The following is a 72,089-nucleotide window of genomic DNA, read 5'->3' as shown; positions in this document are numbered from 1 at the left end:
ATTACGGTAAATAAAATACAATCGATTTGGTACATCTCTAGCAATCAAATTACACACAACCAAAACGACGTAAAGCATATTATTGCATAAATAAACTTATCAAAGACATATTGTATTAAACAGTAGCTTTATCTTTTTAATATGGGAACTATTACAAAACTATTTAAGAAACATTTCTCAACTCCGATTGCATTTATTTATTATTACTCAAAACGTGAACAATACGATATTAATTGATACCATTAACATATCGCAATATTCAATTTAGGGTATACTTTCGTCGACCTTAAGTAATAGTATAAAGTTTTCAAACGAATGTGTCGTTTAATGCTCGGAGAGTTTTTGTATCGTACGATACGATGTCGTGTGTTATGATGAATACCTATTATTTGTTAATAATTCGTTATTTAAAATCGTAGTCTTTTTAAAAATGAAATAGAAGTATCCTTTTAAAATGATTTCCGAGCCTATTTCAATAGGAAAACTTTTGACTATGATGTTTGATTATTATTTTTCGTATTCATACTAATGTTAAGATATCGACGAATATACAAAAAAAAATGTACATAAATAAACATAAATACCTTTTGATTTCTATGGCGGGTAGTAAAAAAAAGATGAAACAATAATGAATTTAATAAAACTAACAGTGACTTCATTATTATTTTTATTTGAACATATGTGTGACACATGACACATCGACACCGGTTGCAAAAATACACATTTATTATTCACATTCGTCTGGCTGTCTGACCGACTGTACCGACGCATTAAGCCATAATTGCTTAAAAAATTAAAATGAAACTAAGCTCATTGTGAGTCTATTCTCTTAGCTTGGACGCCGGATACTTATTACCCTTACTTATAGTGCAGCTTCCTTAAGAAAAGAAAAAATATCAATATGTTCTCTTAATTTTATTTGACGTATTTACCGATTTTTATTGTCGTTATATATACAATATATGATATGCTCTATATATATATTTTGAGTTCTTTTGTTTTTTATCAAGAAAACTAGCTGACCCAGCAAACGTGGTTTAGCGATGTATATTATTAACCCCCTTAAAAGTTCTTGCGGCTGATGCATTTTGTGTGTGCCATGTTTCCGACATTTTATTTATTTTATCCGTTAGACTTGTACTCACAACTTTCACATTATAATATATTTTTCACTAGTTTTATATGTAGGTATGGCAGCCTTAAAAGTATCATATGTCTGACTTTTAAGTTATTTGTACGTACCACTAAAGGCTATGTCTATATTCTAATATATAATATTCTCGTGTCGCGGTGTTTGTAGTTAAACTCTTCCGAAACGGCTTGACCGATTCTCATGAAATTTTGTGTGCATATCGGGTAAGTCTAAGAATCGAACAAAATCTGTTTTCATACCTCTGGGTTAATGGGGGAGGGGGGTTGTGACAGTTTATAAAATATTATGAAAATTTGTGTGCATACTGGGTAAGTCTGAGAATCGGCCAACATCTATTTTTCAATCCCCTACGTTATAAGGGGGGGGGGGGATTAAGAAGGTTAATAAAATATATGCCAAAACAACTTTTGTGGGGTCAGCTAGTCATAGTATAAAAAATATTGATACGACATCGAATCGCATAATGTTAAAACATGATGTTTGTCGTGACTTGTTACCCACTATCGGAGATACGCGTTTAACTAAAAGCATGTTTACGTAATACTCTGAGGTTTTGTCTCTTTATTTAGTTCAATAAGAGTTTGTATATGGTTTGGTTATTGTAAGACTTTTGATAAAGGCGCAATGTGTAATGAAGGTAATGGCTGAGACAGGAGTTGGTGTTGGTGGCGAATGCTAGCACGTCCCCATCTCGCCCCACCCAGGCAGACGACTGCTCACTCGTGGTGGTTTTTTAGTCAGTAGGAGTATGATATAACCCTCTGGCTCCCCCGCGCTGGAGGGTATCCATGATGGATTTTTCCTGCGAAAAAAAAAAGAATACTATATGTTAACTAATTAAAGAAGTGTGTAACCCAAATATGATTGAAGTCACTGGGCATTAGTAGACTATGTGGTTTTTCGTTATCTTTATTATATTGATACATTGAGATACAAAATTAGCTTATCAAATTCACGGTAATCTGAGATGATAACGTTTAAATACAAAAATACATTGCAGTTATACTAAAGTAGTATCAATAAAATAAATTAAAAAATTACTTTATGTATGTATTATTATCATAGAGATAGAGCACAGCAGGAAATATTCAGCTCCGAATTCGGAGAGCACCTGGAGAAGTGCCTCAACCTTACAGGTGACCATAGTTAAAGTTCACTGCTCTGAAGTTGTGTTGTATTCCTTTGATCCCCAATTGAGCGATTGTATTGTTTCTTGTAAGCAGTAGGTAAGATGAAATATTACTATCTCATCATCATCATCTTTTCAGCCTATTGTAGTCCACTAATGGATATACATTGATTTTAATAGCATACTCTGAGTTGCCTTATGGCAATTTTAAGTGCAATGTCTATTATTTATGAATTCTTTGTCATAGTTACGAGTATATATGATTTGATTTAAAACAATGGACGTCATTCACAATACATGTTTCTGCCGTTCCGTGTTCCGATCCGTTTCCTTAGAATATGGATATCTAAGTAAAAAGTTCTGACATATCAGAGCTAGCAAAGCATTTTTTTAGATTAAAAAATAATCGTAAATGGTACGTTACAAAACCTTAACTGCATGTTTCGGAAAAAATTCTATAAACTTACCGATACGTCTGGGATTTTTCAAGGCGTTTGCTAAATAGCAAACTTCTTGTTCAATTACCGAAGTAGCCTAAATGACCGGTTACTGTATAGTTGACCATGAATGCAATAGAGTAGAACAAATTGATTGATAGTAACCAAACTCACGTTTATTTATACCACTAAAGTTGCAAACCCGCGTACGGTCCGTCTGGCGGTTTGCAGTTACCGTCACGCAAGCGCGTTTGCGATAGTATTCCACCTGCCCAGTAGATTCCGACAGCTTTAGCTACCTTACTCACCACAGGAACCAAACTACTTGACTTACTTTTTTTTATACAACTAGATCAGTCAACAACCTTACTTGATGGTAAGCAATAACCGTAATGAAATGAAATGAAATGAAACGCATGTAGATTTTTTTTAAACTGTAACATCGAATAAATAAATGGTCGATCAATCCCGTAACAAGCATGATTATTTACTGTATAATGAAATGCTTTTATTCATTTGTTTATTAGTAAAGTAAAGATTTCTAAATACATATTAAATTCTTAAAATATTTCTGAAATAACAATACGGCAAGTGTGTTTTTGAAGACAATGCCGTTCTTATATTACAAGAGTAAGTAAAAGTCATATCAAACAAATAATTAAATAAATATAACGAATGACTCGGATGTATGTATATTTAATAGTCAACAAAAATAATTAATGTCTGACGTCGTTACCACCTCCAACCAACTTGTTGTATTCTGAAACAATCTCAATTTCTATGAATTATAATCGGAAACTTACGTCATAATAATTAAAAAATTTATTATTTTCATCTTCATATAGGCTATTCTTATTTTGTTATTGTTTTTAATAACACTTTATAATATGCTTTAGTGTCGTAATTTTGTTATAAACAGTATACATTATTGATGTATACATATATATTTTTGAGGTAGAGACCAGCAGGATATATCCCGATTAGAATCTTGAACAGTTCACCTGGGGATGTATTTTATAAAAGATTACAGCTAAATAATCCTGCTATCAAGTAGTGTCGTGTTCCTACAGGAACACAACACTACTTGATAGTATGATGTAGGATGTGTCTGTGTTTCCAGAAAACTATAACCTGGGGATCTTTAAGTCGCGAGTGAATAGGTTACTTCTAGGTAAGCGTGCTCATCTTAGACCACATATTCACTTATCATCAGGCGAAATAGTGGTCAAACGCAAGCCTATCATTGTATTAAAAAAAAACTTAAGATGGTTAGAGCTCCTGGTGAGGGTCGGGGGCAGAAGGAGGCTATAAGCTTATTTGCTGACCTAGTTGTATAAAAAAAAAATACTAGGTACTCCTTATTTCTGAAACAAAAGACAAGCTTGTTCTTTAACATTATTCGTAATTTGTAACGTAGTTCTATCATGCCTTTGATATAAAATTATTATTTTTTAATTTCCTGTCAAAAATAATCATACTTTAACTTTAATTTTTAACCAACTTCAAAAATCAAATTTGACAAATTTTTGACTCATTTCTAATAATGTGTATTTACTTAAGTATTTGGGTTGTCTGGAAGAAATGACTAAATAGCCATAAGTCCGCCCATTGTACTTCACAGTCTGTAAATGTTTTTTTTAAATGTGTTTATTATTTAAAATATAGTTGTGGTGTATAAAAAAATAAATAAAAATTAATTTAAAGTATAAATAAATAAATAAGTATTTTTTCGTCTACTTTCTTTCGTTGTGTTAGTGGACAATGTAATCAAAGTTATTTTTCGTTTGCAAGCTAACAAAATTATATAACAATATGAATATTCTGACCTTCCCAATAAAAAATTACCCAATTGTAAATAAAATATGTTGTTAAGTTTATCTACAGTCTTCATATATTCGCATTAGTTAACTTTTAATTCGTACGAAAAATAATGTCACACTGACAAATAAAATAATAATTAAAAAAAAAAAAAACAAAAAACCCGCCTGCGTGAAGAACAACTAATAGAAAATCAACTGAAAAAGCTGGAACAAGATAAAAATTCAATATGCACACAAAGTCAGCGAAATAAATAGAAACAATATCAAACATTTTGTGCTGTACATTTAAAATATATTAATACGGTAGTCCTTCGAAACTTTATGCAACATCGTACATAACATGCAGTCGGAGACATGCACAAAGAGAGAATGATTTGACTTATCCTTCAATTTCATGCCTCCGACTGCATATTATCTACGACGTTGCGTAAAGTTTCGAAGGACTACCGTATTAATATATTTTAAATGTACAGCACAAAATGTTTGATATTGTTTCTATTTATTTCGCTGACTTTGTGTGCATATTGAATTTTTATCTTGTTCCAGCTTTTTCAGTTGATTTTCTATTAGTTGTTCTTCACGCAGGCGGGTTTTTTGTTTTTTTTTTTTAATTATTATTTTATTTATGTCTTTTTAGTCAGACAAATTACGAAATCGGTTCAATCCATTAAAATAGTTTACATCATGTGGTTGATTAAGTAATTTTTTAGGGTCAAGAGAACTGATAGCAAGCCCGGAGAAAGATCTCACTCTGCTCAAAGCAACGTAAGCCTAACCTTTAGCAAATAGGTGACTGCTTAAGTCAACAACTATTAGTTTTAATATAATGAAATTATTATTAAAATTATTTGTTTGTATTTGGTATTATGTATTTGTTATTGATGTCATTAATGTAATTGTAAATTAGTGTGACATTTATTAATTTTTATTTGTAATTTTAATTGTATATTTTTTTTAACCATTGTATTTTATTAGAAAGGCTACACCCCGAAGTTGATCGTCGCCTAGGAGGCGAGTTTGGCATGGCATAGGCGTGGGAAAGAGCAAAGTCCACATTTTTTAAACTTTAATATTGTATTTCTTTATTAGTATTACGGTAATAATAATCATGATATACCTTTTTAAAATCCTTGTATTGTGCCCTTCAATTTGATACCCATATTGTAGTATTCGAGAAAAAAATTTTTTTTTCATTAACTACAATGGCTTCGCGCAGCCGCCATGTTTGATATTTTTTAATGTCACCTATCTAAGAACACTTGGGCAGCTAAGACGAACCTAACGATACCTCAGTTATGTAAATCCGTTCAGTGGTTCTGGAAATATGAGGTAGTAAAGAATATTACATACATACATACATACAAGATACGCGCGAAAAACATAACCCTTCCTTGGCAGTCGGGTAAAAAAAAAGTTTGAATCTTTAATGTATGCTCCATTAAAACTTATTTTTACTTTAATAAATAAACATAGATTTATTAGTTCCTCTTATATGTTAAATGTATATATTCTTTGTTGCACTTAATTTTTTTTTTATATTTATTTGTATACAAATTTAGTTTGTAACGGTGGACTTATCTCTAGAAGAGATCTCTGCCAGCCAACCTGTGATAGTGAGAACTAATGTTACATAGCAGGCTAACAAAGTGCAGTAGTGTAGATATATACAGACTGTTGAAAATAAAAACCTAAATGTGCTGTAAACATAAGATTAAAAATCCGAAAACTAATTTTCTCAATAAAATAATTAGTCGATATCGGGCACATCACTGAAGCGCGATATAATATCATTAGAGCACAAAAAGTTCTTGATTAAAAAGAAACAAAGTTTTCAAAAAAAAAAAACAAAACAAAAAATGGTTTATCGATATATCGATAACGAGCACATCACTAAACCGCGATGTAATATCATTAGAACACAAACAATTCACAATTAAATAACTACACTACGTGACGTAATCCTTGCGATCGCGGCCGCACGCGCTTTCTTCCGTAAAATTTAATTGTGTCGATACTGGTACAATGTTCTACAAAAACGTTTTAAAATACACTAGATAATACCGTGGCGTTACTTGTTTTGATAATAACAACTCAGCCTATAACATACCTCTGCTGGCCATACGGTATCTCTATATAGGAAATGGATAATGTGGAAGGTGAATTTTTCGTTTTAATGGTTATTTATAATTGGCTCCAATTCTATATAAAATATAAGAAAAGATGTTATGTTAGATAAATATACAACTTACAAAACTTGTGTTATAAGTTGTATGCTAAGTCAATATTTGATATATTTTGCTAAGTGTCACGACAGCAATATTTTTTTAATGATTAAATTTTCCAATATTATAATTATTAAGACTAAATATTATAAAACTAAAATAATAATTATTACAATATAATTCTTACAACCATTTAATTGTTATAGTTTGTATGCTAAGTCTATAATTGCTCATCTTTTGCTAAGTGTCACGCCAGCAATTTTTTTATTTACTACTACTGATTATCTTAAAACTAAAGTAATAAATTATTATATAATTCTTAAAACCTATCATTTATGTCGTGTACCGAATTCTTATATAATAACAATTTGTGTTCCTATTTAATAAAACCCAGCAATTTACGGTCGTGATTATTTATAATCGCTTGGTTATCGCGCGATTGTTGATTCTATAGCTATCAATTATAACCCAAAAAACACGATTTCTTAGTTGAATCGTCATTTTTTAATTAATTTGATAAACTGTCAAATGTCCAATTAATTGCCAGAACAAATATTTTAATTACTTAATTTGCTAAAATAAATGTTTCACATTCATTTTGTATCTGAATTCCACGTTGGGAGTCCGGTGACACTCAATATAAACACAAACATCCAGAATACGACAAATATGTATGTTACATACAAATATTACTACGCCTTGCGCCAGCTTACCTTAAAACTTAATGAATAAATAGCAAGCAACTTAAATTATTAAATATTACAACAATTGTTTAAAAATAAATTTAAAATATTTATTATGGGTTTATATTTATGAATTAATAAGTAAAAACTTTTGAACGCAATTGTATCTAAAACTCGATACCGACTCGTGGTTGCAGTATCAATGCACTTCCCTACTTTTTATCGATATTATTAGTATGTCGTTTCCTTCAATTATCGATATTCCCACGACAAAACACTACCTTCCTGTATGGAGTAACAGTAACCTATTTATATAAATGAATTAATACATAACAATTAAATAATTGCTGCTTAAGTTTAATTATAGTAATTATCGACTTATAAATAAATTATTTAGGTATAAAAATGTAATGATTTATGAAAAAATTAAACAAGAAAGAAATTATTATATATTAATATTTCTTTTGTCGTGTTTATTATTGTTAATCTAGTGTAGTGGTGTGGACGGTACAGTAGATAAATACACGTATTTACTTGACAATTTTTTCGTCCACCTAGGTACGTTGTATTATGCCTCACACCTTTTTACTGTGTATACTGATTTTGATGATTCTTATTTTAATCGAAAGCTGATACTTGTTATGTGGTACCGTTTAAATTTATGGAGATTTAATTACTGCTTTTTGAGTAATTCTTAATAACGCGTATTTACGTCACTATTTTTTCGTGTACCTACGTTTTATTACTTGTCGATGTAATTGAAGTCGTTTTTTTTAGTTTGCGAGTAACTTAATTATGTATGTATGCACTTTAATGCTATGTACATATTATAATGTTATTTAATCAATTTTAATTATTGTACGTACCGGAAATTTATCAACTCCCTTTCAAAGCCCAACAGAGCGTAAAAATACACGATAATATATTTATGAAATATTTTAACATTTTTCGAATATAGTAAGTAGCGAAAACATTAACAGCTAAACCAAATTCGTAAAAAAAAAAATATTTTCAAATAAATATTTGTATTGCCATGCTCTTCGAGGCATAGTGGGGAGGGTCACAAAGTCATACACAAAGTATGAATTATTTACGAATATTTCCATCAAAACAGGGTCAAAACTTCGATTTCTGGTCTTAAGGTGACTAGCAAACCAAGAAATAAATAGATATATAATGCAACTAAGAGCCGCGCTATTAAAACCTATGTCCATACGTTCAAATATTACATAATGTAAAGTTAAGATGAATCACTTTACCGCACTCGTATTTATTATACAGTTTTCAAAAAAATGTTAATTATGTAAAAATATTCAATCATAAAATATTTACAAAAATAAAAGAATGTTGTTTAAATAATATTATTTATAAAGCGATATAATTATGTATATCAGCCTTAATTCCGTTGAGCGTAAGAAACAGACCGCGACATCCGAATGCGAACACGCGCCAATCTCGTTTAGGTATTTTGTAACGTTCTATCTGATCTTTATAAATATATGATAGAATGTTCACATTATACACCCAATTTAAATAAATAACACATATTATGCGTATTAGATGTTCATTTATCTGATATTAATAAACACAATAAAATTTCTAAACTGTTTTTTTTTTGTTTAAAAAAAATACTGCACGCCCTGAATTAATATATACTGTAAAAATGACTAATATGATCTTAAGACATTAAATGGTATGATATGTTATCAATCATTTTTTTTAAGTCGTTTTATTATAAAACCTGTTTATTAACGAGAAGCGATGTCAGGCAAGTTTAATAATAACAATAAATTAAATATAATATTTATCTAATATATAAAATTCTCGTGTCGTAGTGTTTGTAGTTAAACTGCTCCGAAACGGCTTGACCGATTCTCATGAAATTTTGTGTGCATATTGGGTAGGTCTGAGAATCGAACAACATCTATTTTTTATCCCCTAAATGTTGAGGGTAGTCCACCCACAATTTCTTTTTAAATTTTTAGATAAATTATTTATTTATTTTTATTTTATTATGATTTGGCGTTAAAAAATACATACAACCCTAAATTTCCACCACCACCCTTCTACCACCTACCCCTATTTTTAAATAGCGTTTAGCGGCAAGACAACGTTTGACGAGTCAGCTAGTAATAAATAAAAATTAAAATATTGATTAAGCTGAACCTTTAAAATTACTTGATAGAGTCTTTCAAAATATAGCGACGTAACATAATTTCTTAATTTGTTTATTTGTACGATTTTTTTTAAATGTGAATCGATGGTCAGGTCAACTGACTGTTGCTCTAGTGGTCGCGTGTTTGATGCCTGGTCTTGGGAAATATTTGTATAGTCTAAAAATGTATTACTTTTAAGAATTTACTTCGCCAATTATTTTTTATAATTTTTTTGAAAGTATGTTGCCTTATTAATTTTTATTTGTTTTCATTACAGGTAAGATTATTGATACCATCACTAAGGTAAGATCCATCATACACACATAAACAGACCATTTGAAAGTGGCGCCATCAGCCACCAACAGCGGTAAAAAATGAAACTTAGATATAAAATCATATTTCTTTCACTTTTTTACGCATCGGTCAGTTCTACGTGATAATTCCACGTGCGTTACACAGATGGCACTGAACTGGCCATAAATTGAAATGATACGAAGTTCAAATAAATATGAAACGTTGCTATAAAATCATATTTCTTTCACTTTTTCACGCGTCGATCATTGCGAAGTGATAATTCCACGTGTATTATATAGATGGCACTAGCTGCAAGTTCTAATGGGTATTATATTATGTAGGTACATAAATATTTATTTATACTAGTGGGTCAGTGGTCAAAATTCGACCACTGGAACAAGTTTGAATCAATAATTAATTTATAACAATACTTAAAATATATATCAATAACATATTCATAATTAAAAAGTTTATCATAAAAAAAATAACAAGATTAAAAATTATGGCAAATCATTAATATTTATATTTATATTCATGTATCGTTATAAGAATAGTATTTGTTTCGCAGTGCTATAAAAACTTAAATAATAAATAAATTTAAAAATGTTCATCATAAAAATATGTTTATATAAAAAATGGTCTGATATTATTTTTTTGTTGTTTAAAAAAAAACTATTATCGACAATCAGATTTTTCTTCTCAAATATTTATAGATTTTCGCACATAACTTTATTCTACGACTAAAAGTTACTGAACCAAAGTTGTAGATAATTTTATTTGCAACAAAAAACGTCAATTTTTTTTGAGACTTATAGTTTGATAGATAAACCATAATAACCATTTGAACCTCTTTTCCCAAGATGGCGGCCATAGGACAAGGGTTGCAATCCCACAAACTTGGATTTAACTTTACACGACCCCGTCCCCTTGTATCCAAAAAAAAAAAATATTGCGTCCACAAACAAACGCACGCAAAGCCCAAAAAAAAATTAAAATTTTAATGGACTATATAGAAACTATTAAATATGCGAAATTTTATAATGGAGAAAGATTATAGGCTATTTTTTTGTTCAATATAACGCGTGTGAATCCGCGAGGCACAGTCAACATGATATATAATATGACATTGTTTATTTATTGAAAGGAATTTCAATTGGCTATTTTCTATTTAACTATAAATTAAAAGAAAAATTGAAATTAAATAATTTTGCTTGAATTTCAATAGCTACCATAAAGAAAGCTTTTCATTTTTCAATGTGTTGAAAATTAATGAAAAAATCGATACATTCAAACATCGTTCAACGGTCAAACGAAAAATTAATAAAATTTCAAATTAAAGTCCACAAAAGATATTATACTTCATTCTAATAGGCTTATTATTAACTTATCTTTTTCTTTTTCGATTTTAATTACCGATTTGATGATTTTTAGAAATTATTTCTTTTAGAGGTTATTCCCATGCGTCGTTCTTTTATAACAACTAATATGGTAGATTAGACACCAATTAAGTTGTTAAGTTTTAATCTTAATCAAGCTTTGGAAAGTAATTTCTACGAAAACAAAATATTACTGACTAAGCATGAGCTTATGGTGGTATTATTTGGTATGAACCAAGAACAAATATATTCAAATCTATACTAATATTATAAAGCTGAAGAGTTTGTTTGTTTGAACGCGCTAATCTCAGGAACTACCAGTCAAATTTCAAAAATTCTTTCAGTGTTAGATAGCCCATTTATCGAGGAAGGCTATAGGCTATAAATCATCACGTTAAGACCAATAGGAGCATTTTTTTCCTTTTGAGAACTTCCCCAGTTAGCCCAAAGAAACTGTTCCACGTGGATTAAGTCACGGGCGGAAAATAGTATAAAAATAAAAACGAAATTAAACTGTTAATGTGACAACAAATTTCTCATTGTTTCACATTGTTTAATATTATGGCTATTATAGGCTACGGTAATCGCTTACCATCACTTGAGCCGTATACTTGTTTAACGACCTAGTTGTATAAAAAAAGGTTATAAAATTTACGTAACTAATCTTGAGAGGATTTATATGTATTTTTATGACCTCAAAAACAGTACTTGTGTAAAATGATTCAAAAGATTGCGTTTAAAAATTATATGGTATTAAAATTAACGTACTAAAATAAATTAAACAAAAGATAGAAAGCCTAAGAAAAATTGGAAGTAGGTCAGACAGTTATATTCGTCGCATTTAAGATTTTTCGATTTGTAATATATAGTATTTATTCTTGTTGTTCTTGTTGTTTTTATAATTAAAAGTTATTGTGTTTAAATTAGAACAATAGAAAAATGTTTAATTTATGTACTTCCGGTGTTAGTAGGTTTTCAAATTTGAAAATTATTATATAAATACGTATTTATTATTATACGTATTATTTCTTATATGTTTTTATTGAGGCAATTCTTAATGTTGTTTCTTAGTATTGTTTGTAATTTTTAAACAAAGGAAATATTCATACATTATATCTATTAACATAGTAGCTGAACAATAATCTGCAAACGGCATTACATAAACAAACACAGGATCATTAAAGTTTTTATTATACATGTGGATTAACAAACACCGGCAGTCCGTCGACAGTCGCGCAATGAATAATGTCGTAAAGCTGGTGCTGTTCTGTGTAAGCTAAACTATACTGTACTGTGCTATATTATACTAAACAATACATTTGACGACGCGTTAGCGCTACGGTCACAGCACTGACTTTCTATTATTGGCCATACAGATGTTTGCCGTGGTGTGGGTAAACACCCTCGTATATTGTGTTTCCAGACCTTCGAAATAGAAGCAAATCGTAGTGGAGGCTGTTGAGCGTGAGGTATTTTTGTATTTATATATAATTTATTTATATAATGCTTATATTACTGACTTAGATTTTAATTATTGGCTTTATTTTGCATACAGTATGTCAAAGTATTTAAGAATTTTTAAAAATAAGAAAAAAGAAAAAATTGCGCCCTAAATAACCATCAAAAATAAGCTTTTTTAAACAAAATCCATGGGCTCTTAGTTACCTATGCCATTTGTACTAGATAAAATATTTGTTTTACTACTCAGTGTGCGTTTTTTACAATGATTTAACTTCAGACCAGCAGTTCTATAACAGTCTAGAATTGCTAGTATGGTCCTACTCTGACAGCTTTTTGGTTTTACGAAATTAGCTTTTAATAAATAATAATTCGCCGATAACCGTAATGGACCAGCGAAGCGAGCGAAATATTAATCAAACTGTCTCGTATAAACTATCAACTAATAAGGATGTAATACAACAATTTTTACAACCTTTATACTTTTTATTTACTTATTTTCTTTTTATTGGGAAATGAAATAATTTATTTCACAAAACAATACCACTACACAAGCCAACAAAGTTTCCACTTATAGTTAAAACATAAAATTAATATAAGATAAATACTGAGAGATATAAAAAAACAAGAAACTCGAAAGTCAAACACTAAATTATACATCAACAAAAATATTATAATACAATATATGAAATGTGTATTAAAAAAAATAAACCTACAATATGAAATTCGAACATCGAATTATATATTTGAAAAACAAATAAAATAATATATTTGACGAATATTTTGACCTCAAATAAAAATATAATATACACAAAGTATAATATTTTTAATGATATACCCTTTAATTGCAACTTAGTGTAAATATATGCAAGCTATTTAAAGCATTGCAGTAAACAAAACCCTTATTTATGCAACGAAAATGAGAGTACAATCGCGAAGAAAGTGAATCAGACTGGTTCGTGTCGAGGTCATTACTGAGTCAACAAAGTGTGTCATTCGTAGTACATTCAAGTAGGGACCTACTTGATATTACAATTACGCCATGTACTGACTTTTAGTTCCAGTACACACGTGGTTTTATGTTTAACAAGTTTTCATATATCACCCGTATTATACTGTATGTTTAATTTATTTGTTTCGACCTGTAACAACCCGTTACTGGGCAAGCCACTTTCTCGGTGAAGGAGAAGGGTCACAGCTTACTCAATCTGCTCCACAGCGGGTTAGCAGAAATATTCCCTACTGTAACAACCGAGGTACGATGACTGTTTAACTGGGGGGGGGGGGGGAGCACAGGAGGATATATCCTGCTCAAAATCAGGAGCAACCCAACTGGGAAAGTACCTCCAACTTACAGAAGATCATGCCCAGAGAATCGCCATAGCGATTCAACGGGGAAATAGTGCCAGCATTCTTGGCACCATTCCACGCGGACGTGATTTATACCATAATTATCTGTAAATATTTGGTTCTTAAGCTGTGACTTGTTAATTTATATGGCATTGCATTCGCATTCAGCCTGTAATATCTCACTGCTGGGCAAAGGCCTCTTTCCCCATGTAGGAAGAGAATCAGAGCTTAATCCACCACGCTGCTCTAATGCGAGTTGGCGGATATATTCCCTACAATGAGTAACTATCGCTACACCTGGTACATGATAACAACCGGAACCGACGCTTTTTCGTGTTCTCCGAGGCACAGTGAGGAATTCCACAAGGACTAACAACGAGACCGGAAATAAATATTTATATAAACACAAATATCCACCCGACCGGGAATCGAACCCGCGATCGACGGTTATTAGGCGCCGCCGATACGTCATACGCACTATTACACCAAAACTTACATATAAACATACCAGCTGACTCGGCAAACGTTGTATTGCCGCTAAACGCTATTTAAAAATTGGGGTTGGTGGTAGAAGGGTGAAAATTTAGGGTATGTATTTTTCAACGCCAAATCATAATAAAATAAAAAATCAATAATTTATCTAAAAATTAAAAAAAATTAGGGGTGGACTACCCTTAACATTTAGGGGGATGAAAAATAGATGTTGTTCGATTCTCAGACCTACCTAATATGCACACAAAATTTCATAAGAATCGGTCAAGCCGTTTCGGAGGAGTTTAACTACAAACACCGCGACACGAGAATTTTATATATTAGATAAATATTATATTTAGCCGATTTAATATTGCACAATACTATGCACGATACTAATAACCGAGATACGTTGATCGGTAAACCGGTGTAACAGGAATGCAGAGAAATGAGGAGTGCATTCAGATCGAAAGCGAAACTAGTTCATTATAACATACCATGTTATTACGGTATTAATTCTTGATGGATATGGCGGATGGTCTGGACCGCGATTTAAGCTTCGTTTATAACTCACATTGCTTAATTGGCTATCCATTTTTTTTCATTCTTTAATCACCTTCCTCGACGTATTCTGACGCTTATAATGACACTTTGTCACATATATACAACTATACAACAGTAGAATAATAAATAAACGATTCACTAGGATTCCACTAGGATTTTCTCCTGTGTAGGGGTCCGGAAACACACACACACCCAGACCACGGCAAGGACATGTATTGCCAATACGAATGTATGCCATGTACGGGGATCGAGCCTGCGACCGCCAGAACAACAGCCGCAATCCAGCGCTGTGACCGTTGCCCTAACGCGACATCAAAATAAAGAGTTCGTTGCATATTTTCGTAATCGTCATGATTTTAAACTGTATCTTTTCGTTTGTCACTGACCTGAAAGAAATATGTACGAATAATTTGTAATGTAAATAAAAGCTTGACAATAAAAAAAATAAAAAGTGTAAGGTCTTGTAGCGAAACTTGTATTGTATTTAATTATTATTAAAAGAATTACATTTAATATTATTTCGGATGTTACACTCTAATTTAGTGCTATATTTTGAAGATTCTGAACACGTTATTAATAAGAACCTAAATCTAAGATTTATTGATGAGATTCTAAATGTATCTTATCTAACACGTTACGTTGGAGGTCAAGTAACTTGCGAGTACTTTTATGGACATGAACTTAGAACATTGCCCTCGTTTTCACTAATTTATCCGCATTTTATAATTTTACTTAATATTAAACTAAATACCTAGATTCCTGATTTTTATTGTTATTTTTGTATTAAAAATATTATTTTTTAATAGTTTTAAAACAGATAAAAAAATACAATAGTGAGAAATAAGCCGAATGGAATCAGTTATTTAAATAGGATATTTCGAAAAATAAAACGTATTTTGTGCTGCAATATTTTAAGTGGTATTTCTGCAAAGCTTAGTTCTCTTATTAGACAAGATTTTAAACTTAATCTCGAAAAGTCTTCTACTGCGCAGATTGTTGGATCTTCGCTTTTCAAAATATCGTGAATGTGATTTCTTAATTAAAAAAAAAATAATAATCTAAAATTTAGTTTTGATGCTCAGGTTTGATTTTAGAACATAAGAATGTTTTTGATTTTCGATTTCATCATATCAGACATGTTTCGACAACAATTATTATCGATAATATTTTATTTCTACGGGTTTTAAAATAGTTTCATTAAGTATTTATATTTTCGCAATAACATTGGAACCTAGATTTATTTATTATTGGTTTATGATAACCGATTATTTTTTAAAACATACTATGAATTTTATATGAAAAACAATTGAATATGAACATAGATGAAATTTTCTTATTAATCGTACGTAATTTTAATGGTACATTCTCAGACAATTATTATGATTGTATGATGAATATTATATCGCCATTATGACACGACAGTAATAACTTTAACAACTTTTTTATTTTTGAAATTTATTTATGAAGAGTAAAAGGCTATAAAACTTGAAGGTATGATTAATACGGAGGCGAACAATAAGTTAAAAAGTTTTGAAGGGGCTAGTCAATCTGAAAAAATATTGAAATTAAAATTTATTGAAACAGCACGAATAAATTCGTAAAATTTAATATATCTACAGTATGAGGAAAATTCTATGTAACTGTAATCCAATGCGCGTAGTACTCAATTATGACGTAAAGTGTTTTGTATACTTACGAGTGTGTTTGGTGGTATTTTTTAATGAGCTAAAACCCGGTTTGGTTATGGAAGGAGTCACGGTACAGTGCAAAAGTGTGACGTTGATTGGCACATAGGCGTTTAATGTGCGCTAGCCACTTAACATACTTAATTTCTACTAATATTATAAACTAAACCGTACTAATACAGCTCTGAAATACCGTATTACTGTACAAAAGCATCTCTTTTCCTTTGATTGTTAGTTTTAAAAGAGAAGCTACCACCGATTCGGAATGTAGATTCTACGGAGAGGAATTAGCAAGAAACTCCGTAGTTAACTCCTTAAAAAAAAATGTAAAAGCTCTGTTTTAGTACAAAATTGGTAATATCTTGCATGAAATACAGCGTCACTAAATTCACACATAGACTTACATTATGAACTAATTTTCAAGACTCCCTTATTTGTAATACGCACCGATAGATAAATGTATCTAATTGTAATTAAACTTCGTACGGAAATAGCTGTGAGATCTAGAAGAACGCATAAGTCACTTTTTTCCCGATATTCCCACGGGATCGGAAATTATGCGGGTGAGACTGCGAGGTGCTGTTGTGTATGTATATAAATAAATAAATAAATATCTATAGCATACACACACGGTCGTCTGTTCCTAAAGTAAGCAACTTAATGGTGGTGTAATAGGTAACAGCCGAAAGGCAGCTACATATATATATGTATTTTTCGATAAACATGCTTATAAATAATATACGCTTCAGACTGTAATATCCCACTACTGGGCATAGGCTTTTTTCCCCATGTAGGAGAAGGATCAGAGCTTAATCCACCACGCTGCTCCAATGCGGGTTGGCGTATATATACCCTACTATGAGTAACGATCGCTATCAGGTGTACATGATAACAACCGGGACCGAAGGCTTAACGTGCTCTCCGAGGCTCGGTGGGGAGACCCACAAGGACTGCACAAACACCCAGACAACGGCGAACACCTGTATGGCCAATACAAATGTTTGTCATGTGCGGGGATCGAACCCGCAACCGCCAGCGCAACAAGTACAATCCATGGCTTTAACCGTTTCGCCAACGCGGCGTCATAATAATATAAATATATATATTACACCTAGTCTCGGGGTGGGAATTTAACCTACAACCCCCGGAGCAGAAAGCAGGCTAGTCTTAGGTATATACAACCAAACCCCTTAAATGTTTTTATCTAAGGGGTTTTACCATGTATTCAAATGTGATTTAAAAACTATTGCTACCACCACTAAAGATAAATTATTAAAACACAGGTAATTATATTCTCTGCATACGTAGTTAATGTTTAAATACTACGAAGTCTAAGCCTAGGTTTCCTAACATTACGCACAGACTACAATGAATTGTAAATACAAATTAAATGCTTGAGTAACTCAAAAGGTGTTTGACCGGATTCGACCTCGTGACATTAGTTAAGGTCGTATGGTAATTCGGTAAAACGATTTTGATGCAAACGCGATGTTTTGATCTACATACATACAATTAATTTAGCATAATCGAGTTCTTGAACATTGAAAAAAGCGTGTGTGCATATGTGCGCACGTAAGAAGTTATATTTCATTGGCTAGCTAACTTCATGTTGCTAACTTCTTCTTTATTGACTAGCTAACTTCAGCGTGTCGGTTTTTTGTGACTGTGTGCGCGCGCATCGTAAAAAATTACTCTTATCATTTTTCCCTAACACGCCAAAAAAAGTATAAATACAAAATTAAGAGGTATATAAAACGCTATATCTATTTGTATAAAAAAATCAAAATCAAAAACAAAAACAGCTTTATTCAAATAGGCTCCAAGAGCACTTTCGTTGTCATTTTACAAATTAAAACTTTAAAAAACAATTATTATATTTGTAGAAGTAAAGCTACCACCGATTCGGAATGTAGATTCTGCAGAGAAGAATCGGCAAGAAACTCCGCAGTTACTCTTTTGAAAAATAATATATAAACTGTGTTTTAGTACAAAATTAGTAATACTTATTTTATCTATTAATACTTTGATATCCATCATTGATATATCATCAAGATACAACATTAACAAAACAACATGACATCATTTGGAAAAGGTTGGCAATTAAATTTCATTGAGGTAGTGCACAGCTGGATATCTGGAGCTGAAAATCTGGAGCAGCCCGTCTGGGGGTTTGTTATACTGCACTTAAGGAGTGTTATGTTTCTGTGGTGAGCATGGTGGCCAGAGGTCCTGGTTAGGATCGGGGTTAGCTTCTTGTATTGCAGGCGTCTATAGGCTACGGTAATCGCTTACCCAGGTGAGCCGAACGCTTATTTACCGACCTAGTCGTATAGAATTAATCTGTATTTGGCAATGGGATAGTTACCAATTTTGTACAACATACACAGTTTATATATTATTTTCGAAAGAGTAACTGCGGAGTTTCTTGCCGATTATTCTCTGCACAATCTACATTCCAAATCGGTGGTAGCTTTACTTTTACAAAAATAATAAACACTTTAAAATTTTAATTTGTAAAATGTCGATTCGAAAGTGCTCTTGGAGCCTATTTGAATAAAGCTATTTTTGATTTTGATTTCGATTTTGAGTGACCGCAGAAAATGGGTGACTAATGTTTATGTAGACATTATAGGTGATTGTATTTCTTATTATTTTTTATTTTATACTTTATTGTACACCACAAATATATTACAAACAAAGCATAAATATAGTTACAGACAGTGAAGTACAATGGGCGGACTTATGGCTAATTAGCCATTTCTTCCAGACAACCCATATATAGAAAGGAAACTTATTATCTAAATTGGGTAGGTGGTGTAATCTTACATACAAATGTCTACATTCAAATACTTATAATAAAATAAAGAATTTATTATTATCATTAGCACTATCATAAAAAATACATAAATAAATAAAAAGAAGAATAAAAATATAATATATATATATATATATATATATATATTCTATTATAAACGAATAATTCTTTTGTGGATTTTCGGACTATCTATCTATATGATTCTATCCTAGTTGTCTATGTGTGTTGGTATATATGCTAAAGTTGTGTGCAATAAGTTTTTAAAGTAAAACTTCTTTACGTATGCTTGACTTGGGGAGTAAGTTGGTAAATGCGTGATAGGAGCGTTACTAAAAGTGTGATCGAGCGAGGCGAACGGTAGTTGAAAGGAAAATATAGGTTAGATGGAGCATGGAGCTAAAGAAATTTTACTTCAGTCGTGTCGTCGATCCCAACTTAAAACTATTTTTGCATATAAAAAAAAAAACAATTAAGTAAGGTTAATGATTATTAAATATTCGTATAATTATTAATGATAATTAATATTTGTTTAAAGTAATATTTGCAATACGATTTTAAAATAATATGAGTTGCAATGTTAAATAATTAATGGTTCGGTTATGTAACATAACTGTCATTGGCGTCTTAAAGCTATCACTTGTAAGTTAACTTGACGTGTTAAGTTAGGTAATAACTGTATAGGCCAGAAGCAAGCAACCTAGAAAAAAAAATGTTTACCAAGTTTTTTTTTTTTAATAAAAGTAATATCAATGGGCCCTAAATTACCCGTGCGATTTATTAAATCATGGATTAATATGCTTCACACTCAGCGACCTTCAGAAGGATATTCTGTATGGGGTGGATTCGGAAAGACACATTAAAACAAGCACAAACTCCCTGGCCACGACAAACATGTATGTGGCCAATAAAACCGTTTATCATTAGCGGCGATCGAACCCGCGACCGCGTTAGTGGTGTGCAGTCAGCAGTCAGCAAGCAACGCCAACGCGTCGTCATTGCATTACTAATCAAACAGAGGATTAATAACATAACTGACTTCAGATTTACAGCCCTGTTATTGCCCACTAAAGCTAGGCCGTGGTCTGACACTGACAGTTTTAATATGTAACGATTTCTTATGATTTTTTCCTTTCGTGTGTATCCTATTTTATGTCCCGTGTGATACGATATGGCTTTATAAGGATTTCTATTGTTTGATTTTTACAATGTCATCATCATCACAGCAGCCTTTCGCAGTCCACTACTGGACATAGGCCTCCACAAGTTCACGCCAAAATGGCGTGAACTCATGTGTTTACGATGTGTGTATTCGATGTAAATATCGATATCTAAACCAAAAAATAATATAAATTACATCGAAATCCTTAAACCATTTTTTTAACGTTATATTAAGTTTTTTAAACGTTAGTAAAAGGTTGCAAACTCTTAGACCATAATGAATAATACTACACTTAAGCTGGATTTGAGTAATTTGTGTTAAAACTACTTCAGTATTGCGAATCTTTTGTAAGTGTTAAAATTATTTATTTGTTTTGTAGCGATTACGTGATATGAAAAGTGATTAATAAATAAGTTAGAACAGTAACAATGCTCAAAATATGGAGCAGCCCGACTGGGGTAGTACCTCGTACCAAGACCACAACAAAATAATACTGTTTTCAAGCAGTATTGTGTTCCTGCTGGTGACTATGGTGACCAGAGCTCCTGAGGGGGGGGGGATTGGGTCGGCAACGCGCTTGCGATGCTTCTGGTGTTGCAGGCGTCTATAAGCTACGGTAATCTCTTACCATTAGGTGAACCGTACGCTTGTTAGCTGACCTAGTGATGTAAAAAATAAAAAAAGAACTAGCTATTTCTCCCAATCCAAGTGAAAGAAGGAAGATTTATTGACGACAATGTCTGTGATAACAACTGGGATCAACAACATACGTGCTTTCCGAGGCTAGGTGGGGAGATTCACAAAGATGTACACTCAAATCACAAACTAATATTCGTATAAATACGAATCTGACGCGCATGGGAATCGAACCCGTGACTGCCAGTGTTTTACGTTTTGTCTATTTTTATTATACATTGACGCTTTGGGTTTCAGGAACAAGTGAGATCGTATGAAATATCAGATTTTGTTACATCATAATAGGCTCGTTGTAAACAACCTTATCGCTTCCTGGAAATGTGTTCACGTAACGAACATAATTACAAATATATTTTTTATAATTAGAGAAATTGAACGGAGGTGATTTAGTGGTTCGCGCATGCGTGGATTTGTGGTGATCTACAGGCAACAGATAAAACTACCTGCTTCAATGTTAGATATTGTCGTGCTTATTTATACGAAGAAGTTTATCATCTTCATGAAATCGTAGTTAATATTTAAAAAAAAAAAAAACTCAATTATTTTAATAATATTCCATAATTAAATTACGTGATATAATTGTTGGATTTATTTTCTCAATTGTTTTATAATTGTTATGATGACGCGTAAATTAAACAATTACAATGACTTAAGCATTATTCTGACAACGTCATCTCGTGTTTTATAACATTTGAGGAGAAACCGTATCTGCAATATAACCTACATTCGCTTAAAATGGTAATACTTTCGAGTTTCATTATAAATGTCAAAATATGTCAAAGATTATCTTTACTAATATTATCAAAAGAAGATTTGTTTATTTCCAATAAATCGAATTTGACAATTGAAGCCATAAATTTGAAGTATCCATAACATATCAACTAATTATTATTATGCATCTACATTAGCAATATTTTTAGCTCATAAGTGAGGTAATCCCGTATTTTTAAAATCAAAATCATAAATTGCTTTATTTAAATAATCTTCAAAAACACTTTTGAATCGTCATTTTACAAATTAAACTAACTGAGGTGGCACAGCAGGAAATTTCGTCGACAACGTGTTTACGATGCTTCTGGTGTTGCAGACGTCAATGAGATACGGTAATCGCTTACCATCATGTGAGCAGTATGCTTGTTTTACGAATTAGATAAATAAATACATATATATATATATATCGAAATTAATTAAATATAGTTAAAAATATAGCTATCATTAGGCTATTAAAAGTACTACTCATTACACTGCAAAAAAAAATCCTCATAATATCTACTCTCTGATAGATTTGTATAGATAAATAAAATTCGTGACGAAATTTTCAAAGCTAATTAATTGATAAGACATCTACGTTGTATTACTATCAAATTCAATTTACATGAGAATATTTTGTAGTTCTATTTTGTTAACCGACTTCAAAAAAGGATGAGGTTACTCAATTCGACCATATATTTTTTTTTATATATGTTCGGGGATAACTTTGTCCTTTATAAACCCATTTTGATAATTCTTTTTTTTTTGGAAAGAATATGTCCTAAATGTGGCACCATGATAAGGCAACCAGGTTCTGATGATGGGATCCCAGAGAAATCGAGGGAAACCCTCGAAAATCCGCATAACTTTTCTGGCTGTACCGATTTTGATGATTTTTAATTGAATCCCACCAGTCCACATTTTGAGCAGGAAATTTCCTGCTGTGCCCAACCTCAGTTAATCATAAATATCTCACAGCGATCGTTACTCATAGTAGGGTACCGCCAACCCGCAGTGAAACAGCGTATTGGGTTTAGCTCTGATTCTTCTTCTGCCTTTAGAAAGAGGGCTATGTTCAGCGGTAGGATGTTACAGACCGAAACGCGTAATAGCTTCAAGCGCTTTTTTTTACTTCTATTAAATGCAAAAAAAAAAACATTTATTATACTAAAATATAAATAATGTAGAAAAAACAATCTTTTACAATCATTATTCATGACTACAACGTATTAACAAACTATGTTTGTCAATATATCGTGTCTCGTTTCCTAAGACAAACATTTTACCAATTGATATACAATCCTAGACAAATCATTAAGACAAATCAGTGCTTATGCCACAGTCATAAGTAATGTAATGGCGTGAATTTAAAATGTACTACATCACTGATCTCTATGTCAAATTACACATACAACAAACACGATTACACAACAGTTTTTATGTGAGAAATGTTGTGAGATGAATAGGAAAAACTGTTGTAAATTGTTGCTTAGAATTGTGTGTACTAACATATTTGTACGTTACGTTATATCGTTCATTGATAGTTACGTATTCTGTATGTTATTTTTATTCCACGATGAGCAAAACAAATAAGGCAATTAATGCTGTAATAATTGCGTTTGCTCTTTAAAAAAAAATGACATCGTAAAAAAATGAGAAGTCAAATACGCATTATTAGCGATAAATTAAAAAAAAATCTAGCCTGATATCGATAAATTTTAAAAGGGACCACGAGACAATAAATAGCTTTTGATTAAAAATTACTTTTCAAAATCGGAACACCCATAAAAAGTTATGAGGTAAAAGAAAAGAAAAATAACGCAGAAAAACTGAGAACCTCCTACTGAAGTTGGTCAAAAACAGTATTATTTATGCAAAGGCCAACATTAGGTAAGAAGCCCACATTGACATTGACATTTGCCCCGAATAAAATATAAAAAATAAATAATAATGTGTAAAGAATTTTATAGTTCAATGTTTCGTGAGATATTCGTTACGAACATCAGTTCCAATTGATTATTATATTTATAAATCAAAATGATCAATTTCATAAATCCTTCACATCTCCAAAATTGATATTTTATGTTTATTAATTTAATAAAATTATTATAGTTATACTTAAATGAAAACAAATTACCTTTTAATAGTTAACAAACTGACACTAATGATATTCGTTCATTCATCAATTTGAATTAATCGTCTTTCAATAGTGCTACAATAGCTAGGAATTTTAAACCGATGTTACGTAGAATGGAGAATATATGAAGAAGATTAATAGGACTGGGATTTTATATTTTATATTTTAAAAGTACAGACGAATTGAGAGCCTCTTCCTTATTTAATGTCCGTTATAAATTTAAACACTTTCCTTAAAATATTCTCTCTAATTTTTCTATTTTTTTTTTATTTCTCAAATTTATTTAAATATATGAGATCGCTCCAAATTTTTTTATTCAATTTTAATATATAATAATAATCCTAAATAATAATTCGTAGTTGGAGTGTTGAAGTATATTGAACAATAAAGCCATAATTATGTACTAATAATTCGTAACGCACAGCCAAATAGGAAGTGTTATGCAATGAAGAATCAAGGAGTTACTATAATTATATACTTCGACGCCATGTTTAGTAAATGCGCAATATCTATTGGTAATAAATTATAGCTTGTGCAAAAGTCAAACTGAGGTAACGAAATGTTCAGAAATTATAAAACTACTTGTAAAATGACTGATTTCCTAATTTACAGATGATGCTTTATTATTTATGAAGTAAGTCCTTCGTAATGCTAAAATCGATTCCTGAGTACTTCTTTCATATAAAAGAAAATTTAAAAGAATTTTTAAAATATTTTTAAAAGATAATTATTTTAGTGGTAGTTATGAATTCAAACCCAATAATCATTCATAAGTTGTAATAATCGTGTACATAGTAGTCGTATTATTAGCTTTATTTACGCAAAACAACGGCTGTCTAATGTTTCGACACAACCTAAGTAGCGGCGATCAGAGTGGTTTACGATGCGATACTTATCTGCCCCATATAGTGGTACGTTTCGCAAACCACACCACGCACTGAATAACCACCCAAATCTTTTATTACTTACAAAACAATGGAATATCAAATGAAATACGTGTACTCTTTTGGCAGTGCCAAGCATTTATTTCTTATAATGATAATTTTTTTTAAAGAAACATTTCATTCTATCATAACAGGTACATGTACTCAAAAGTTAAAAACGCAACATTTGTCGATCAGGTTCACAAAATAAAAATAAAAAATAACAAATAAAAAATTATAAAAGAGTTATATTAGTTCGATGCGATCGTGGGTCTTGGGATGAAATATCCAGAGATCTGGTGATCACCACTATTCAGTTTGATAATACAACCCAGGGCCCCCGATCGCTATTTTCTGCTAATCTTAGATTATATATCACAATACAGCGTCTGCTTCCTGCAGCCATTAGTAGCTACCATGATGTCCATACTCGTGACCGTGGTTGACGATAATCGGGACTGGCACCTTGACGGGGTAAGGCACTGGTTTCTCGACGTGGACTGGTACATGCTTCTCGATGTGGACAGGGTAAGGCCTGTCTACTGGTACTTTCACGGGGAAAGGCACGGGTTTCTCGACGGGGTAGGGAATGTGCTTCTCAACGGGGTAAGGCGCTGGCACGGGCACTTTGACGGGGTAGGGCACGGGTTTCTCAACATGGACGGGCACTGGACGGTCAACGTGGACCTTTACGGGGTAAGGTACGGGCTTTTCTACTGGGTAAGGCACCGGTTTCTCAACTGGGTAAGGCACAGGCTTAGGGATGTGTACGGGGTAGGGTCTGTCGACAGGGACCTTTACGGGTACATGGACCTCTTTGTAGACTGGGTAAGGAGCAGGTACATGAACGGGAACCTTTACGGGATAAGGTACCTTCTTTTCAACTGGGTAAGGAGCGGGCACTGGTACCTTGACGGGCACATGTACTTCCTTTTCTACGGGGTAGGGTTGGGGCACGTATACCTTGACTGGAACTGGTCTGTCGACTGGAACATGTACAGGGTAAGGGACCTTTTTCTCAACAGGGTAGGGTTGTGGTACATGCACGGGCACTTTCACGACCTCCTTTACGGGGTAAGGGACGTGTTTGACGACAGGGTAGGGCTGGGGAACTGGTACCTTAACGGGCACTGGGACGTGCTTTTCAACTGGGTAGGGAATGTGTTTCTCTACTGGGTAGGGAACTGCTACATTTTTGACAACAGTGATAGTCTTGTGCACCTCATCGTGACCTCCGTAGCTTCCGTAACCACCGCCGTAGCTACCGCCGTAGCTACCACCGTAACTTCCACCGAAACCTTCCCCGAAACTGCCTCCGTGTCCACCATAGCCAAGACTGAAGAGTCCACGTTTTTCGTGTTTCTTTTCGTCAGCTGCCGCCTTGTTATCGGTTACTGCCACTTCCTTTTCTGCCGCCTTGGCGTCCTCTGCATGAGCGAGAGCCAAGACAGCCACCAGACTGGCTGCCACGAGCTGGAAAAAGAAAAAAATAATTAATTTAAAACCATAGTCCTGTATTAAACTACGCATGCGATGAGAAAGTAATTATTGAATACAAGTGAAAGATATTTATTTGTTATTAAACTGGTTCAGTTAACTTTTGATTAAGTAACTGCTTAGTTTTGAATTCAATATAAAGATAAAGAGATCGATCAAATGGCTAAAGCCCCAAGCAATATGGGCGTCGGTGCTTTGAACGCTACACAAAGGCTATACATAACGTCCGTGTTGGGTAATTATGAACTAGGACAGGAAATCTAATCCAGGGGTTTGCACTATCACATTACACTTGCACAAGCACGAAATATTACACAAACACACCATGAGCTTCATGATGCTGCGTTTAATTGGTTGCACTGAAGCCAGCGAAGTCCTGAATGCGAATGATGCGTGGTAGGCTCCACCACGCTATATATATGCGGATTGAGCGACCGAGCGAAAAAAAATGGCGCCACTCCGTAGGACTACTACACTTTCGCTTTCGAGGGGTATCGTTAAGCGCAAAGTCGAAATACATATCGACTCAGTGCCGAGATTCGGACCGGTTCTCAGATAACAGCTGTTCCTGAAACGGTAATGCGATCAGTCGCTGTCATCAGCGCTCGTTTGCATATTGCATTACATTCCATATTATTAGCAAAATAAACAAAAATAAAGTTTAACATTTTTTAATGATCTATAGTTTGACTATTGAAAAATGTAGGAAATCAATGTATTCAAATAATTTAAATTCTTTATAAATTTTAATTACCAAAACAATGAGTAATCTCCATAATGAAGTTGACGGAATTAGTTATCGTTGTAATAACGGTGTCATTTAAAGAAAATGTAAGTAAAAACAATGTATTAATCTGGTACAAATATTTTATTCAAATGTAACTTTCAATTTACAAATTAAATTAAAAAATTTAACTTATCAATATGTTAATAAATTCTCAACATATACATACGCTATCTAAAAACCATTTGTTCAAGTTGATTTGCATTTTGCGAACGAAGGCTCTCAATAATCTATATACAAAGCTTAACTGGAAGTTTTTGATATAAAACTTATTAAAATTATATTCATAATACATTTATTGTAAAAATAAAATAAAAAATATTTTTTTAAGCCAATGTAAATTAAATCCTGTTTTTTTTAATCGGATATAATTATAAAAAACTGAAACAAAAGTTAAACATAGCTTAGAACATGCTTCCTTACATTTTACCGGAACTTTTTCAGGGTCTGCTCATAATACTCATAATTAAGATAGCTAGATTACAAGTATTCCTACATACTAAAATATTAATTAAAAATGATATATTCCATCCATGTCCAAATTGCATTATTGTTTTTGTAAAATTTGCCTTTTTTAATTTGTACATATATTTTTAATTAACTTGAATCCTTCAAAGAAAAATGCTTAGACTTAGTACCTGTCAATTTCTAAGTTTATTAAAATTTACTGTAACATAAGTTGTACAAAAATATTAATTAGTACCTTATATACTTTTACTTATTCTTTCTCCAATAATTAGTTCTGCGACTAATGATTTAAAATTAAATTATTACAGAGCATTACCGACCTATCACAAAACAAAACGTCAATGTGTTTTCTTTTTGTATCATTTTAACCTGATGCAGTGTGTTTTTCACAAACAAATTTATTATTATTATTATTATTATTATTATTATTATTAAATATGTGTAACAGTAAAAGTAAACTTATTGGGGTTCCGCGCTGTAATAAAATAAGCCATACTATTTTATTAATAATAATTTTTAGACGCTGTAACGAATTATAAAAATCTAAATATACACCTTGAGTTTATTTGTGAATTAGTAAACGTAATTAGACATGAAACAATGTTTACGAAAATGATGATATTAATACTTATGATATTAGCTTTATCAAATATTTTATTATTAAGGCGATTATTTATTATTTATTTTATAATGATGTAAAAATGCAGAAGTAGTACACGTTCTTGTTATAGAATTCGGACCGTCTAATGAATAGGACAGATGACACTAAATATTACAAACCCGAACTTGCTCCTCGGAGTTTTTATGAGACGATGTTTAAGTATTTCGTACTTAGTAGAACACATAAAAAGTATATCTCTATTTTAAACACTCATATATTCTTTCAGTAAGAGTAATAATTGGGTTTAAATAAATTTAACGAATTCTATGTACAGACCGTTCACTTTGCTTCCTTTCTAAATGACTACAATCGGGCGATCGGTCTGAATACATTCAAATGATACAAATACTAATGAGACTACTTTGTATCACGATACGATTCAGCCTGTAATATCCCACCGCTGGGCATCGGTCTCTATCTCCGTGTAGAAGATGGAGAAGGATTGGGGCTTAAACCACCACGTTTCTCCACTGCCGTTTGGCAGATTTCTTATAAGATATTTTGTTTATTTTAAAAGTTCGAGTGATAGTTGTTACCAAAATTAAAAATCAGCCATAAAATATAAATATAAAATTTTCGTGTCACAATGTTAGTTAAAACACTCCTCCGAAAGGACCGATTTTTATATAATTTTGTGTGCATATCGGGTATATCTGAGAATCGGCTAACATCTATTTTTTATACCCCTAGGCTATAAGAATTAAGGGGGGTTAATAACTTATATGGCAAAACAACGTTTGTGGTGTCAGCCAGTTTAATAGAAAAATCAAAACCGAAACACGGAGTAACATTCTTAAGTCTATAAAATAACCATTTATTATTACGAGTTGGCTTGATAAAAGTTAAACTGATATGTAAGAAAAGATTGTAAAATACGTAAAGATAATGCTTTAAAATTATTAACTGTTTTAAAAGTAAATTTACTTTGGTCTGTTTGTCTGAAATGTCCGAAATAGTCCAACCCGTAGTGGAGCTACGTGGTGGATTAAGCTCCGATCCTTCTCTCCTACATGGAGAATGAGGCCATGCCCAGCAGTGGGATATTACAGACTCAATCATGAACAATTATATTATTTTTCCTGACGAATTTGTTTATTAGTTATCTGTTGAAAGCTATTGTTGTATGTAGAGCTCTGACTCTCCTCTTCTCTATTTTATATGACATAAACAAGAAAAAAAAAAACAGAAATATTAACATTTTTGTCTTCTATTTAAATATGTTTTTGTTTCGTAAACCGCTTATACGTATATTTATTGTATATTGTGTACAAACACATTTACAACAGCGTTGCGTTAATTATATCTATCGCAGTATGACTTGGTTTGGTTTGGCTAACTTTGAATACTGAGTTACATAATCACAAGGAATCCGTCCTAGATTGGCTATGTTATAACTCAGGTACGCAGTTATTTTCCAACTAAATACTAGTATTATCTCATAGTTTTACTTGCGACAGTCCCGATATTTTGAGAAAATTGGAATGGCTTTTTGACAAATTTTACAATTTTTGTTTACAAATATTGAATTTTTTTTATGATTTTTTCGGTTTAATATGGATGACAATGAAATGAAAATAACGCGGTAAAGTTTATTAAATTATATAAAAAAGTGGTTGACGGTGGAGAGTGGTTGACTTTGTTAGAAAACCACGTATTCAAAGTGTTAAGTGCAGGCCGTATTAAATGACACTACTCATGGAAAAACACAGTAGCTCCAAAAGTCGATGGGAGTCACAACTCCGATAAAAAATTATCTAACTAATCTATTTATCGGCTATTATTCTTACTCTTTATATTTATTTCTAAAATATAAATCCTATAGATTTTCGTAGAATAACAGATAGGTAATTTAAATATAACATAAAGTACATAAGACCGAGTGAAGAAAGATATAATTAAAATCGTATGTTTTACTTGTGTAATGAATAAGTTTTGTCGATTGCATAAACTTAACACGAAGTTAAAAATTTAATATTTTTATTTAAACCGACGGATTGCTCCGACTTCGTACATTTACCAAGAAAATTTTAATTTACACTAATCTGTATGAAATAATTTCGAAATCTTTCTTGTTATTAAAACATATGAAAGTAGAATTTTTAAACTCTGTTCCTCCTTATATTTGACTAGCGACCCGCCCTGGCTTCGCACGGGTGCAATGCTGATACTAAATTTAAAATATAAAATAAATATTTGCAATGTAAATGCAAAAAATGTGTTTATTTACGTTATCACATCAGAAACCTCTAATACTACCAATGTTCCTCTAATACATTATGCATGTATTACACATATAAACCTTCCTCTAGAATCACTCTATTTACTAAAGAAAACCGCATCAAAATCCGTTGCGTACTTTTAAATATCTAAGCATACAGACAGCGGGGAGTGACTTTGTTTTATACTATGTAATGATATACAAAAAACAATGAGACATTTTGATTTATCATTTTTCATTTGGGAAACGTTTATCGTACAGCTTATTCTAAAGTAAACGTAATATAAAATGAGTCTATTACGAGTCTTTCTCAAAACCAAGTAACAAACACGACGATTATATTTTAATATAGACTACTGTTACTTGAATTACGAAATGATTATATTAAAATGCCATTGAGAAACATAACCTTGAGAGAAGAAGATCAATTGCTATATACATATATTTAGCATATTTTGTTATATACACTCCTTTATTTATTTGTTCATTTTATAATGAATAATAATTTCTTGAAAAATTAATGATTAGTAAATCATTTTGATATTTTTCTAAATGCTATTAATTAATTATACACTGTAATTTAATAAAATAATAATGTTCACTTTCTACTTACACAGTGTGAAGAAATTACTCCAATTTCAATGTGTAATTTTCATTTTTATATTTATGAGAAGTTAATTTCTCATCCCACTAAAATTATAAATATTATCATATTTCTCAAATAAAAATAAAATTGTAAAAATTATGATTGTTGTAAATATGTTCATTTAATTTCAAAGCAATCGAAAGTATGAACAAAGTGATATACATACAGTATCTGAGACGAATACCTACCTATCTAATTACATATAGTGTCGGTCAAAATACTAATTTTAAATTGTTTTACAATATACTATAAAAAATATAAAATAAACAACAACAACAATAAAAATAATAAACGCAAATGAAAAAAATATAGCTTTAATAATCAGATTTTTATTCGTTGAAAAACAAAATTTCTAACGCACCACGGACACTTGTTATATGTACTGATAACATTTTAAGAAAATGAAAAGGTAATTTGTTTTTTTTTTTATAGTTTCTTACGTTGAGTTCAGGTATAAGAACCCTTACAACAAAAAGTATACTATTTTGTTTCCATTAAAAATTATACTATACCATATTCCACATTCCCTATGTTACTCCTCTGCCCAAAGGTTGCCTGGCAGAGATCGCTGTATTAGCGATAAGGACGCCTGTTGCAACTGATGCAACTTAAATTTTCTTATATCATTTGTCATATTGTTAAAACTTTGTATAGTTGTGCGAAAGTGTAAATAAATAAATAATAAGTATTATTTTTAGAAGACAAAGATTTTGTTTAGGCATTCGAAAATTAAGTTTGATAGCGATTTGCTTGCAAAATCAAACACGAGAACTTTACATTCTATTACATGAGTTATTACTTTTTTATTAAATATTAAGTTATTTTAATTAACTCCGCCGTTGCCGGTCCCAAGCCCGGATGTGAAAGGAGGAGGGTTCGTGAGAAGAACCACTCACTGGTAAAAACCAGCGGTTTAGGCTACCAGAAGCCTTAGGTCTCCCTAAAAAGACTGGCCCTGTGAGCACGGTTGCAAAGATGGCAGCCCCGTCACCGTGATCGGGATGCTGTGGGCTAATCACCTGCACATTCTTAAAGTAACAGATTGTGAAACCCTCAAAGAGAAATAAAGACCGATCCCCCTTATTACCGATGACCTTTAGCGCGAAATTACGGACACGGATTGGATGTTGGAATGTCAGAACCATGACTCAACCTGAAAGGCTTCCGCAGGTAGCCAAAATCATGCAGGACTACAGCATTCATATCCTAGGATTAAGCGAAACGAGATGGAACGGATTTGGTGAAATAACGTCTGATTTTGACTCGACCCTTCTGTACAGTGGAAAAGAGGATGAGAACGCAACTCGGGAGTACGGCGTGGGGCTGCTCCTAAGCCGTAGCGCGAAGAACAGCCTTCTGTCCTGGAATCCGATATCGGAACGAATCATCACAGCTCGGTTCTCATCTAGAGTCAGAAAAATCACTGTGATCCAATGTTACGCCCCAACTAACTCGGCATTGCCGGATGAAAAGGAGAGTTTTTACGAGCAGCTGGAGTCGACCTTGAAGAGCACAAAGAAGCAGGATATAGTAATCCTGATGGGAGACCTGAATGCCAAGATGGGCTCAGACAACGAGGACCGAGAGCATTACATGGGACGCGAAGGGGCCGCCGGAGTAATAAACGAAAACGGAGAACTCTTCGGCGACCTGTGCTCTGCACACGATCTGGTGATCGGAGGAACCCTGTTCAAGCACAAGGAGTGCCACAAAATCACCTGGATTTCTCCTGATGGTGTGACCCGAAACCAGATCGATCATATTGCGATAAGCAGAGCATGGAGAACATCGCTACTCGATGTTAGGAACCGTCGCGGCGCGGATGCGGATAGCGATCACCATCTTGTTGTTGCTGATGTACGTCTCAGGATGGCAGCAGCTCGACGTAAGGTTGAGAAGGCATCCAAAAAGTTCAATTTGCAGATCCTGAGGAGCGAAGAAGGAAGAAAGGAGTTTAGTATCTGCCTTCGCAACCAATTTGAACTTTTGAAAGACCTGGAAGACGAGGACATGGACGAAGCTTGGGAGCGTATGCGTACTGCCTTCACTAAAGCCGGCGAAAAAGCCCTAGGCTATAAACACTCCAAACAAGAACCTTGGATGTCCCAGGAGCTGTGGTCTGCAATAGAGAAAAGGCAGAGTATAAAGCTAGACCTGCTGGCCGCTAATAACTTTACCACCAAAAAGACCCTCGATGAAGAATACGCAGCCATACGTCTCCAAATTCGTAAATTGGCTAGACGCGACATACGACGCGCCGCCGACGAGCTAGCCGACCGGGCCAACGCAGCAGCCAAGGTATCAAACATGAGGGAGTTGTACGACGTCACTAAGCGTTTGTGCAACAAGTCACGTCCCTCCAAAAAGCCGCTGAAGGACGCCACGGGACAGCTGCTTTGTACTACAGAGGAGCAACTTAAACGATGGACCGAGCACTTCTCCAACCTATTAACCCAATGCCAAACTCAACCGACGACTGTTCCGAACAGCCCAGGACCACTCCTGAATCTGCCAACGACTCCACCTACATACGCAGAAGTAGTCGCTGCCATCAAACAGCTAAAGGCAGGAAAGGCGCCAGGAGTGGACAACATCAACGTGGAGCTCTTTAAGGCGGACCCGGCTAGGTCAGCCGAGATACTCTGTCCCCTCTTGCAGCGCGTTTGGGAGACGGAGCGTGTCCCCTGCGAATGGAAGCAAGGTTTGCTCGTGAAGGTACCGAAGAAAGGTGACTTGTCAGTCAGCGATAACTGGAGAGGCATAACGCTCTTACCAACTGCTACTAAAGTACTGGCAAAAGTACTTCTCAACCGTATGGCCCCAGAGATTATGAAAACACTTCGGGAGGAGCAGGCCGGGTTCCGTTCTGGGCGTTCATGCACTGACCACACGAACACCTTGCGCGTACTCATCGAATCGTGCGTGGAGTGGCGAGCCGAACTTTTCCTGGCTTTCGTCGACTTCGAAAAAGCCTTCGACTCCGTGAAGTGGAGCGCACTGTGGTCCAGCCTCAGGCGAAGAGGAATACCGAGCAAGTATATAGGTATAATCCAGTCCCTATATAATGACAGTACTTGCAGAGTAGTGCACGACCAAGCCCTAGGGGAACCAATTTCGATGACTGCAGGAGTCAAACAGGGCTGCCTCCTGTCGCCGCTGCTCTTCGTCATCCTGCTCGACGACGTCATGCGGAAGGTAACCGAGACACCTAGAGGCATCGCATGGAGCGATGGCTCGCACCTGGAGGACCTCGAATACGCGGACGACATAGTGTTGATCTCGTCTTCACTGCCCGATCTACAAATGAAGCTGAACTCATTACGAGAGGTAGCTCAAGATAAGGGGCTACGAATCAATACTAGGAAGACCGTCGAAATGCGTGTTCAGTCATGCGACAATCGCTCCATCACACTCAACGGGGCACCACTGGAAACTGTCACGAAATTTGTATATCTCGGCAGCACCGTGACCAACAGCGGGGGCTCTGATGACGACGTCGACGCGCGAATCAAAAAAGCGAAAGCCACCTTTGCCCAATTAAAACCGGTCTGGGATTCGAACGTGCTCACCCGGCGGATCAAGATTTCCCTTTTCGATTCCTTAGTGAAGTCTGTCTTGCTCTTCGGCTGCGAGACATGGAAAGAGACAAAGGGTCTGACGCACAAGCTACAAGTGTTCGTCAACAAATGCCTTAGGTTCATCCTGCGCAAATTCTGGCCGAACACTATCAGCAACGAGGATCTCTGGAATCGATGCCACCAAATCCCGATCAAGCAAGAAATTGCTCAGCGGAAGTGGAAGTGGATAGGACACACCCTCCGAAGACCAGAGGACAGCGCCGCCAGGGTCGCGTTCACGTGGAGGCCGCGCGGGAGTAGGAGACGGGGCCGGCCGGCGCACACGTGGCAGCGGACTATCGACGCCGAGCTGCGAGCGGCCGGGCTTAGTTGGAGGGACGTGGAGCGAGAGGCACAGGACAGGAGCGGATGGAGACGTCTCACGAGGGCCCTTTGTACCACTGGGGTACCTTAGGACAGCAACAACAACAACAAGTTATTTTAATTACATTTATTACTTTCCTAGTAAATAAGAATAAAAAATATTATTTAATCTGAAGTAATATTAATGCAATATTATTTAATATAAGTATTTTTAAAATTAAAATAAATCAATATTTCCACATAATTGATAAGGAAAAGTTAATGTTTGTTCACGTGTTTATTAATTAGCGTAATATTTAATCATTTACCACGTTGAAGTATGTAAAGTAGTAAAGTATTATACCTTTTCAGTAATAAATTTTATAATTATGAATTTATCGTTTTCCTAAAAATAAATGCTTATATAAATACTAATCTAGGCCAACTGTAGTATGCGATAAAAAATCTTTTAATATTAATTTATTTGGTTATAGGCTTATTAGTAGATCCTTCTCCAACATAAGGTTTAAGGTTTAAAGAATTTATTCTCAAAAAGAAAATTCACTTACATGAGAACATAATAATAAATGTATCATACAAATATTCGCCTTATAAGTAGGTACTTAGTTAACGGAATATAGTATAAGTGTAACACGGGGAAAGATGCCTATGCATATGCCAGCAGTGGGATATTACAGGCTGAAGCGTATTAGGTTATAAAATCAATGAAAATCAAATCCCTAGATTCTCGTGTCGCGGTGTTTGTAGTTAAACTCCTCCGAAACGGCTTGACCGATTCTCATGAAATTTTGTGTGCATATCGGGTAGGTCTGAGAATCGAACAACATTTATTTTTCACACCCCCAAGTTAGACGCTGCTGCCCGTCTACGGCCATTGTATTTCAAAGCCATGGTTATCCCGGCATCGATCGGCTTTTTAAGTTCCAAGATGGTAGTGGAACTATAATATCCCTTAGTCGCCTTATTTCCGCCGTATTTTTACTAGTAGAATTCCAGTTTTTAAAACATATATTTATAAATAGCTGACCTATAGAGATATTTTTCTCTCGTGTGAACTGTCCATAGCATGAATATGAAATATTCGTAACTTTTTTGGGAACTTATCTTATTTTCCGTGCAATTTTAATAAATCCTTTATTACATGGTGATCTTTGACAAAGAGTTTGAAATTTAAAATTAAACCACATAGCAGAATTCTACTAGGAAGTGATAAATATGAAGTAATTCAAATGTTTATTTACTTAAAGAAAATAATTTCTGTTAAATTTTGTTCAAATGGTCAAACATTAAAAGGACCATAAATGCGACGTCCTCAGGCTAGTAGCTTAGTTATATTTTAATGTTCATACGGGGATTAACGCGAACAAAATTTTTTAAGGTAAAATATATTACCTTGAGGCCTGACGTTTCGGCCAGGTTACACCAGCCGTGGTCGCAGGCAGACTCCGACCAGTCCTCCGACCAGTACTCCGACCAGTCTCGACTCCGTCCGACAGTCTGCCTGCGACCACGGCTGGTGTAACCTGGCCGAAACGTCAGGCCTCAAGGTAATATATTTTACCTTAAAAAATTTTGTTCGCGTTAATCCCCGTATGAACATTAAAATATAATAATGAAACGCGAAAGTTTAAAAGTTGTTATAGTAGCTTAGTTGTTCTTAAAACTAGTTAGTAAGGATGGAATAATAGTTTTTTTATGCGAATTTTAAACTCGTTGCATTTATTTATATAAAGGTTTTAAAGTCATTGGCGTTATACAAATATAAGCTGTCATTTGCGCTCGCTTGCCAACGCTAGAGGCTAAAAATTATTTCCTTTATTTATATGTTTACATTATTTTTTATACATGGATATTTTGTAACAGGCCTTATCGAATACGAATAAAAAATATTATTGAGGCTAATGATACACGAAAAAAATATTAAGTTGCAAGTCGTATTAGCATGTGAAGGACCAGTTGATTTGTTAATCTATCATTAGGCTAGAGTAAAAACAATATTACACGTAAAAGCTCAGTTTATTTTGTGATTACCTGCTTACCTTTAATCATAGTTTTCTACGAATAATGTGATAAGCACTGCGAGATCATCCACCTGACATTTAGGTCGGTGGGTCAATACGCGAACATTGCAAAAGATTTTGTCACATTTCGAAACCCAGCCTGCTCCGGTGGTTGGAATTCGTCGAATATTCTGGCGGGACGATTCGTAACAACCCTCAAAAATAGCTTATAGACTTGGCTCAGAAGTGAGATCGGTCTGTAATTCTTTAACAGAGACTTATCGCCTCTCTTAAAGAACAGCACCACCACACTCCTGGACCACGTCTCCGGCGTGGTACCTCGGTGGATGACGGCGTTAAATAGTCTTGCCAAGGCTTTCAGGACAGGTTACATTCACAGGTCAGGGACATTTTACCAAGCAAAGTCTCTTGCGAGAATGAGATGAATATTAATATATATAATTATTCCTAAATATGACGGTCATAGTTCTGAAGGAATAAATTCTACGCCCTTGCGGGAGCTGACACGCTCTCTTTTTAATTTATCAGTTTACAGACATTTCTCAAATAAATTCTTAATTGTTTTGCCCAATACTTAAATTTAAGCCAAGTATGTGACTAAGTAAGCCGACAACGGATGCGCATGCGCAAGGGATCACGCAGCACCTCTGAATCCATGTCAAGGACAGTCCCCGCAGGGGTTTTAGTGGATATTAATGCAACGTACCACGCGCACACACACACACACAATACAGTCACAGTGTTGAGATGTATAGAAAAATTTGAATCTTAATATACGTTGGCATTAAATTGGCTTTCTGCTCTTCTCTCTCTCTCTCTCTACATATATAATATATGAATACACACATATATTGCTATACATATACATAATTACATCAATCAGCCGCTACCTATAACGCTGACTTTCAGTTACGGTACCTTAAAAAATACTCATTTCCTATTTGTCTTCAGCTCTTATCCCGCTGGGGACAGTCGAGGGTGATACATCAAGTATAATTAGACTGTTTTACATAATTATTTTACAACCTTATTTTCCATAGCTCCAAATACTCCATTCGATTGAATCAAGATCATTACGATTTCTATTCATCAAATTTAATCACATTAGCGCTATAAATTCGAAACAATAAAACATATTAACATTAATTAATATAAATTAAACGCACGCCAGTCTAAATATCCGTCCGTATGTTAAGCCAACAATTACGTGAACGCAATAACGTAATTTAGTATGTACTAGTATCTAATATTATGTATAACAACATCCGTTATGTTACTACTCATAAGTTATTTATGAAAGTGTATCTCTTAATAATATCATTTTTATAATAAATTGCGTACAAAATACACCGGGATAGATGGCAAAATGTCTCGCGTATCTATGAATGAATAGGTATTATATTTAACGATTTTTGTATGTTACGTGTATCTTGACAATTCTATAAGGCTGTGATGTTAATTACCTGAAACTAAGAGAATAATGGAGGAGGCTTATGTCCAGCTGAGAACTGTAGCTATGATGTGAAGTGAAGAGACGCTTCAGTCTGTAATATCCCACTACTGGGCATAGGCCTTTGTAGGCGGTCTGAGATCATTTATATATATTAAAAAAAGAAATGGACCCAGAATCGACCCCTGTGGAACGCCCATTTTTAGCAAAGATCCAAAAGACTTCGTTCCGCTTATTGGTACCTGTTGAATTCTATTAGATAGAAATGAAGCAATTAGATTAAGAGCTTTACCATTAACGCTGTAATACTCAAGTTTACTTAATAAGATCCCGTGGTCCACGCAATCGGATGGCTTTGATAGGTCACAAAATATATCAATAGCATTTTGTGATTTCTCCGAAGCGTCATATATATGTTTTATGAAGTGCCACACCAGCATCTGTCGTAGAGCGACCTCTAGTGAAACCATATTGTTCACTGTGAAAAATTCCATTAACTTTGAAATGGAAAAAAAGTTCATTTAGTATAATTTTTTCAAATGTTTTACTTAAGGACGATAGGATTGAAGTGGGTCTATAATTACTGGGATCACTTTGACTTCCCTTTTTAAAAAGTAGTAAAACTTTACTACATTTTAGCAAATCTGGAAAAGACCCCACTTTAATAGCATTGTTAAAAGTTAAAGCTATGTACGGAGTGAGGTCATCAATGATCGTACTAATTAATTTAACTGAAATGCCCCACAGATTATTTGTTTTTTTTAATATTAAGACTCTTAAATGCTTTTAGAATATCTCAACGAATATTTCTCTAGAATCAACTTGCGAGAATGAAAAATCAACATTACATTTGCTTACTTTATTTTTAAGAGGATGGGTAGAATCAGTTGAAGATAAATTCAGTTGAGAAGTTAAGTCAATGGGTATTTTATCGAAAAAGGCTTCAAAGACGTTTGCCAACTTGTCATCCGAGCTTACAACAGCACCATTTATATTTAATTAATTATATTCCATGTGAATTTAATTTTTTCATCAGAATTAATAATTTTACCTTTAATATATTTTGATTTAGCAGCCATACGAACAGCTAAACTAAACTGACTTTTACCGTTTTCTTCTCGTTACACTTATGATATTACCTATTACACAAGCATTAAGTTGCTCACCATAGGAACAGACGAGCATGTGTGTATATTATAAGATATTTGTTTATTATTTATAATAATATAACTTATATAAAAAAATAAGAATTTCCCATACCAATAGATCCTGAATTATCTGATCAATTAACCTCATATTAAATATCTTAACCCAAGTCATATTGTGTAATCATAATTATTTGAAACATGAGAACTTTTAAACTTATCAAGGAGAACGGAAGATATAAGTATTTTTATTGCAACATATATTGTTTTAGGATATTAATAGCAAACTTTTTGCTGTAACCTCATTTAAAAAAAGTAAATAAACAGAACTTGAACATTTCATAAATGATCGCATACGTAGTGTTTCATAAACTTTATAACATCAATTAGGGTCGAGCTAGTTTTATTATATTATGCGATGTATACAGCTTACGTAGTTTAGATGCTTAAAAAGCTTCGAATGCTATAATAACTCAAAGATTCTGCTCATATATACCTAGTAAGATTTAGTTAAGTTTTTTTTCTTTTTTTTGTAATTAATAATTTGTGCGCGTTGAGTGTGAACCGCTTAAATTTAATTTGTCTTAAAGTTTTGGGTGTCATAAAAATGTCAAAATTAATGTTAAAGAAGTATTTAATAAATAATCAATTGTTTTAATATATATAAAAATAAATAAAACTGGAGTTTCTGTTTGTAATATTAAAATTACCGCTTTTAACTGAACTCATATATTACTCATATAATTCAGGATCTATTGGTATGAGGGAAATTCTTGTATGTATACACGGTACATACACCAAAATAACATTTTTTACAATTCTCGTCTGTCTGTCTGTCTGTTTGTTTCGGCTAATCTCTGAAACGGCTTGAGGGATTTTGACGGGACTTTCACTGGGAGATAGCTGATGTGATAAGGAGTAACTTAGGCTACTTTTATTTTAGAATTTTATTTATTTTATAACTCTGCGAACTGAACAACAAATTTTTTTTTGGTTAATTCTACGCGGACAAAGTCGCGGGCACAGCTAGTATATATTTTGTATTTCAAGCTTTGTATTCTATTCTAAAATTCCTTTTTTTTATATATTACATATTTGGAACCGTACTGATTTACAAAGTGTTGTAATTATATTGATGATATGAATGTGTATGTATTGATTTTATAAAGTATTGACATCGCAAGACAATTTCCCGAATAAACAAAAATATATAAAATTTATTGAGTAAGATATACGTCTTGAAAAGTTGATATTCTTATTTCTAAATTTATATTTATTTTATATACAAATAGAGAGAAAGAGAGAAAAAAGAGGGTGGATAAACTTTTTTGTACACAAAAATAAGTAACTAACTTAAGAAACACTACTATAGTAATTTCATTGAAAATTTTACTGCTCCATGAAACTTAAAATCAACAGCGTTCAATCGTGAGCTAGTTATACTCATATTACGAGAAACAACAATAAGAACCACGAGAACAAAGCAGACCTTGAGGGACAATTGAATCAGTTTACGAAATAACAGACAATCTATATGTATGAAACTTGCTAGCTGACATCTGCGACTTCACGTGACTGTAAAAAACCATTAGAAATATTTTATATATATATTTTCCTTTACAAGATTAAAATTAATTTAATTAATTAAATAAATAATTATTTGAAAAACAATATTAACATAAGTGTCATTTAATTAAAAAAATGTATGTCACTTGAGTCGATGAATAAAATATATTTCACTAGCTGTGCCCTGCGGTTTTGCGCGTTAATTTGAGTTTAATGAGCTATCCAATACAAAAAGAATTCGTCGATTCGAACCACAACAAAACAAACTCTCCACCTTTATAATATTGGCATAGATTACTTAAATTTAATAAATATATACGGATGATGTGAACTATTAATCGAAATTTAAAAAATACTAGTATTTATTTATCTATATCCAACTGCAATCTGTTATTCTAAGACAGGTATTAAGTTGGCTACCTTGGCCACGACTGTGTAAACATATTGCTGAATAAAAGATAATTTATGTACTTCAAGCATCACTTTGAGGAAAGATTTTTTTTTAAAGACTGAAACATGCCTAATTTTTGACAAAAGCTGGAGTATAAATGAAACCAAGAATATTATAACCCTCATACAATTTTAATCTCTATTCCGAACTTTTTAAGGCACACTCTTGCGTAATTCAATTCTTTCTATAAATGCTAATTTGTCTCTTGATAAGAGAAAATCGTCGATACGTATTCAGACGCAGGCGTATAAAAACAAGACTTAAACACAGATGAAGTAAACATCGTAGTTAATTATGAAAATGTAAACATTTTATAATCATGTATGAGTGTGAAGTACTTTTCTAGTTCTTTACGTATGCATTACGTATTTATGATTATGTATGTAGTATAGATGCAAATATTATTTAATGGGCGTTAGTAATGTGTTACATAAATTTAAGAAGGTTAAGATGCAACATGAAAAAATTTGAATTGTTTTCTGCATTGATAATATACTAATATTTATAGACGATGCGTTGGCGCAACAGTCACAACACTGGTTTGTGGCTGTTGACTAACATTTGTATCGGCCGTATGTTTGCCGTGGTCTGGTCAAACCAACGCCTAATTTGGTATCCTAAGTTCCAGAGCAAATGATATAGTACTAATATAATAAAAATTCAACGGGGAAATGCTGCCAACATTCTTGGCACAATTCCACGCGGACATGATTTATACCAAAACTATCTGTAAATATTTAGTTCTTAAGTTGTGAATTGTAAATATGTATAAAATTTTGTATAAATAAAAAAATATATATATTTATAATAATAATAATAAAAGTTTATTTTTGTTACAGGTAAGATTTTTTGACATACCCTCGAAGGTAAGTTTTTGAAATCAAAATATAAACCACTGGTTTTTGAGAGAAACTTAAAATAAACCCAAAATAATTGATATGTCAAGGTAATATTTCAGATGGAAAAACTAAATACTACGGCAAATCACATTTCTTTTGAGGACAAATATTTATCAATAGAATTAATTAGTTTTTGAAGTTATACTTTTTTTGAGCATTACCGTCACATAAACCGACAAACTGAAGTTAGCTGGTCAACGAAGAAGAAGTTGGCAACGTGAAGTTAACTAGCCAATGAAGTTTACTTCTTACGTGCCTACATAAGTACATCTCGCTAGAAGACACCCTTGTGCGTTTTTCCCCGAGCCCTCCCAGAGGGCTCCCGTTCTTCCTTCGCGGCCGGTGTCTATGGTACCCGGCCCCTCTCACCGATGACGCTGTAAAGGCCGTTAGAGCCAACAGCACTCAAATATTCGAAAAAAAATCTTATTGAAATTGACAAACGGTAAAAAATTTGCTATTTTAAATAACGACTATTATGAAATTTTTAACTAATTTATAGTACAATATATATAATACATATTACAATAAGTGTTGATTGTTAACAGTAGAGTCGCTTTACGGTGCATCCGTTTGACCCGTATATACTTAGCATTTATTAAGCTACATTAAAATTAGAATCATCGTCGATATTTCATTGGTCAATAAATTATTCTTTAATTTGAAATAATCAAAACTTACGAAAATTAACATAGAAATGATAGTATTAAAAATACAACGTTTTTCTTAAATAATTTCAAAATTGGTTTTAATCATTTCGAAATATAATTTGATACAAAACAATTTTGCATATTTTAAATGAATGTTGAATTTTATTATAATAATTACAATAGCATGTTTCGAGTATCGTCAGATATAATGAACGCCTCGCAATCTTTGACATAAAAAAATTATACAAAAGCACGCTCTACATACTTGTACTTTCAATTTTAATGATTTTATTGTACGAACTTATTTTATTGCTACTTTTGTTTTATTAATAAAGTAGGAAGTTAAAGATATTCATTATAAAGTTATTTATTCATCTAATATTGTTTTAGGATGTCTGAAACCAAACTTGGGGAGGCCTATGTCCAGTAGTGGACTGCAATAGGCTGAACTGACTGATATTTTGCAGTTTTATACCATTATTTTTATTTATAATTAATTATTATATGCACCTTATTAACGTCCCACTAATGGAGAGTAGACAAATGCCATATATTCGACATATTCTTAGGATAAAAAATGCTATTTTCTGTAAATAAACAACACACATCTAATGTGGATACCGAAAATTTTAAGATAGAATGGTACTAAAGCTAGCGAGCACGTCATCTGTTTATTTTGGATCTATATAATATATAATTTACAATAAATTTAATTCTACATCGACTATTCTTTGAATTTATTACATATATTATGTGTAATTAATAATTAGTTGTATCTTTGGAGGTTACTCCTTATTAAACGATGTAGTCCGTGGCATAAAAGTTATGGGGTGTGAAACTATGTGAAAACATGAGATAAAAATAAATATGATTTAATAACACGGTAATCATTTATAATAAATATACAAATAACGGAGGAGGTTCTCAATTCAATTGTATTTATTATCATATGGTCCTCAGAACTTTTGACTGGGCGGACCGATTTCGATGATTTTTTTTAATCGTCAAAAGAATTCAGGTAACAAGGAAGCGTAAATTTACATTTAAAAAATTTAAAAGATTAAATTGAAATTTAATTTCATTATTATTATAAAAGAAATATCATTCAAAAAAATGATAAATATAAAATTTGTCTTAAAAAAATGCTTGTCATATAGTTTCATTTAAATTGAATCTAAATCTTATGAGTAATCTTTAATAACGCATATTTACTTGGATATTTTTCGTCTACCTAGTATTACTTGTCGATGTAATTGAAGTCGGTTTTTTTTCGTATTGTGAGCAAACACATATTATTACTATATTTATCTATGTGGTTAATAAAACGAATATATGCAAGAAATCAGAATTTATTCAAAACATTCAAATCAAAAGATGGCCTCCGAATCCAATAAAGAAATATATTTGTTTGAAAGTATTTTGTCATAGGATGTTATTGATCCATTAAAGGCATAGAAGGTATAGTTCTGCCAACGTTATAATCAAGACCTTGTACGTTTCTGGTCTTCAATAGCAGACAGTAACAGTAGTTCTGGGAGCACACGCCTCTGGTGTTGGAGCATCGGGAGTTGCACAGAAGTCCACAATCGTAATTCGTGTAACATGCATCACCTTAAATTTTATTCAAAGTTGTATTAAGAGTGATTTGAGTTTTTTTTAATACGTATTCTCCATTCTACGTGACACTGGCGAAATCATCTGTGCTCATTTGGCACTATTGAAAGCCATTAATCAAGAAGAAGAAGAAGAGTTTTTTTATACAATTTAAATCAAAACTAATATAAAACATCTGAAATTTTTATCTGTTGATTCATAATTTGTGTTAGGAAATTTAGTGAAAAATTAAGAATAAGAAATGTGACATGAAGTAACTACTGACAAAAATCTAATGCAAAAGGTTAGTAGAAGGTTGGTAAAATGATTATTAATATAATTTAAAAAGTATATAAAGTAAACAAAAAAAAAAGTAATAAAAGTAGATAAAGTAAGTAAAATTGTGGAGGCCTATGTTCAGTAGTGGACTGCGAAAGGCTGCAGTGATGATGATGATGGTGATGAAAAAGTATAAAATCAAATAAAAATTATTTTTATTCAAAGAGTCTTAACAGATAAAAGTTGTATATTAATTTTACGTGTTTCATTTTTATTTATTTTTGATTAAAAATTACAAAGGAACTAGTAGCCTCATATTACAAACATTTTCTGAGAAGGAACAGCCAGTAAATTAATATCTTTTATCTTCTCTTGCCTTAATTATTATAACGACAGTTGAGATGAAGGTTTGTAACTCAATCAGATCAGAATATAAGTAAAACTTATCATCTCTACCTATCTAGCAGGTATTTTAGAGTAACTTAACAGGTTACTTTTGAGTACTACTTAACCAAATAAAAGATTAAACAAATATAATAAATAAACAGATTAAAAAAATCCACATGGCATTAACAGACATACAGACAGTGTACATGATAACAGTCAGCGAGACATTAGAAAGAAATAATATCTTACCCAGTACCGAGACGGTTACAGCGAGAATCGCAAAAACTAAAATGGCGAAGTACTTCATGATTCCTTTTACAGCAAGCAATGGCGCACAATGCTTATGGTTACATTTCAGAAGGTATTCGCATTTATACTAACAGCAATAAACCATGGAAAATCAAAAACTGTTTTTCTCAATCATTTAACAAATTAGTATTGTAATAAAAATTACTAAATTTTAATATACATAAGCAGCGTAATCGATTACTTGTTAGTAATCAATGTATTGGTCTCAAAGTAAATAACATAGTTATGCGATATTTGAATAGGTAATTATTTTATGCCATTAATGTTTAAAAGATCTCAGATTATTTTTAATAACAAGGGTTATCTGTAAGAAATCGCTCTTCAGCGATAAGATCGCCTTTGTACATCTTTGTTTTTAGTTACTACTCTGTTTGCTTATATTTTGGTGTACAACAAAGAATATTATTATTATTATTAAAGGTATTTGGTACGGTGGTGGCTTCGTTAAGATGAACCAAGAGAACCTACCATTACTTTTTGAGTCCATCATTGTTTTTAATCGACTTCGAATGAAGGAGCAGGTTCTTAATTCCATTGTTTTTTATGTGTGTTGCCTTAAATATTTTATTGCGTGTACCCTATTGTTTACTGATTTAAAAAGAAGAATGAGGTTCTCAAGTAGACTGTATTTATTATGTGTGTAGCCTTATAACTATTTATTTTTGGCTGATTATCCTTAAGTAACCTTATCCACTATTTATTTATTTTTGACTGACCATCCATAACACAGATTATACTAATAATTCATATAGGATGTTCAGTCTGAACTCAATTTTTTTTAATGTAGTTACACCTTTGCATAAGTACATTTTGTAATTGACACCACTTTATTAAAATGTTTATAGAAATAAAGTTTATTTTTATAGGTTTTGCTGATTTTGATAATTCTTTTTCTAATCGTAAGCTGGTGCTTGTAACGTGGCCTCGTTTAAATTTGGTTGAGTTCTGACGAGTACTTTTTGAGTTACCTAGTTATGCGTATTTATTTGACTTTTCATTCGTCTACTGTGTTTTTGATCGATGTAATTGAAGATGGTTTTTTTCCTTTTGCGGTCAAATACAATCATTTTTAAACCCTTGTAACTTGGATTCGGATTATACCAGATAAACAAAATTCATATAATATAATATCATCAGTAGATTTATTCAACATGTACAATTTCAATTGCATTGTTTTCGCAAATGTTGTTGCGAAAAAGTTGATAATGGAATTAAGGACTCCGTCATATGAACAAGGAATTATATACTTTAAGATTTTTAGTAAATTACCCCTTACTCATTAAATTGGGAGACGGAAGTCCACAAGCAACTTACAAATAGAAGTTAAATTTAACCAAATACCTTATTGTGTAAAATGTTGTGACTACAAAATCATACGACTTGCACTATCAAAAAGTAATCAGATCTCATAAAGAGCCAAACTTGTAACTCCCACACGCTCTTACTTTACAAACTCTAACTTCACAAACTATAACTCAGTCACAATTGGTGCCTTGGCCATTTCACTATCGTCACATGGGCTTAAGGTTAATAATATTTTCTATTCGTTAATTTTGTGTTGTACAATAGTTCTTGTTGAAATGCTTTTTGTTTTTTAAGACAACTCAAACAAAAGTTACAGATAAGACATTACCTCGTACGACATCGATATCATATTGAACTCATAATTTGTTATCAGCTTGGTACAATGTTTATGAAGGGATAGCAAAAGGAGGGTTTCTACCACGAATATTATTTTATAAGTCCATTAACTAATTATACATATATTATACATATAATACACCCGTTAAGGTAACGAAGATCATTCCTCTATCTAGCATTGTAGAAATTCATATGGTATCGAGACTTTAACACAAGCAAATTATACCTGCAACGGTAACTAGTAAATTGTACGGTTACCCTGCTTCGAGATTTATTTGTACTAATTTATGATCAATTTAGCTTTGTGGTGTTACCGTTTGAATTTGAATATTGGGTCCTATTTACGCTTATGCTTCAGGCTATAATATCCCACTGCTGTGCATAGACCTCTTTCTCCATGTAGGAGAAGAACCAAAGCTTATTCCACCACGCTGCACCAATGCGGGTTGGCGGATATAATCCCTACTATCGGTAACGATCGCTATCAGGTGTACATTGATAAAAACCGGGGGCGACAGCTTAACGTGCTCTCGTATCCACAAGGACTGTACAAACACCCAGACCATGGCAAACATCTGTATGGCCAATACAAATGTTTGTCATGTGCGGGGATCGAACCCGCGACCGCCAGTACAACAGCCACAGACAATTGCGACTACGTGGGTCCTATTTACTTATTGTTAAACTTGATGATTGCAGGCATCTATATCCACGGTAAATATTTACAATCCGTATGTACAGATGAACCGTACGCTTCTTTGCTGACCTAGTAGTATAAAAAAAGTTAAACAAAACTTAAACTTATCGTCTTTATGTCCACTACTGAACAAACTCCTACATGGATATAGTTGTGTATTTAAAATACATATTTTTAAATAACTAGCTTAAATTTTGTTTCTTGACAACGTCAAACGTTGTTTTGTCATATATGTTATTAACTCCCTTAAACCTCACTCTTATAACTTAAGGTTATGAAAAATAGATGTTGGCCGATTCTCAGACCCACCCGATATGCACAAAGAGTTTCATTAAAATTAGTTCAGCCGTTTCGGAGGAGTATTTCAACTAACATTGTGACACGATAATTTATATATAAGATAAAGTTAGTTAACGTAAAGTACATTTTTAATGTCCTGTCGATCATTTTTATTTTTATTTTTCAAAAGTTTAGTTACATCATTTGAAGTAATGAATTAAAATAAAATGGCCGCTAAATATGTTTTTCTTATTTATTTAGAAACTTAATACGCGAGAATATGCGTTAAATATACAAGTAGATCAATCAATATGAGGAGATAAATATTTTTTTATAGTACTTAATAGTATGTAATACTATACATGTGTATATGTAATACTATATTTATACAAATTAGTGTATTATAGAAGTGTTTTTCTTAATTATGTCATTATGTAATACTACCTTATACCCGCGACTTCGCTCCCATTGATATTTTTTTTTAATAAAAAGCTTCCTATGTTACTTTTAATACCTCCAAGAATATGTGTACAAGGTTTCATTATGATAAGTTTAGTAGTTTTTGCGTTAAAGCGTAACAGATAAACTTACATTCACATTTATAATATTAGTAGTACTCAGTATAAGGGTAGTAGATAGATCACCAGAATCGATGATATGTTTACGGGATCGAATCTGGAATATTATTTTTTTATGTCCAATTCTTCCAAATACATCTGCAAAACATTTGTCTTCCAAATTCATCTAGGCTCTGACCTATGTTTATAAATTTAATGCTTTGCTTGCAAGATCATTTAAATAATTTTGGTATTTATCTACATATTAATACGTGAAGTAAAAACTTTGAATCCCTTTTTACGAAAATTGCGTAGACAGAGGAGTATGAAATTTCGCACACTTATAGTTTATATAGAGAAGGAGTGCAGAATGGTAATATTTTTTTTAAATTATGCATAAAAATATATTAAATCAATAAAAAATACATTACACACACTACCATGTATTTGACACACACACACACACACACACACAAACGCGCGCGCAGGCGCCTCCGCGCGCGCATTATTACTATTTTGTTGATTGTCAGTCTGTAGGCAAATATTTTTTTTTTAAAAAGTTTCTTTATATTCATTATTTTTTTGTTTTCTTTAATTTAAATTTTTAATTATGGTCTAATTTCGACTTCTGGGCGACCTCTAGTTTATTTAATAAGAACCACCATCAGAATTACATGTTGAAAAAAAATTACAATTAGTTATATGCCTAGGTATTAAACACGGATTATATATACGTATAATTTCTCTTAACCTTTAAGTATGGACGTGGAGTCTCACAGGCTACTCGATATTTTCGTTTTCTTAGTTTCATCTAATTGTCCTAACTCCCAGCGGTTGAGCGGCTCAGTAGCTTTTGTTTTAGTTGTAAAACTACCAACGAGAGAGGAATTTGCGTCTTCCAATGAATATCACCTAAGTTATGACCATCAAAATATTGACCGGAGCCTGTCAGGCTACACGTCCATTTTTGCCCTATGATATATTTTATAAGAGCGATTACGTTTGTATCAGATATTGAAGTACAAAATGTCAAAAAATAATAAAGTCGATAGTTTTAAATGAAAACGACCATCTACGAGTTCTGTTCAGAGCCCTGTGAGAAAAACTTTTTGTGCAGGAGATCCACCTTTGTGGTAAAGTGAGTGAGTTGTTGTTAGCTTCGGATCAGTCTGACAATGAAGAGAGTACTGAATATTTTTTTTTTTTTTTATATTAGAGTCCAAGCTGATACAAAATCATGAAAGTTACAGTGATGATGACCAGGACCAGGACCAAGACATAGGAGAAGAATCTTGTAGTGATAGAGATAGCCTATGGTGTTGCTATATCATGTCCTAGACTTGAGTACCATGAGTGCGTACATTTTAAATAAGATGCACCAAACAAAAGCCTCGGAAAGAGATTTAAAAAATTAGCACATGTGCTTGTGGTGCCTTACGTGCAAAGACGTTTTATAAATACACGACTGCCAGGAGAGCTGAGGTTGACCATGACTCTAGTTTTAGGTAATTATATGGTTACACAAGATGTCTAGAATCAAAAAACCAGTCAAGGAACCAGAAGAGCATATAAAATCTGTACCACGAAAAAACATAGGATGATTACCCATGTTTGTATTGGATGCAACAAACCTGTGTCCTACAACAACCTAGACCTTTGTGCACTGACTGCCGTTAATTTACGTTATTTGACTGTTGTCAAAATTTTATATATTTGTTATATGAAGTAGTTCTTTTGTGTTTTTTGTTTGTTATACATTATATTTTGAGAAAAAAGACTTATTTTGTTATAGGAATAAGTTTGGCTGCTTTTATTACCTAAAAATGTAACCGAAGGAGATTTCGACTGAAAAGAGCCATAATTTTAGATTTTAAATATTTCTATAAATTTTTAAATAAAATTTGATTATATAAGCACGTTATTTAATTGCTAAATTACATAAATTTAATATGTAAATAGTTTTAAAGCGATCTTATATCAAATTCCCCAAAAAAAATGTGTGTGCATATAGGAGCCTGTGAGACTACACGTCCACAGTAGTGTAAAGAAAAAATGACGTCCATACTTAAAGGTTAAAGGTAGTTACAGCACGCGCTTTAGACAATTAAGTCGTCTGTATGATAATCATAAGTCTTGCTCTATCTCTGGAAGGCCTTTTAGTAATCTAAGCGATTCTTATGATTGTAATGGCATTTCTTTATATGTGGGTATTCAATAAAACAAATATATGCAAGAAATCAGAATTTATTTAAAACACTATCGTCAAATTTTTTTGAGTTTGAATCGATTCTCTGAAAAAAATATTGGATATTATGTAATTTGAGATTTTGTTTTTGAGATTTTAGCCGTAGGGTGTCATTATTAAATTATGGGCATAGGTGCAACATTGCTGAGACCACTCTGATCAATACTTCCTAATTGTTTGCTTTCCACTAGTTGGCAATAGCATTGATAGCGGGTACACACTCCTCTGCTGTAGAAGCATCTAGTGTTACACTTTAGGTCACAATCGTAATTGGAATAGCACGTTTCAGGACCTAAAAAAATATTCAAAGTTTTAGTAAGAATTAGTTAAAATTTTCAGATTTTTTTACTGTTATAATAAACCACCAGACCTCCTGGTGACCAGAGCTCCTGGGGGGATTGGGGATTGGGTCGGCAACGCGCTTGCGATGCTTCTGGTGTTACAGGCGTCTATAAGCTACGGTAATCGCATACCATCAGGTGAGCTGTACGCTTGTTTGCCGACCTAGTGACATAAAAAAAAAAAATAATTTTGTTTGTTTGACTTATACATGATTCAGTATTTTATAATCAGATTTCCAAATACCCAAATTAAAAAGGGTGAGTTGGTAAAACAGCGGTACGCGGCTAGTATATTAATTAAATAGTTAATTCTTAAAATTTAATCATTTATACATACAAACTGTAGATATTTTAGCATTAGTACATTACAATAATAACCATTTAGGCATAAGAAAGAAATAATATCTTACCCAGTGCCGAGGCTGCTACATATGTAAGAGCGAAAATCGCAAAAACTAAAATGGCGAAGTACTTCATGATTCCTTTTACAGCAAGCAATGGCGGACAATGCTTATGTCAAAATTTGAGAAAGTGTTCGCATTTATACTAATATCAATACAGCATGGAAAATCAAAAAACTGTTTTTCTCATTCGTTTAACAAATTGGTATTGTAACGAAAATTACTACATTTTGATAAATAAGCGACGTAATTGATTACGTGTAGGTAATCAATTTATTGATATTAAAGCTTATATTTTTATTAGGTCATTAAACTTTAATATATATAAATAATCTACCTAACCAGCTATAAGATGTGATCTAATTATTGCATCTTATAGCTAGTTTATTAGTAGCTCCGCCAAGACGAACTAAGAAAAGCGTAAGGGCACCGCCTATCTCTTCTCGAAGCGCTCGTTTTATTAAAGCTTTTTCGATTTTTAAAACTATCATAACTTGGGTTTGGACCAGACAAACAAAATTTTCGGGATGTTATATAAATAATAGCGACATCTATGTCTGCGATAGGCTGAAGTGATATAAATAATTAACATATTAAGCATATACGGTTTCAATCGTATAGCTTTTACATTTAAGATTTTATTGATATCTAAAAAATTCCTTCATCGTCACTGTCACTCACTGATAACCATAGTATAATTACACAGATGACAAATAACAATACTTCAAAATTTTAAACCACAACGTTTTTAAGTAGGGGTGGATTTTTACACTATAACGGTAGGAAAACAAACGTACGGTTCACCAAGTGGATAACAAATGTGTGCCTCCTAGGAGCATTGCAAATGCATTACTGACCTTAGACTACCCTCTCTAGGAGCTTTGACTACCTTACACACCAAAGGAACAAAACTAACTACTACAGTACTACATACTTAGCGGTCACCTTCTGGAAAGTTGAGGTACTTGCCTGGGCAAGGCTTCCCAGATTTTGAGCATGATATTTCCTGCCAAGCCGTAATTAAATAAAATTTAATGAAATGTTCGTTTGAAACTGAAAATTGAGACTGTTACTCTTTAGAACAAGTGACAAAATATTATTTCAGCATCTTAAATAAATCATCCCCGTGTGTGAAATACGCAGCTATAGTGAACAATATTTACAGACCGGAAATAAATATTTTATAGACACAAATGTCCACTCCGAGCGGGAATCGAACCCGCGACGTCGGTATTTAGACGCTGCTGACACGCCACACGCACCATTACACCAGAGCGTTTGTCAAGTACTATAAGTACGTATATTATATATAATAAATTCTAGCTTTTGTGCACGAACCGCTATAATTTAATGGAAGAAAGGAAAAAAAAATAGTTCATATAGATTTTCAACTTCTATCTGTTCAATACGTCATTGAAGAATAAATCAGATCAGAAAATTAGCCACGACAAGACTCTGCCATAAATCTCTTCGTATTAATACATATTTATACAAATGCTTGTATCTCAAAAATTGTAATCGAAGATCGTTCCTGCCTTTTTTGGTTTTTTTTTTTCTTGAGTGTAAAATAAAACTACCACATCGAAAAAATAATTTTATTTTTAAATTACATATATTTAATTTTTTTTATTTAACTATCGTGCATTAAATTATATCGTTAATTCAATTTTAGTCAAGCGAAAATACCAGAAATGCTTGTGGCCAAATTTCCAAATACAGTTTCAGGTCACATGTAAATGTAGTTAAGAACTTGGGTATCAAAATTTAGACTTTGCCTAGTAGTTTGCCACGATTGCCATTAGAACTACCTAATACTGGCATGGGTTCATCCCTAACAAGAAGACAGTAACACAGATTATTGTAGCATAGCCCTTCCGATCTCTTGTAGCATCTGAGATTGCACTTGTAGGCACATTGTTCACTATCGTAGCATGGCTCGTAATCACCTGCACCTAAAATTGAATTGAATAAAACAATACGTTATTGATTTCACACCTTAAATTTAAAGTAATATTAGGATTCATCCTGTATCATCCCACTGCTGGAGCTTAGTCCACCACGCTGCTCCATTGCGGGTTAACGGATAAGTTCTATGAGTAACGATCGCTATCAAGTATAATAATAATAATAATAATAATACTCTTTATTGTACACCATTAAAAGAAATAACGAAACAAATATATAAAATGAAAGATGTACAAAGGCGGTCTTATCGCTGAAAGAACGATCTCTTCCTGACAACCTTTGGGTCATCATTACAGCCTATACAGTCCACTGCTGGACATAGGCCTCCACAAGTTTACGCCAAAAATAACGTGAACTCATGTGTTTTACCCATAGTCACCAGGCTGGGCAGGCGAGTTGGTGACCGCAGTACTGGCTTTGTCGCACCGAAGACGCTGCTGCCCGTCTTCGGCCTGTGTATTTCAAAACCAGCAGTTGGATGGTTATCCCGTCATCGGTCGGCTTCTTAAGTTCCTGGTGGTTGTGGAACCTTGTTATGCCTTGGTCGCCTCTTACGACACCCACGGGAAGAGAGGGGATGGCTAAATTCTTTAGTGCCGTAGCCACACGGCACAACCTTTGGGTATCGGACACGAAGTAGAAACTACAGCTTTTATGATAGCAAGCGCAAACGACGGCTTTACGTGCTCTCAGAGTCATAGTGGGGAGACCCACAAAGACAAACATCTAAACCGGAAAGAAATATTTGTACAGATACAAATATCCATACGAAACTGGAATCTAACCCGCAAACCATCGGTGTATTAGGCGACTACACGTATCACAACACCAGAGTGGTTGTTTCAAACCGGTTTAAAGTAATATAGTAAATTTAAAGGTCACGATTGGACTGTTTGGAACGAAGCAATGCTATATCGTTTACCGGGACCGACATTTTGCTGTTCAATCTTACGAGATCAGGGAACGACCGGTAATATCGTAATATTTTTTTCCACAATTTTGATAATATTTGTACCGCTCGGGTGACGTATGGTCTGCTTGATGAAAAAGAATATGGTAAAGATAGATTTAGCACAGCCCGTGGACTCCTAGAGCACCATATATTTTACAAGCGCGTCGTAGACTTGATCTCCAACCCTACCCAGTAGCTCTAGCTACTTACCACATTATTGTGATAAGTAAGGTACGAACGCTACTTGAGAGAGGTATTAATTGGGAGTGGTGTAAGGTTGAGACACTTCCCTCTGTCAAATTGCTTGGAAGTATACGCAATACATTTTTCCCATCCCCAGCCTCAGATACATACAAAACTATCTCCCAATAACGATATTATGATGTCATAAATATAAAATAAAATTAAACATTATGAAGTCGACAACCTACAGTTGAAAGACTGCGCTTTGAAATATGATAAGATATGAAACTCATCACAGGTAAATCCAAAGTATTCATCATCAATACTACAAAGAATCTCACTTCGTCTTTGTATGGTGATACCCTTCCTTTACATTTAGGCCACATAAAAAATCAAAATCAAAAACAACTTCATTCAAATATGACCCATTAACACTTTCAAATCGTCATTTTACAAACTAACATTTTAATGTGATTATTATTTTTATAAAAGTAAAGCTAACACCGTACATAATATAATAGATTTTTTACTCAAATGAATGAAATACAATCTTACGTGTGTTGGAGTGAGCTTGCACTGTTGCTAGGGCGAGTATCCCAAAAATGAAAATTGCGAAGAATCTCATGTTCACTGTTATACCAGGCTATGATGCACGATGCCTATGACCCGATTTTCATAAAAAAACTCGCATTTATATAAAAACTAACGCAGTATAAAAAATCGATTACTTTTTTCTTAAACGCCTGTCGAATTAATATTTAATGAAAAGTTAATAAATAATAGCAAAATTGTTATTTCAACGATTATTTCAGGTAATATAAAAGTAAATAAAATACATTTTGATACATTATTTATTGTACTTGACAAATTGTGTATAAACAATATAATTGAATATATTAATATAATAAATCTGTATCGATGTTGGTGACGCGTTATTTTAATCGAATATTTTTTTATCATCCGTTAAAATTTCTCGTAAATCAACGTTAGTGATATTAACACTTCATTACTTATGAGTCAGTTTTTCACATTTATTTTCATTTTGTTTGATATTTGATAAAGTGACCACGCTCATTGCATTATTAATATTAGTTTAAGTCGAAATTTTTTGACAAAATTTAGTTAAACATCAGTCAGCAGAAGCTAATCAGTCAATTCAGCCATAGGTCTCAAGTTCGCACCAGACATCCCGGTTTTCCGCAATCCTCATCCAGCCTACACCAGCAATCTTACGTAGGTCATAGTTCCAGCGGGCCGAAGAACGTCCCACACTGCGTTTGAAGATAAATTTTGTTTTGTTTCTACATAAATTGTAATAAAGTACCAAGTATAGGTGAATTTCATATTTCCTTAAATTCCCTTTCTATCATTTGCTCTTTAAAGGGGAAGAACCTTTTCTTCTCTATTCCCTAAAGTATTTATAACTGTCTTATTATCTTTTATTGATATCAAGAATTATTTTTTTAATTATATTACAAAAATAAAAGCTTTGTTATTGTTAGTAGAACGCTTAGCTTGAAAATATTTAGGAAGAGCCACAAGTAATATTTTTTAATTCAATATGTAATATTTTTTATTTTTTTATTGTTATTATTTAAAAATAAATGAATGATTAAGTTGCGGTCAATTACATGTTTCCATATTTAGTATTCATGAATAAAATTGGCTATTGTTAACATTAAATTTTATTAAACAGTAACTAAAAAAATAATAATAATAAAAATCTAGTAAGCCTTACTTTACACGTGTTTTAATTGTTTCTTTTATATATCTGAAATACTTCTTGATACACGATCTATAAACTCGATCTCTAGGAAGCGATCTTATATTTCTGTTTTAAGAGACATTCTAAACTTATCTTGTTTATAGTACTTATTGTTTATAACAGTTGATTTATTTTAACTGAAGTAGGACACAGCAAGAAATATCTTGCTCAGTCTTGGGCAAGCAGAAGATCTTTCAAGAAGTGTTGTGTTTCTGTAACGAATAAGGTGATCGAGGTCCTTGTGGGCGTAGCGTTAGGGTCGGCAACGCACTTGCAATGCTTCTGGGGTTGCAGGCGTCTATAAGCTACGGAAAAACTTACCATCAGGTAAGCCGTACGCTTGTTTGCCGGCCTAGTTTTAGTTTTAATTTTTGTATTAGTTTTTGATGACGACTTCATTTTTAAAAGTATGACTTATTGTAACAATTTTAATAAAAACTGTTGTGTATCTCCCCTGAACAATATGCGTTACTATGTCTTCTAAATTCAAATGTAAAGAAGATTGTAGTCAAGACTGCAGTCTTCAATCTCATTCCCGTTTTCTTTACCCTACATAACGTGAATAAAATCATGTGTATCATACAACTATAGATTCTATTCAGTTCTTAAAGTCCTGAATCTAAGTTGATGCGTCATGTCGAGTTCAAAAAGGTTTTACACTACCTTAATATTGTGGTATAATTCTTACATGTTTGATAATATCTGGGGGCACGGTAGTGCCCCCGCCAAGACGAGCCAAAAAAAAAAAACGAAAAGCACTACCTATCTTTTCTCGAAGCGCTTCGTCGTTTTTTTGAACCCTCATAACTTGGGTTTGGTTTATACCAGATAAACAAAATTCTCGGGACATGATGTGAATAGTGAACTTATTAGACATATAAAGTTTCGATTGCATAGCTTTTATACTTTAGATTTTATTGATATCTAAAAAACCCCGATTTCGTCACTCACTGATGTTCATCAAAATTCTTAGAGTACTTCCTGAAGTCCCAGAAAGCTAAAATTTGGTATGTAAGCTAGTATTAGTACACAAACAACAAAAAAATTCTAAAACTTGGAACTTTTACCCCCTAACCCCTTAAACTAGGGGATGGAAGTTTGTATGAGACATCCGCAAATTTTGATGCTAGAGGTCTGAAAATTGATATAGGGACTCCTTGTTACTCCTTGTTATAAATAATAATAATAAAATACATAAAAAATAAAAATCGGTTATTAGTTTATGTCGAAAATTTACATTTTGTAAATTTGGTATTTAAGTTTTGGCAGAGGTCACCGTTTGCATATCAGTTCAAGATAAAATCAAAAACAGCGTGCTTAAACCGAATATGTATATATATAAATATATTTTCTCTTTTTATTTTTATTTGTATTATATATCAATTATTCTTCTTCCTTTTATTTTTTCTTTAATAAAACTATTGTATAACAGAAAAGTAATAAACAGTGAACAAATTTTTCACCTTACGCCCACGTGACGGTAGCGAAACGGCAAAGCCACATATTTTGACTAAGGTGTAGAGTTTGTGAAGCTAGGGCTTGTAGAGTTAGGGCGTGTAGAGTTAGAAGCTTGGCTCTACATGAGATCTGATAACTTTTTGACAGTGCGATCCATATGATCTCGTCTTGGCAATATTTTACATGAAAATGTTTTTGGTGGGATTAAGTTGTCACTTTCCTAGATTGGTCCGGGAGGCAGTAACAGATTTTTATAACCAATTTCCTCCCAATCGAAACTTCGTAAAATGCATTAGGGGTTTATATTGTGAATATTCGTGACCGTCAGATTTGACTTAGTGGGTGGGTTGGGCAGTGGTAGCCTCTCACGCATGGAGGAAAAAAGTTTTTTTGTCATTTCCTCCTACTTTAAAATTTATCGGATTATAGTTTACCTAATACCAAAACTTAGACTAAGCAGACGACGTTCTCGTTTTATTACTTTTCGATATAAGTTACAGTCAATTTTTATTTTATTTTAGAACAAACAAAGTTATATAACTATACAATATTGCTAAGCATAATAAAGTGTCAGTAAAGTGTGTCGTATACATTGTAGACGTCTGTGGTTTAGAATTTAAGCGTCCGTGTCTGATGAAATTATATGAAAATTAATCGCTGCGGCCAGACCTTCTAGTTTGCTATCGATTTCAATACACGATGAAAGGCAAAATATTAATTACGAAAATAGATGTCAATTTTAATCAAACTCTTTAAAAATATTTACAATTCTATTCGTGGATTTTTTTTTCGTTAATTGATGAAACGGGTTGCATTTTCAATCAATCAATCATTACAGCCTATACAGTCCACTTCTGGACATAGGCCTCCACAAGTTTACGCCAAAAATAACGTGAACTCATGTGTTTTGCCCATAGTCACCACGCTGGGCAAGCGGGTTGGTGACCGCAGTACTGGCTTTGTCACACCGAAGACGCTGCTGCCCGTCTTCGGCCTGTGTATTTAAAAGCCAGCAGTTGGATGGTTATCCCGCCATCGGTCGGCTTCTTAAGTTCCAAGGTGGTTGTGGAACCTGCATTTTAATTACATGTAAAGGGTTGCATTTTAATTACATGTAATTTAACATTTTATAATTGTTTCACTCTTTAAAAAATATCCGTCTTGATTATATTCCACAAGGCAGTGATTTAAGTATTAATAACAGCTAGTGGTCGCCCAGTGGTCGAAACTCGACCATAATTAATTTAAATTATAAGCTGTTATGTTATGTTAGATCAAATTTGGAATACGCATCTACCGTTTGGAATCCTCAATATAAGAAATACATAGACATAATTGAAGGAATACAAAATAAATTCGTTAAAACGTTGAAATTCAAATTTGGATCTGATTGTTTTTCTAAGTTTACTTCCCTTGAAACTCGTAAAGAACACAGAGATCAGCTTTTTCTCTACAAATTGATTAATGGTTTGGTAGACTCTCAGTACCTACTTAGTAGGGTATCGTTTAGGTGTCCCAGTTATTGCACAAGATCCCGAGCAACTTTCTCCCCCTCTGTCACTCGGACAAGGTATTGTGGCAACTCATTTCTCGCAAGGTCATGTGAAGTCTATGACGACCGGTATAATGACATCGACTTGTTCAGCAGTGGGTTCAATGAGTACAAATACTTTTTGAAAGGGAAAAAGAAAACTAATCGAAATATGAATTAAAGCTTAAAACAGTGTAGTAGTGTTCGATTTGTATAATGTATATTTGTCTTTGTTTTTTTAATCTTATATATACGTCCTAAGTACAACTATATTTTATTGCATTGTGTAGTATGTATAATTATATTTATTGTATTGTCTAATTTATTTGTTCATAGTTTTAAGTGGAAACTTTGTTTGCTTGATTATTTTTTTATGTCTCATGAACGAATTATATTCTTTGTGCTGTTTGTTTCCCAATAAAGAAAAAAAAAAGCTTAAACATTAAACAAAATAGTGTACATGCGCGTGCGTATCAAATACATGGTAGTGTGTGTAATATTTTTTTATTGGAACGAAGTTCCTTACGGCAGGCTTGACATTTTGACATTGACATTCACACTGGGTGACCGAACTGAGAAAAATGTGATACTAAAACCGTAAGAAAAATATATAACGGAAGTGACGTAATATCAGTCACACGACTGTATAATATGACTTTTGTAAAACTAAAATATTACTATAGTAAACTTTTTTTTTAAAATTAATTATGTAACTTTATACCGTCGACAAAAATAAATAAAGACATATGTTTTTTTTATTTCACTTAATAGTTTGAATTATTATTACTATTACTATTTTGTTTGATTTATTTTATTTTACAGTATTTGTTATTTTTCTAAAATACTAAATTTCCTAAATACTTTTATGTACCTAATTAAAAGCCAATCAACAAAATTAAAATATAAATCAAGAACTAAAAAATATACATCAAATTCAACATTTTTTTTTCAAATTGTGTTGCTTCTATACTATCCGAAGGAACTTTGTTCCTACCTGGTGTCCCATGACACCACATAATATTTTTGATTTAATGTATTTTTTACATAATTAAAAAAATATATTAGCATTGTGCACTCCTTCTCTATACTCGTATAAACTATAAGTGTGCAAAAATTCATACTTCTCCGTCTGCGCAATTTTCATAATAAGGGGTAAAAAAGTTTTTACTTCACGTATTATATACGAGTATAGATACAATATTTTATATTTTTAAGATATTTAAGGTATTTTTTTTTTCTGACACTTGACACTGCTCTGGTGTAATGTGAAATAGTTACAGTGGGTGTTCAGTTAGTACTCAAGATGGATATTTTATTTGTATTTTGTTCCGGTCTGTGTCTTGTTACTCTCCACCGTGCCTCGAAGAGTACGTTAAGTTCTCCCGGTTTTAATCATAGACAACTGATAGCGATCGTTACTCATAGAAGTCTGTCAACTCGAATTAGAACAGCGTGGTGGATTAAGCTCCAATCACTTTTCTCACGTTGAGAAAGAAGCATATGCCTAGCAGACATGTTACATTTAGAAAAAAAAAGGTTTAATTCTTCTTTTTTTTATTTAATATTTTTTGTATATACGTATGGATGATTAAAATTTTATTATTTTATTTCTGTGTATCCTGTACAGAGTGTATTAAACAAACAACTATTACGTATGCGCGTTACAAGCTCAAACTATTGCACAGTAATAATAGTTGAGATATTACGTTTAAATTATTACTTTAGTGAATGTAAATTATTTACATTTATCTCCCTTACTCGTTGTATCACAAAAAAGTTAAATAAGACTACAGAATTTCATACATCTGTGCGTTTAACACATTATTAAAATGTAACTAGAAACTTAAAAAAAAGGGTTTATGGTATGTGAATTATATTTTATCCTATCCATAAATTTGTCACAAAGATAATAATTATTAAATAATTAATAATTAGTATATATTGAAAAAATTAAGTGAAAAGTAAGGAAGTATCCAAGTGGCTGTCAATCTCTACTTAGCCGTTTTTATTCTAGTTTTTGGGCTACTCGACTATGGGCAAAACACATGATGACGATACATGTAAACAGTACATACATAAATAAACTTATATATATATATATATATATATATATATATAATACATCGAGACTCAGGCGGGAACCCACAACTCCCAGAGCAGAAAGCACGGTCACAGGCTAGTCAAAGTTAAAAGTGAACAGTTTTTTTTTTTTTTTTTTGATACAAAGATTGTGCATAATTATCTACAATGTACCATTCTATATGTTCATATGAAAGTTATGCCATCAAGTTTCGAGGCGTATCTCAGTTTTGATTTACGATTTAGTCTAGACATTTTTACGTCAACCTAGCCTTGTACTATATATTCTTTATTTTGTATTCTTATATTATAAAGGGTATAGATTTGTATTTTAATTTTTTTTAATGTGTAAACTCAAAGAATACTGGCCCAAATAAAAAAAAATCATAGTAGAATGCTAAATTATCACTGAGTGACATTGGTATATTTTATGGGATGAAAATGGAACAGCTTAAGTTGTGTATGGTGTAATTTACGCGGGCAAAGCCGTGAGCGAAAAGCTAGCTAACGTACAAGCTACGAAAAGAGAAATGAAGTTAAAGATGAAACAAATATTAATTTAACTTCTTCTTCTTAGAGATATTTTTTGTTACAACAAAATAAGCATTCGCAGATTTTTCGAAATAAAACTTATACTTGAAATTATTAAAGAATTAAGGTTAAATAACAAAAGAGCAATTTTAATGGGTGTTGCAAAAATGCGTATGTTTTGCAATGTCGCCTCTAAGTACGCCGTATGTGGAGCAAGACGAACAGAAGACCATCGACGACTTCAAGTAATAAGCGGAAAGGAACAGTACCTACCTTCTACGTCTTACAAATAAGCGCGCGAGCAAGTTTTATAAAAAAAAATCATTAATTTTATATATATCAGTGAATGTTTATCTCTATGTCCTTTATAGAATTGTTAACTATGACATATAATAACATTTGATCATGACATGATTGTAAACTATACATATAATAACATTTGATCATGACATGATCTTCAGCAAAGTGTTTAAGTTTTTGAGTTGGTACGATCAATAAAAAACGTAGCTGCTTAATTTAAAAATGGGTAAACATATTGTGTAATCCATGCTGCAATGAGCATACTAAGTTGTCGGTCTCGGCTGTTTTTATAAATAATAAATACCAGATCGTTCCATATTCATAGTAGGTAATATATTCACCAAACCGCAGTGGAACAGCGTGGTGGATTAAGCTCCAATCCTTCTCCTTCAAGAAAAATAGGTCTATGCCCAGTAATGGGATATTACATGCTCAATCGTGATTTTGAAGTGCGTGCAATTGTTAGTTTACATCAAAGACATCATAACTCATAATAGTAGTAAAAAAAATTTTTAAACTAAAATAAAATATTTTATAGGTGCATATGTTTGTTAGTAATTTTGATGTTAAGGGTTTAATTATGTCGAAACTATTAATTGAGCCACGTCTATGCTTATTACGCCCGATTATGAAAACATTAGTCAGTAAATGGACAAAATTAAAAAAAATATATATATATATATATATATATATATATATATATATAATTATTAAATCGCTAACAGCTTATCACTTTCAAACGATAGATTGGCAAATCAACAAGTGTAATGCGAGATTACCGTAATTATATGAGATGAAATTATTGTATGAAATCTTATATTCGATGTAATGTTGCGTTCGAAAAAAATTATCATTACTTTTATTTTTAAATAATACGTTTAGAAATTGCTTACGAAATTAAATCAACCTATTTATTTTGTTTTCCTTCTCAAAATAGTAAGAGGAGTAATCGACTGTCCGGATCTGCTCCATAATCACTTCAGCCTATCGCAGTACACTGCTGGACGTAAGCTTCCACAAGTTCGTGCTAAAAATGTCGTGAACTCATGTGTTTTGCCCATAGTCACCACGCTGGACAGGCGGGTTCGTCGCTTCGACTGCTCCATAAAATATTATCCAAAATACCGTCACGTGCATCTCGTAACAATATTTACAAGCCGTTTATTATTCTCTTATCAGACACTAACTATCGACAGAGTAGTACACTTATTAGAGCTTGTCTTATGTTACGCTTGTGTTATGGCTTGCGTTTAGAATTAGAATGAAACAGAGAAATAGTTTCAAATTCATAAAATAAATAATAATAATCACAGCTAAATAACACTCCTCTCAATAAGTGTAGTGTTGGAGGTGAGTAAGGTGACTAAAACTCCTTGATTGGATCACTTACTTGGCAACATATTCATACAGAAAAAAAAATATATTAACGATCTAGAAATACACTAACATAAAATACGCAACAGCGATAAACATCTAGTCGATAAGTATCTAGATACAGTGTATAGATACATTTGCAGTCACGGGAATCGAACGTGTAGATGTATTCTAAACAGCCAGTTACATCACCACACCAACGCGTAATATTGTAACAGCATTCTAAGCAATCGTTTAATAAACACTCCATTATTTTCCATTCATAAAACATAATTGCCTTGTAGTATATTTTATCTCAAGATAATTAAACAGATTTAATCTATGTTAGTAATTAAATTCTTAACAGTGTTTTATAGAATAAAAACAAAAAACATCAATATTATGATGACAAGTAAAATGGGCAATTCACATGAGTTCGCGCCAAAGACGGCGTTTTTAATTATAATAAATTAAATTGTTATAAGTTCGAAGGTGGTAGTGCAACTGTGTTTTCCCTTAGTCGCCTCTTACGATACCCACTGGTAGAGAGGGGGTGGCTATATACCTCACTGTCGTAACCACACAGCAGCAATCAATTAAATACGTATTATAGGAATTAATCAAAAAGTACAATTTGTCAGATATCGCTTAATCAACAAAATCGGTACACCCCGTATAATTGTATAAGGTCACGATAAAAATGCCGTCGAATTGAGAACTGCCTCCTTTTATGAAGGCGATTAATAAAAGAATGTGTATTAGCTTCGAAACGCGACTGGAGTTCTGGATTGTGGGTAACGCGCTTGTGCTCCTTGTGTTACAGATGTTCATTAGCTGCTGGAACTGTTAACCATCAGATAGATAATATATTTGCAAACAACAACAAAAAAAAAACTTTTCATAAGGTTTGCTAATTTTTGATATTCCAAATGTTCACAAAGATTCTATCGACAGATCGACAGTCTGTGTTTCCAGAAAATTATAACCTGGGGATCTTTAAGTCGCGAGTGAATAGGTTACTTCTAGGTAAGCGTGCTCCATCTTAGACCGCATTTTCACTTATCATCAGGTGAAATAGTGGTCAAACGCAAGCCTATCATTGTATAAAAAAAAAAAAAAAGATAATTTGGAAACAAATCCTGAAACATAAAAACAAAAAACGCTACTTAATTAAACTTTTGTTACTTTTTGTGTTGGTGTGCAAAAAAGTGTAAATAAATAAATAAAAAATAAATAAATAAATATACGTAATTAAAACTCCACGTTTAATAATGTACTTAATCTTTAATAACTCGATATATAACGAAGTAAATATAATTTAGTTTCACGGTCTTGCGTTAATTATTTCTACTACACGCATTATGTACTTTGAAATACCAGTTGGAACATTAAATTAATTCGTCAAGCGAAGAGAAAAAAAAAACATGAATTTGAAAGTACGCGTGGTATACGAAATTTTGAAACCTCATTACGTGGTTAAGACGAACAAAAAAAACCAATGATTTCGTACATTTACTTGTTTTTATTGTTTTAATTCTATAGTTAAAATTCTACTGATATTATAAATGCAAATTCTGATGAGATGTATTTATGTTTGTTACCATTTCACGCAAAACTACGTGACAGATTTTAATGAAACTTGGTAAAATTACACATAGGCTACTTTTTATCCCGATATCGTATAGATCATCTTATATTAAACCATGCAGTTGAATTTGCATATACTAATGACAATTAAGAACCAAATTGTTATCAAAATTTACTTTTTCGAGAAATGTATAAAAATATTTTCATTATAACTTAACAATCGTATGCTATGTGCAAGTTTAAAGAGTTGTTAAGAGTTAGTGTGTGTTAAGAGGAAACTAGCAAGAGTTCGGAATTTTGATTTTTTTTCAAAATCGTCAAAAATAATTTTGAGAATGACGAATCTATAAATCTTACAAAAAACCCAAGTCATATTAATCCCACACACATTTACCTATTTGGTAAATTCTTACCGAATAATATTATGACTATAAAATGAACTAAAATATTATTTATGGGCAATAATAAAACTGTTGATAGTTTCTTTTATTATGTGCTCCGAGACCTTGGAGTAGAAAGGAAACTATGCCTAAACTTGCACTCTTAGTAAGCGCTCTCTTCTTCTCGTGACCTTGAAAGAAAATAATGCTACAGCATTAGGAAACTTCATCGTCTATGAACCGATTTTGATAATTTTTTTTGTTGGAAAAGAGATATCCCAAGGGTGGTACCATGACTAGGAAAGCAGGATCTGATGATGTAATAAATCGAAGGAAACCCTCGAAACTCGTAGTGATGACTAGTGCGTTTGTTAATTTATTTCGTCTATTATGTTCTATTACTTGTCGATGTAATTGAAGTCGGTTTTTTTCGTTTGCGAAGAAACATTCATTTAAACGTCCAAAATACAAATCGTTTGTATCTATCGTTGCATTATTATATTTATTTATTTTTTATAATTAGATAGGCTTGCGTTTGACCGCTATTTCACCTGGTGTTAAGTAAAAATGTGGTCTAGGATGGAGCACGCTTACCTAGAAGTAGCCTATTCACTCGCGACTTTACTTATATTTATATAGACATTTTTATATGAATCTAAGCTACTTCTTTGAATAACTCGGAGACCACCTTGATTTTTAACACTTATGAAACACACAATAAATATAATTTGAATCACAAAATTCTCATATTTGTAGTGTTTCATATTTATGTTATCTCAATGTCATTTAATTTGGCATTTAATATAAGTTTAGCTCGTCCATATCGCAATAGGTCCATGGACTTTTCTATTTTGAGGCAAGTTGAAGGATATTTGATAAAATGTATGCTGCGTTTATAGAAATCATCTTTTAGGCATGCATTTTATATTTTGAGCTGTATGGCTACGGCAATAAAGAATATAGTCACACCCTCTCTTCCCGTGGGTGTTGTATGAGGTGACTAAGGGATAACTCAGTTCCACTACCGCCTTGGAACTTATAAAGCCGACCGATGGCGGGATAACCATCCAACTGCTGGCTTTGCAATACACAGGCCGAAGACGGGCAGCAGCGACTTTGGTGCGACAAAGCCAGCCCTGCGGTCACCAACCCGCCTGCCCAGCGTGGTGACTATGTGCAACACACATGATATCACGCCATTTTTTGGTGCGAACTTGTGGAGGCCTATGTGGACTGCGATTGGCTGAAGTACTAGTAAAAGTATGAGTTATGATGGTAATAACGTTATGAGTCAACTGATTCGTCACGATTGTTTCACCTACATACATAAAACTAACGAATATGTTGCCAAGCTCGGTTATGGTATTTATAAGGGGAGGCTGTCGTAAATATCACGAAATAGCACAAGGGACGTTTTACCTTGAACGCGTGATTTCAAAATCAAAATAACAACCATCAAAAACCCTGCAATCTTGCAATCACAATGCTTAATTTTTTCAGAATTAAATCAGATTATACCCGTATTTAAAGAAAATATTTTGAAAATTTCAATTTACTTTGCACAAAAAATACACGTGGTATTTCGGTACGGGAGGAGGTGTAGTCTCCCCTAATATCACCAAGGGGGGTAGGGGGTCGAAAAGTTGCTAAAAAACACCACGTGATTAATGGAAAACCCCCAATAATAAAGTAATACGCGCCTTTTATTTCTCTTAACGTTTCATTTTTGATAAATATACATATAAATAACACATATATAAATACAAATAATACACCCAGACTCGGGCGGGAATCGAGCCCACAACCTACGGAGCAGAAAGTAGGGTCACGACAATCTGCGCCAACGGGCTAGTTACTGACACTGACGTATAGCTTTCACAATAATTATACTAAATATTTGCTAATGTTAATCAAGAACATATTACAAAATATCAAGTACATGTATTTACTTATTTACTAATCACAATTTTTTTTTTTTTATGTCACTAGGTCGGTAAACAAGCGTACGGCTCACCTGATGGTAAGCGATTGCCGTAGCTTATAGACACCTGCAACACCAGAAGCATCGCAAGCGCGTTGCCGACCCAATCCCTAATCCCCCCAGGAGCTCTGGTCACCTTACTCACCAACAGGAACACAATACTGCTTGAAAACAGTATTATTTTGCTGTGGTCTTCTGTAAGGTCGAGGTACTACCCCAGTCGGGCTGCTCCATATTTATTTCATACTAGCTATATCCGCGGCTCCACACACGTTGATTTGAGGAAAAAAAATAGCCTTCGTCGGTAAATGGGCTATCTGACACAAAAATATTTTTTTAATTCGAACTAGGAATTCCTGAGATAAGCGCGTTAAAACAAACAAACTTTTCAGCTTTATAATCTTGTATATAAAATTCTCGTGTCACAATGTTAGTTAACATACACCTCCGAAACGGCTGGACCGATTTTTATAAAATTTTGCGTGCATATCAGGTAGGTCTAAAAATCGGCCAACATCTATTTTTCATAACCCTAAGTTTTAAAGGGGGGGGGGATTAAAGTGGTTAATAACATATACAGCAAAATAATGTTTACGGGGTCAGCTAGTATTAGTATAGATTTTAACATGAGAAATTTTGAAATTACAATAAAGTCTATCAATTTTAATTAAACTTTACACATACACAAAGTTTGTATTTAATCACACAAAATTACACGTGTAATTGTATTTATTATTTTATAAAATAATTTCAGAATGAAATAAAATGCTCATCATCATACAAAAGGATGTCGAGCGGATATTTCAAAATGTTGTATAAAAAGATATATGGCGTCCGTATGCTACTTTATAGATCTCAAGCCTTAGATAAGATTAATGATCACAACGGGTGGCTAATTGTCAAAATCACTTGTCGACGATTTACATAACGATTAAAATTATCAAATGGCCATGGCTTACTTTTATCTTATGAGTTACAAAACTTTTCACATGAAAATTTAGTAGGCCTTGTTTAAGGTTGTCGCGGTGCATGCTAACACGATCCCGTGATGTCCCACTAGGACGTTGAGGGTACCGCTGGTTTTTAGTGGGTAGTCCGGCGCATTCTGTCTGCGCCGGGAGCCCATACTTCCGTCACCTAAGAGCGGCACTGTAAGTGTGTAAAGGCATTTACCTTCTTCTTCTTCTTCTTTGCTTGACTCTTTCTCATTTTATTTGAGGTCAGCATTTTCCAGCGTAAAAATAGACTAGTTTAAGATTAAAATACAATATCGGTTACCATTTAGGTAAATTACTTGGTCATTAGAATTATAATTATTATTCTTGTCAAATTTTTTTATAATTTATTTGTAGTCGTAAATCGTTTTTTTAAAGTGTGATTATATATTATGTTGATTACCATCAAATGATAAATGATTATCAACAATTGAAAACGAAATAAAAAATTAATGCCTATAACATTAGTCCACATTGTCAATGCAACAGTTGATACAATAATGCAATGTTGGAAATATTAGCGTGAGTTAAGGGGGAGAAAGGTGAACGACCGTGTCTCTGTGGATCGTACTTATATGAAATCATTTTATGTATTTTATCTTCAAGGACGGTAAATACGAAATGTAGATTACGTACTGGTTGGTTATTATTTAAATTCAATGATGGTGTTGACTATTTGTTAAATAAAAAAAAAATCCTTCACGATAAACCTAATATATAAAATTCTCGTGTCGCGGTGTTTGTAGTTAAACTCCTCCGAAACGGCTTGACCGATTCTCATGAAATTTTGTGTGCATATTAGGTAGGTCTGAGAATCGAATAACATCTATTTTTCATACCCCTAAGTTATGGGGGGGGGGGTTTGAGAAGGTTAATAAAATATATGGCAAAACAACGTTTGCGGGGTCAGCTAGTCTAATATATAAAATGCTCGTGTCGCGGTGTTTGAAGTTAAACCCCTCCGAAACGGCTTGACCGATTCTTATGAAATTTTGTGTGCATATTGGGTAGGTCTCAGAATCGAACTATATCTATTTTTCATCCCCCTAAATGTTAAGGATAGTCCACACCTAAAATGCTTTTCTTAATTTTTAGATAAATTATTTATTTTTTATTTTATTATGATTTTGCATTTTTGGGTCGAATTTGTGGAGCCCTATGTCCAGTAGTAGACTGCGATAGGCTGATGTGACGATGATGATGGGATGATATTTTAAAATTAGTCCCGTTGAATCTTTAATTTGAACTAAAGACTTAACGCGTTATTAGTTTAGATGTCCATTTGCATAATTAATAGTCTTAAATAGATAACACAGTATATTTTATAATAGATATATATCTACTAATAAATAAATGCTGTAACATTTTATTTCAAGACATTGTATTTTGCTTGGGATATCAAAATTCAACTAACACGATTATTTCGTTAAAAAAAAACAACTTTAGTATTACTCCACATAGTAATTCTATTTTAAAATTTCTTTGTCTATCTTTCATATCTTCTCTTTTTTTAACCTTTATATCATATTTAATATGTACTTATGGAAAAATAAAAATACATTGTAATGGAGAAACACCGTCAGTGTCGCACCACGTCCAAGATTTACTTACTAGGCAGTCACAGGCCTGTCGTCTGTAGGATAAGCGTAATGCATGATGTTTAACTTACTGAACGGAACGGACGAAACTTAAAGGCTGTGGATGTTACTTTTTAACCGATTTCCAAAAAAGGACGAGGTTCTCAATTCGACAGTATTTTTTTTATGTGTGTTACATCAGAACTTTTGACCGTGTGGACCGATTTCGACAATTTTTTTTTTAATCGGAAGGTGGTGTGTGTCAATTGGTCCCATTTAAATTTATTTGAGATCTAACAACTAGTTTTCGAGTAATATCTAATAATGCGTTTTTACTTGACGCTTTTTTCGTCCACCTACGTTGTATTATACCGCATAACTTTCTACTGGATATACCGATTTTGATAATTCTTTTTTGTTGGAAAGGAGATATCCCTAGTTTAGTACCATGATAAGGAAACCAGGATCTGATGATGGGGCCCCAGAGAAATCGAGGGAAACTCTTGATAATCCGCAATAACTTTTTACTGGGTGCAGCGATTTTGATAATTCTTTCTTTGTTGGAAAGAAGATATCCCTAGTTTAGTACCATGATAAGGAAACCAGGATTTGATGATGGGATCCCAGAGAAATCGAGGAAAACTCTTGAAAATCCGCAATTACTTTTTACTGGGTGTATCGATTTTAATAACTTTTAATTTAATCGAATGCTGATGTTTGTCATGTGGTCACATATAAATTTTATTGAGATCTGATAACTACTTTTTGAGTAATCTTTGATAACGCGTAGTTACTTGCCTTTTTTTTCGTCAATCTACGTTGTATTGCTCGTCGATGTAATTGAAGTCGGTTTTTTGTTCGTTTGCGAGCAAACACAATTATGTCAATATATTAATATGACTAGCCCGTTGGCGCAGTTTGTAGTGGCCCTGCTTTCTGTTCAGCGGGTTGTGGGTTCGATTTCCGCCTGACTCTGGGTTTTACTTTTTTTTTATATCACCTGGTCGGCAAACAAGTGTACGGCTCACCTAATGGTATAGTAGTAGCT

General features: G+C 33.0%; 1 protein-coding gene and 1 long non-coding RNA gene across 2 annotated transcripts; both read right to left on the bottom strand.

The window, feature by feature from the left end:
• Nucleotides 1-25,354: 25,354 nt before the first annotated feature.
• LOC123655198 (non-classical arabinogalactan protein 31-like) lies at nt 25,355-27,162 on the bottom strand. The gene is made up of 2 exons (XM_045591034.1): nt 27,100-27,162; nt 25,355-26,751 (listed from the first exon to the last, which is right to left on the bottom strand). The coding sequence occupies exons 1-2, from the start codon at nt 27,109-27,111 to the stop codon at nt 25,684-25,686; spliced, it is 1,080 nt and encodes a 359-aa protein (XP_045446990.1). The 5' UTR covers nt 27,112-27,162; the 3' UTR covers nt 25,355-25,683.
• A 17,846-nt stretch (nt 27,163-45,008) lies between these two features.
• LOC123655179 lies at nt 45,009-46,262 on the bottom strand. The gene is made up of 2 exons (XR_006743321.1): nt 46,184-46,262; nt 45,009-45,286 (listed from the first exon to the last, which is right to left on the bottom strand). It is a non-coding gene; the product is annotated as an uncharacterized LOC123655179 (long non-coding RNA).
• Between the last annotated feature and the right edge of the window lie 25,827 nt (nt 46,263-72,089).

The sequence above is a fragment of the Melitaea cinxia genome, chromosome 7 (genome assembly GCF_905220565.1).
Source record: "Melitaea cinxia chromosome 7, ilMelCinx1.1, whole genome shotgun sequence".
Classification (NCBI taxonomy): Eukaryota; Metazoa; Arthropoda; class Insecta; order Lepidoptera; family Nymphalidae; genus Melitaea; species Melitaea cinxia.
Note: the sequence above shows the minus strand (reverse complement) of the source record. Positions and strands in the feature narration are given on the sequence as shown.